The following is a 54,276-nucleotide window of genomic DNA, read 5'->3' as shown; positions in this document are numbered from 1 at the left end:
CATTAAATGGCACTTCATGAAGGCGGAGAGAAGCCTACAAAATCCTTTCGCGAGGCTGCCATGCTAATAACTCAATATCGCACAATTGATTAAAGGAAAGGTCCTGCGCTAAGGACATTCAGCCTTCAGCTTTTAGCTCACACAACTCTTAGCACCCAGCTGCCTACCGTAATTGTCTGGCAACTGATGCTCGGCTGATTTGTGTAATTGGTTTTATCGAAGCCGGCTTAATTAGGCATGACTGCTCGAGGTGGCAAAGCAGTCCTGCAACTCTCGCCACGCCTTTAACTGCTTTAAACTTGAATTCACTGTGAGAAGATAAATGTTTAAATTATGCATAATTATTCATATAGGGAAATTTGCGCGTGCAGCCATCAAAGTTTTCCACATTCTACATTTTTTTCGGTGGGGTATGTTGTGCTGTTTAGTAGGTTGTAAATTTTAATGCAAAAACGAAAAAAGAAAAATAAAGGAAATGAGGCACAGCAGCATTTTTGTTTGATTTATTGTTTGGGGCGAGGCATGTGAAGGGGCATGCATTAAACAACAGACAAGGGCCAGTCTCTGGACAGCGAAACAGTGAAAACCGGAACCAAAGCTGCCTGCAAACAGCAAATATCTGAAGGCAGCACTCGAGGCACGCGCGTGCACCTGTTGCCTCCTATTCCTATACGCTCTCTCTCTCTCTCTCTCTCTAGCTCTATCTCACTCTGCGACTGGCCATTGCCATAAAGTCAGTTTTGGTTGGCAAATTTATGGCCTACTACGTGGCCCCTATACAATATTTTGTGCTTTGTATATAATTCATTTTTAATAGAGAAACAAACTTTGCTTTTCCATTTTTTTTTTTCTTCTTCAGTTGCGGTTGCCATTTCTGTTGCTGTTGCTGCTTCTGTTTCAGTTTCATTTTCGTATTTTATGCTCCCTGTGCGATATTCTGTGTGAGTGTTTTTGCCTGTTTGCTGAGCCCATAAATTTTGTGGAGACCGCATTGCACATCAAAGTGCGGCCATTGTTATCAGGCGTTCAATTATGTAAGCGTTGTGCATTTAGAATGTCATTATCAAGGCAAAGGATGCAGCTGGAGACGCTGCTGAGCAGCATTGTTTGGCCTCTTGCTATCTGAGCAATGCATCTTCGGCGGCGGCATTTCCTTCCAAATTGCTGCTGTCTGAATTTTGCAATTGAATAATCAAACTCAATGGCATTGTGGTTAAAGGCGAGACTATGCTTCTTCCCTTTATGCTCTGCTCTCCTGCCCCTTTTGTCATTCATTCGAGGTGATTTATTGTTTAGTCAGGTCGCAATAAATTAAATCAGCCTGCGCTAATATTTTCCTAATAAAATTGATGCAAACACATTGCGGATTTCGGAATACCCTTGTCAAAGGATTGAGCTGAAAGACGCCGTTGAGCTGTCGCTGGCCCATCAATATGCACATAAAGTTCAATATTTCACGCAATTCACCGAATCCTGTTACAATAAGCCTTAATTTTATGCAAATCTCGTCAAAGTAACCGCCTCCAGACATCGTCTATATATCCTGTTGCCCTCTCTCTCTCTCTCCACTCCCCCGCCTTTCCATGTGATGAGCTTAGTTCGCGCAATCCTCTCTGCAAGTCGTTGCGAAAGTTTTTAAGCGCCGCCGTGTAAAACTTGTTCGTGTCCTGCATGCCAAGAAATGTGTCAACTGCGCCAAGTAAGTCTCCAACGCCTCGACTCCTCGTCTGAGACTCAATTCAAATAGAGTTTGCCCTAGTCTTAGTCCTAGTCCTCAGTCCTTGTGAAACGCCAGAGTCGTAAACATAAAAATCTAGCGCATTTCCCGCTTATCGTCCTCAACTTTCTGCTACTTTTTGGAGTGGAACCTGCAACTCAATTTAAGTTAATTAAGTACTTAAATTTTGATCTAAATACTAAACTCTAATCGCGACATTCGCTGTTCTACAAAATACACAAAAGACATTAAAATACTTTGATGTTGCAACAGTCTTGGCGAACTTTACGGAAATAAATTATAATAGGAAATTTATTATTCTTGGTTGATTTGCATACAAAACTTTCGTCGATGCAAATAGTGTTAAAATAAGTTATTTTAATTTATTTATATTGAGTTTTATTCTGTTAGAATATCAACTCAATAGTTGAGCTTTTATTTTGGAAATATTCTCGCTTTTAGCTTTGTATATAATTAAAATACCCTCACTTGGCTTAGAGTATAATTATGCAAACATTTCATTATACTTTTTATATTATTGTGCAACGGAAAAAATACGCAAACAAACGCAAACACACACACAGATACACACACTTGTATATTGTTCTCTTCATGTGCGAAATTTTAAAGCCGCGCAAAATATGCAAAATTTCTGTGTTGTTTTGTCACATTCAACGACGCGGCGTAATGCATGCACATTTATATAAGGGTGTGTGAAACTGTTTGTGAGTGTGTGTGTGCATTGTTCTTGCACATAAATTTTAGGCAAACACATACACAAAGGCGGCCAGCAGTGTATTTAGGTGAAGGCCATGCACACAGCCCCAAAAGGCGGCGGCGACAACAACAACAGAGAACAGAAGGTGGAGAAAAAAATGAAATGAAATAAAATAACATACCGAGTACAAACAACGCAAATCTCAAAATTAAATGCAATTTAGTGCAGCAAAGTGGCAACAAACAAGACAAAAATCTAATAGGATCAGCATAAGCATAAGTTTACAGAATTTACAAAAAATTGCACTTTGTGATGAATTTTCCTTGTTGTTTATTGGTCGATGTTTTCTGATTCTCTGTTTCGTCTTGCCAAAAAATCCCATCAAATTACGCAATTCATTTTTAGCATAACATGTCAATTTGTATACATAATGCCAGACGACGACGATTCAATTGGAAAAAGGATAAGCAGGAGGAGAAGCAGAAGCAGAAGCAGAATCTGAGAAGCTGAGGCACTTCAGGGTGTAGAGAGGCTGCTGAAAAATCCATGTCCTTTACTAGTTGTAAACAAAATGTCCCAGCTTACAATGCCATTAGGACGGCGAGAGCGTAGAAGGGATGCCGAATGCTGAATGTTGAATGTCGAATGCTGAAAGCTGAATGCCAAATGCCGATAAGACCCAAGCAATTGACTTGGCCAATGCGTTTGCCAGCTTAAGTTTTTCCATGGCAATGCTCAATTTTTTAAAACATGGCATTTGATTTTCACATTTGAATTTGAATGTCAAGTGGCAAATTCGATGCAAACAATCAACGACGAACTAGGCAAAGCACACACACACACACACAACACGAGTATACATAACGTATATACAAGTAAATCTTACCCCAAACCCAGTCCAATCAATTGCAAAGTTTACATTATGCTTTGCCGTGTATTTAAGCCTTTTTGCGCAACAGCAAGCCGAGTTGAGACGAATTGAAAATGCAAATCTTTGCCAAAGCTCAAAAGTGCAAAGCAAACAATATAAATATAAATATACAAAAGCAGCAGTGAGCAGAGCGCTAACAATGGCGAGAGTGCGACAGAGAAAGAGAGAGAGAGAGAGAGAACGAAAGAGAGACGGAGAAATGCAAAGACACTTCTCAAACTGTATAAATTGTAGCATACTTTACGGCTGTAATAATTGCAAAGCAGTTGCCAACAAGTTTTCGCTCAAGTTCTTACCTCTTTTGCTTCAGGTAAGTTGAGGGCACAAGACGTCATCTTCTTCTTCGTCTTCTTGGCTGGGCTCTTAATGTGGCTGTGGCCATGCAAATTTGCCATTCTCCTTCCGTCAACTAATTGGCTAAATAAGTTCTGTTTAACAACGAGAATTGGTGAATACTTGAAAAATTACGTATACGCCACCCCAGCACCGCAGCTATAAAATATAATTGCGAATTTATAGCGCGCCCAACCAAACCATCGGGCAATGAGCTTGTAAATGTTGGTTCAGCCAACGTACTCTGCTGTCTTTCTCTTCCTTTCATCCCTCGTCCCTCTTTGCCAGCCTCCTTTTGGCTTGCACAATGTCCAATATTTAAGTCCTTTATTCCCGCGTCTTTTGTGGCTTTGTGTGCGGCTACTTTTTATTGCTTTTTTGCTTTGCTTTTGACTTTAATGCCGCTTAATCTTTGCCGTTTACCAAAAATTGTGCCCCGAGGAACGTTACAAAATGAATTGCATTATGATTGCCTCTTTGGTTGCGGCAGCTTTGCTTTAAAATTTAAACTCCCCACTCGAGAGATAAATGTTCCAGAAATCCATAACTCGTGTCAGCTTCATTTCAGCACTATTTGCATGTCCAAGCACAGCTGAAATTAGAGCGAAATCGCTAAGAGAAACGTTTGCGATTTATAATAGCAAACACACACACACACACACAATGCTCTGCATATGGTTTATCACATTTGCTGGCAGTTATTAGCCACCATTGTTGTTGAGCTGTTGTTACTGTGCTTGTTATTGCTGCCACGCCCGTTGTCGCTGTTGTTGTCGCTGTTATCGGTACCCCGACAGTGTTGTTTATAATATGCTCCGGTCAGCAGCCTTAGCCCGTTAGTCCCTTACTGGGCAGCCACACACCGAGCTATTAGTTGTTTTATGGGCACACGATGCTATCAGCTAGCTGTTTGAAGAGGGCCGTGTGTTGCAGCATGTGTGTGGCAAGTGTGTGTGGCACACAGCAAAATTCAATGCATAATTTTGCACTCAATTATAATGGATGCCGACGCCTCGTCTCACGCTCTCTCTCTCTCTCGGTCTTTGTTGCCACTGTTTGCAAGGATAATGAAGTGCCTCGAGCTTGCAACTTTAGCGCTTCAAGTGCCACTCGGTGGCATGAAATTAAGAAATTGTGCCACACACACACACCAACACTAATGCTTACACGGGAGTGCGATTAAGATGCAGCCTGGTACAAATTAACATTAAGTACGCTTAATCAATTAATCAGAGCCAAAGATTGAATCTTCCTTCGTTCGGGTCGCCGAAAGTTGCTTCAACGGTTTCTATCTGCTTCAAACTTTGGGTCAAGTGTTTGGCCTGGGCTGAGCTGGGCACGATTTGGGTTAAGTAATTCCATATTAAAAAACATTTCAAGCGTTTTATTGCCGCGCCTGAAATGAGTTCAACTTTTTGAGCGATGTTGGGCGTTGAAGTTGCAACTTCAAAGCTGCCAACTGCTGGCAACTTTGCGTTTGCAGACCGCAGCAAAAACTCTGCACGTGGATGATTGAAACTTTTTCGATTTCATACTCATAATTTTTGCAATGCTAACAAAACAGCCCACAGGGCAACAGGCTGCCTGCTGCCTGTTTGCTTCTGGCTGCTGGAAACAATCGGGATAGAGTTGGGAGGGGGAAGGGATTCGATGCAACTATGCCACAACTTTGTTTCGAAATTAGCATAATTATTGTGCTATAAAGTTGCATTGTGCCATTGGCAATATGACTGCTAATGCTGGTTATTTTATGCAAATGCAAAAAAGACACTGCACTCAATTGTGCGTCACTCCCAAAGCAGTTGAAATATGACTTTTCATTGATGACTTTTGCTTGAATCCACCTGCAGCAGTTTTTGAATAAACTTCTCTTTTGTGAATAACAAATATTTTTACAGATTCTTGTATACATGAACGTGTTTTATTATATTGTCCAGCAGAGCAATTATGTGCTTTCATTTTTGACTTTTACCATCAAATATATCCCAGAACACAAAAAACCCTCACTGCAATTTCATTACTCCTTGCACCAGCTGAAAACCTTGGCTGACATATTATCCTTTTGAAACCGCAAAAGCCACAAAAACTGCTAAGCAGGCAGCGACATAGAACTTGGGATGTCTCCTACATTCCTTTCACTCTTCACTCTTTGTTACAACTACGATGTTAAGGGAAGAGCGAACGTTACTTCTAAACCCAAAATTGTCAGTCTCGTTTTGTGTGTGCTCACACAGTTGTTGCTTCTATTGCTGGCCATCTAAGTACGTAAGCCTGGCCAGACACACAGCTGTGTCCGTATAGATTTAGCGCATGTGCCCCTTCTTTTTATGGGATAGACATGGACTGTAGTAGTGGAAGAGTCTCCGGCCAACCAGGACACTTTTATTGCTCAGCATGCGACGAGAGCGAGAGCAGCAAAAATAGTTTTGCGGTGGATTTTGCGTGCGATTTTCGAGACCACATGGAGACATTTTTATACACATACACTCTATCCTGTGGCCTCAGCGTTGTGGTCTTGTGCCACTTCTTTGCTCTATCTATCTATCTCTTAGTAATTTTGCGTATCATCGGCATCAGCATCAACATCAGCATAAGCAAAAGCAAAAGCAAAAAACCATGTGCTGAATTGTTAAGCATTCGGAATGCGAAATGTCGCCGTTTTCCGGCGAACCCCCAAAATCCCATAAATGTCAGTCACAACTTGACCTTCGGTTCAGTTCTTTTTTTTTTGCTGAATTTGGGGAGCAGCTGGAGTCGTGGCTTAGTCCAGCAATCAACAGCAAACTACACACACATAAATGTCAGCTACAGCTTGACCTTGCTATGAATCACAGAGGCTAGTTTGTGGCCAAAAGACTGAGAAGGCTGACAGTTCTTCAGTCTTCAGTCTGCTGTCGGCTGAATTCATCAACGCCAAGCATATGCAGGAATTATGGTCGAGCTGTTTGGCCAAAGATAAGAGCCTATAAAAACGTGCTTATTGCATTTTGCTAAACCATTTTACTGGCCATAATTATTTGTTATTGTGGCAATTAATTACATTTAATACTCTTTTGTTTTCAGAGCAGCATCGATGAAGCTAAATATACATTTAACACCCATAACAGCCACAAGGATAACACAGAGACAGGACAGCTGCATTAAATAGTGGACGGAGAGCAAAAAAGACTATGGCAAATAGTACGATATCCTGTCAGTCTGCTGCGCGTGTTTTAAGCTAAACGCCTTGGATTTAAAATAAATTGAGGTCAACTAAGAGACAAAAGTGTTGTTGCCATTTCAGTAACAGTTGCAGTTGTTATCCTTGCTGTTGTTGCCTAGCTCTTAGTGTATGCTCGAATCGTAAAACGAAATTCGGCGTGCATAATGGTAATTGCGTGTTATTTTTTTTAAAGAGAGGGTTTTATTCGCTTTAGTTTTTTTTGTTTTTCTCGTACTCTAATTACAAGTGATATGCCTTCGCATTCGCACTAATACAATAACATTGGCCGGGACATTGTCAGTGGGGCACATCCTTGCCAACATCCTCATTCACTTGCGCTTCCGTGGCAGTGGCAGTGGCAATGGCTCGGGCTCGAGCTTGGGATGTGGCATGTGGCATTCGAGTCGAGCTGAGTCGAGTGTGTCGCAAGAAATGCTAACCTAAATTTTGTGGGGCAACATTGTCGTCGTCGCACAGCCTCCGCATAAAAATGAAAATTAAAAGAAAAATGCATATAAAGTGTTGCATTTGCGGCCTGGCTCTTGGTCTCATCTCATCTCCTGCACTCGCTCGCTCTCTTCTTCATTCCGTTTTTGCTCTGCCATTTTCAGCACATTTTTTTTCACACGCTCTCTGCTAATTAAAAACAGCGCATAGTGCCATTAAAGCCAAAAGTTCACTTCTGCCACCATTTTTCTATACACTTTTTTTTCGTTGGTGTTCGTGTTTTGCTGTTGCTCGGTGTTAGTCAAGTGTGAGATAGTAAAATAGTTGGGAGAGAGAGAGAGAGAAAGGCAGATATTTAGGTGACCCCTTTAGGGCTCCCATGGCGTATGCGCCATTTGTACAGATTATCTCATTATGCTTGTGGTTTTAGTTGTTCGCTCCATCTCCGTTTCCATCACCACTACATCGCTCTGCCGCTTTCTGGGAAAGAAGACGCCTTGCAGGCCATAGGCGTACAACGTGACGTATAATTAATTACGTAATGAGCGTCTGGCAGACGCACTCGAAACAAGCAACGCCAATAACCAGCAGCTGCTGTCTTTTATGGCACAAATCTTGCTCACTCTTCTTCTTCATCATCTTTCTCCCTCACAAGCAACTGCGTCTTTTTTATGCTAAGCTCCAACTTCATTGTCCGCCAACTGCCAACTCTATCTCTCTCTCTCTCTCCTTCTCTCCGCCTTGTTGCTGTTGTTCTCTGTCAGCCTTTTGTGCGCTATCTTAAGCACCTTGTATTTAGCTTCAGTGCTGTTCTCATTGTTTCATTTCCCTGCCTCTCTGGTTTTTCTAGCAACAACAATTATCATGAGACTGCACTTATTTCATACTCTTCTTTTCGTATCGTTTGCTGCCTTATCGCAAAGTCATTCGCAAAAAGTTCTGCGCCGCACGCATAAATGATGCATTCAAATATGCTATTTGAAAAAAACTCAAAGTGTAGATAGAGTGATTTTTATTGGAATGTCACAAAACGACAATATAATTGTAGTTTTTCAGCGACTGTTTGTACGGTTAGTGCGTGCCACGCTGCGTATGAGTAATGTGAAAAAACAATCAATCGATTTCAAGCGGGTGCAGCAAAAACAAATTTGACTCGAATAATGTAAATAATATTTCAAAATGAATTCATCTAATTGGAAAAATATGAATTCATCTAACTAAAACACTAAATTTATGCCATTTATTTTATTCCTGAGTTCTTGAATCACCCCAATGACCAACACCTCTTTCATATAAAAAAAACACATCTCACAGTTATCTGCATTGCATTACACACAGAGAACACATAATGCTTAACCAGCTGCAGTATAAATGTATTGCAAAACCCAATGGTGTATGTGTCAATATTTATATGAACCACTCCAAAAATGCGCAAATAAATAAATGCGAAATATTTCAATTCAAATGAATTAATTTCAGCATCTGGCATTTTTACGCCTCCCATTTCCTCCCCTTCTTCCCTCCGCTCACTCACTAGATGGCGACAACTGGGGAAAATCCGAGAAATCTGTGCAATTAAAATGTAACGCGCATTGGCAAAATGAAATTTCATGGCAGAAATATTCTATTGTCAAATAACTGCGATTCATGATGGCATGTGAAATGTTATGTGATTATATTAATAATGATAATTAAAAATTAATAAATTGGCAAACAGACGAGAAAGCATTTCTGTTTATTGCTGCCCTGATCGAGTATATTAATGATTCATTAAAAACCATTTGCCACCCTATAAATTTGAAGCATCAACTGAAAGGGAAGTATCGATAGAATATTTGTCGCTCATCATAAAGAAAAGGATATTACAGAGTATTTACTAGTCAAACACTTTCACAATCACAAATTGGCTACCTGTTCATATTTGCAGTGCTCAACAAATAATGGCCATATTCATCGCTGAATGCAAACAATTCAGGCATGAATTAAAGGGAATTGTAAATACGAGTAAATTTTTGGTTAATTCTTTTTTTTTTTGCGGATTTTAAACGCATTTTGGGCGGCTTCATAACCACGACCTACATTACGAGTACAAACGTCTGGCTAGCCGACTGCTTGGCTCCCATTCTCCTAAAATAGCTGACAATAGTTTATGACTCAAGTGTTAAATATTTTCGTTTGGCACGCCAATGCCCTAAAGCTGGTTGGCTGGCTGGCTCCCTTTCTCCGATCAAAATCCTAACTGGCAGCTACCCCTAAAATGCCAGTCTGGCATTTACAAATCCAAAGCGACTGTTCGAACATGTCTGTTGGCCCCAATCCGGGTAGTTGCTGCTACTGCTAGCAATTACAACAACGCCGAAAAGCGGCATAAATAAATGTAGAAATTATTATTAAATACGAGCAATCAGTTCCCCTTCCCTTTCCCATTCCCCTTCCTTTTCCGCTGCTCATTGATTGCGCCTCCTGTATCGATCCAACAGTTTTTGGAGTGTGTGTTCGGGTATTTTACAATAAATAACCCAGCAATACAATCGCAAAATTGCTCTACAAAGTCGTTTTCTATAGCTGGAGAGAAGCCCATAAATTAGTTGGCCTCCTTCCCCCTCGATCCCATTTATCCGAGATGGGAAGGCTAAACAACAAATTAGACACATTTTTGCATTCACACGCTTTAACTGGCCCCTAAAATTGGCTGAAATGGTTGCCGACTCCGACGCCACCTTCAATTTAATTCAATTGGCCAGAGAAACGCCTGGCGGCCAAGTTTTTAAAACTATTTTTAACTTTTGCAATTGTAGGCTCCCAAAATCATCGGCAACAACAACAACGGCAAATGAATTGTAGAAGCAAACAACAACATGAAGAAAAAAAAAAGGTGCACAAAATTATAATGCTTAACCTTTAAGCCCCTTTTGGATTGCGTGTTAAGTCGTCTGAAAGTTCTTTCTCACTACTTAGGCAAGTTGTTTCTGATGCCCTGCAGTATGCTAAGGATTATAAGGGTATTATTATTTTGTCTGCAGCTATGCAACAAGCTGAAGTGGAGGCGTGCCGCAGTTCAACTTCAGCTTCAGCTATCACTCGCAGTCAATCAATATTCCATTTCCATGGGAATTCCAGCAATTATGTGGAATTAGTGTATGCTCTCCATGTGGATACTTCAATGCTAGAGCCTGTTTTGCTTGATTGTCATAACTACTAACATAACATATCTGCTACATTTTCTCCACTTTCACCTAGCTTAATCCGCTGCAAGAGTTTGCAACTACAACTCATCTAGTGCCTCGTAGTTGGTGTTGGTAGTCATAACATTCACATTAGCATATTTTTGATTGCCTCGGCGTCCATTTCTTTTTTGCCAGCGCGCTTCTTCGGCGCATTGGGGGCGTTGCAGCGTATACCATGGTCGAGGTCAGGCACTTTATGCCACATCCTCTGCTGCTGCACCGAGAGAAAAAAGTTTCAAGTTCCTGAATATAAAATCAATAGTCGAGAAAATAAATTCAATTAATGGATCCAATTTGAGATTCAACTGTTTGTATCAAAAGTATTTTTACTGACCACTTAAAAGAAATTCATTCCATACTTCAGATAAATACAATAAAAGTAAACTGAAACACACAAGTATTTAAAGTGCTTCAATGTAGATGCAGAAATGCTGCTTTCAACATAGTTTTCCAAAAATGTTTCATTTTTTAATTTAAGAGTTTTTCATGCATGTTTTCCAAATTGAATGCCTGACTTCTTCTTTCGATGTTGAATTTCTTAATCTTTTTTTTTCTCATCACAATTTTTCTCTCTGTACAGTTGCTGCTGTTGCTCTCTTTTTTCTTCAGCCACTCTCTATGGCACGCTTGTTTGCACCTACCGTACTTTCAGTTCCTGTTTTTTTTTGCATTGGCCAGGCTTAAGCCTTGCCAGCTGTTAACGACCTTTGCTAGTTGTAAGGCTCGTTTGCTGGCCTCAAACTGTGGGGGCGGGGCAATCAAGCGCCTAGCTTGAGCGTTACTGGAACGAGAAGGGAACGACGTTAAGCTGCAATTGCCAGCCAAGTTTATGAAAATAGCCAGAGGGGGTTGGCTACGAAAAGGGGAGCAAAAAACGCTCGCGATGTGTATATAAGTTTTCTAAATTTATTACAATTCGCGCGCAAACTGAAAGCTATAATTTTCAAGCGGTTTTACGACCACGCCTCGAATGTCGAATGTCGATTTTTGATATTTGCACTTGACACGCAACACGCTTTAAAGTTTTCCATTTGTTGTCGACGTCGACGTCGTCGACTCGCTTCTTCTCTAAAAATACCCATAAATCAATTTTAGTTGATTCAAGTCGACTCCAGTTGAGAGCTCCAAGCTCAACGAGTGTCTCGCAGAAATTGAAAGCGACGAGCAAAGGAGATTATGGAGGGCATGGTTTTTGGTGGAGGCATGGCTTGGCATATCTTTACATAAATTTTATAGTCATCCTTGGCTTATTTGCTCACTGTGGGGCTTGCGATGGGTTGTGGTCTATGTTGAAGTCGTTGCTTGGTCAATAATTTCAATTGGAAGCGCGTCGCTCCGTCAGCTCACATTTCAGCACTTTGTGCATATTTCCCACGCTTAATTGCAATTTTAATTTAATGCCTTTTATTTTTGTTTTTCATGCATATTTTAAATGTGCAGTCCATTCGATTCTCCGGTTGCCTTTGGCTTGGCAATTCTCCGATTCTCTGGTTCTCTGGTTCTCCGGTTGTGGCTGTCGGAATCCCTTTCGTCATCCGTTGTCCGCAGTCCGCATTGGCGTCAGGCGCTGTCAAAAGATTTAACAGTTTAATGAGGTTTTACAGTATTCACATCTGCGGGTTTATACTCAAACTCGCACTCGCACTCGCACTCGCATTCGTATTCACACTGGCATTCGCATTCGTATTCATATGTCAGCGTGTGTATTTATTGTATTTATTTAACGCTGCGGTCAATGCAGCCGCTGGCTATGGATGCTTCTCATCCTCATCCTCATCCTCATCCGTTTCCTACGCCCGGCTGCCGCTTCAGTTTATCCTCGTCCACAAATGTCCCCGCTGTCGTCGTTGCTCGTCGTCGGCACGTCAATGCTGTTGGCCATTGTTGACAGAAGGATTTATGTTTCAACAGTGTCACACACACACACACACATGTGGAGGGACAAACATACAAATAACTGTAGCAAACTTTTGCCCATTAACATATTGATTTTTATGGCCAACAAATTTACGAGCTTTGCTTTGCGTAGGCATTCCTCTTGTTGTTATTCTTGTTGTTGTTGTTGTGGCTTTAGTTTTTTGCTGTGTGTTTTTGGTGGAATTTGGTGCCTTTGTAGCATGTAGAAAAGGTTTCAAAAGTAACGCCATTAATTTGAGCCAAGCGCCATGTAAATTATTTACTCACATTGCCATTGGACTGGCATGCTATTTATTTCAAAAGGAAGTTCGCTTTCAGCAGCGGGCAAATTATCTTGAGAAATATCATATTCCAAGATCGATAAATCAAGGAAAGATTTGATAGGATAAAGTATTTATACAATATATATGTGCATATGTTAATAGGGCATCTCAATTACGATTGCTGATACAATTTCAAATGAAAACCGCAGTTCACTTAGCTATATTGAATTATGAGCTGTAATGCACACCAATGCACACACATAAACACAACACACACACACACACGCACTAGTACTTTCACCTACAAATAGTTTGATAACAGCTTAGGAAGAGAGCGGGAACAACAACACTTGAGGTAAACAGTGGGCTCTGCTCGAGGTAAACATTGATATTTTGATTTGAAATCGATTTTTGATGTGAAATTGAAACCCATAGTTCAGACCACGAGGCGTATGCGTAATTGCCGAACCTACTTACGCAACACAACATCCATATGGTATATCATACATACTCGTATGTAAGAACGATTCGAGTCAAGCACCGAAACCATGTGGACTTAGGGTTCTTCAGTTCCATCAGTTTCAGTATTCAGTAATTAAAAGCTAAAATGCATGAAAGTGAATACTTTTTGCTTTGAAGTACGAATCGTTAAGGACATAAGCGAATGCCTACTTTCTATGTGTGTGTGGGTTGAAGCCAAAAGCTGAAACTATTACAAGTGCTCTACGTTTTCTGTGTGTGTGTGTGTGTGTGTGTGGCAACCGCAGAATGAAATTCGTTTTTGGTTAGATGCTCAACAAATATTTGCTCACAATTATTTGCGCTAAACGTTTTATGCTCAGGGCCAAAGTCAGTCAAAGTGGCTGGGGCTAAGGATGGCGGACAGTCGTGATGGAGCCAACGGGATATGGGGAACCAGGGGAGAGGAGGGGAGAGAGAACGCTTTATTTGGTCCTTAAATAAATTATGTGGCATGCCTTGAGTTTTGCCATCGCTTTTGTGATGATAAACACGTTCAAACCATAGCGAACCGCATAAACCTTTACAATTACTTATAAATTTCAGGCATTTATAACATGCTTAATGAATTTCAACTGGCGCAGCAGCTTCATGCTCAGCTTCTGGTCCTTAACCGACTGGTTGCTTGGCCTGCCTGCCTGGCTGCCTGACTGCCTCACTGCCTTGGCTGCCTCCAGTTTCTTGCTGCTTGGCAATGTTTTCGTTGAATTATGATGCTTTTAAAATGTAATTTATTTTTTTTTTAAATAAACACTCTGCGCAACTGCTTGGCTCGACTTGGCTTGGCTCTGCTCTGGTTTTACTCTGCTTGCGCCTTTTCGCAAAATTTTGCCTGCTTATTGCGCCACGCAACAGCAATCTGTAATGAATTTAATTTTATTTTATTATTTCAGTCAAAATTGTGTTCTCGGCTGTGGCGTCTTCTCTTCTCTTGCTGCCTTTTATGAAAGTTATGTTGCTGATCTTTAATTTCGTTCGCATTTTCGTTTTTCTCTCTTTTATTATCCCTTTATCATTGGCATCATCACAATTTCCACATTTAAATTTATGTGATTTTAAGTGGTTAAAACGATGGCAATAAGAATTCGAAAGCATTGTCTTTCAGATTTATTCAATTAAAATTGTTTGCGAATTATGAAATTGGTTTCTTCTGTGTATCAATTTCATGATTGATATCGACAACGAATACGAAGAAAAAGGTCAAAGTAAAGTATGTGTTTGAAATCAAAATTGCACAGTCTTGTTTATTGATATGTTCATTATGGGCATTTGGCATATAGAATATTTCCAAGCAATTTTTTTTTGTGAATGTCTGCACTGAAATTGCATATTGCCAAACCAACTTTGTGCAATCAAATTGCGCAACAACGCCAAGCAACATGCTCGATGTTCGAACTCATATTTTCAGCAACATTCCCAGCTTCTGCCGGCATTCTTCGCATTTCGCCCTTCTGCTGCACTTCAAAATTCAAGTTGTGCATATTTATCAAAACATTTTCGATAGGAAATGGAAAAAATTGCACGTGCATGGGAAAGGCAAACACGGCGAAATTGCGAGCAATGCACATATGCCAAGCTAGTGGAATGAGAAGAAGTCGAAGTAGTAAATGGTAAGTGGCAAGTGGCAAGGAGCAACTGCTGGCAAACGCACTCTCCAGTTCGCAGCTGACGTCGATAAGCAGAGGAAAGAAGGCACTTTTTATGTATGAAGCATTCCGGGACATCAGAAAATATGGCACGCGGAAAACATCGGCAGCAAAAGCAACAACAACAGCAACAGCAGTAGCAAACATTATTTATTGTGTGTATATTGAAAATTGATGTATCCCTATGTATGTATCAGCTGTGCGCAAGTCTGGCTTTGATTGATGCAACCAATAAGCAACGTGGCGTATGCGTAATATAGCTACAGACACAAACAGAATGATTGCTCAGGCAAACAACATTAATTGCAACTATTAAGCTAATCGCTTTTGCTGCTTTTGTTGCGCTTTGGCAATTATCCGTTGCGAATGTCTGCCGTAAAAGCAATTGGGGCAAAACTCACCGACAAGCTCGGTAGATAAGAAAGCAAAGCACAGGCATTGAGACGGTAGAGAAGCGGGTGAAAAGGGGTTGAAAGAATAATTTTACACCTGTCAGCAAATAAAATGTTGATAGACAAATACAAAAATCCGTTTAAGTAGCAAAATTATTGTTGAAAGAACGAAATCGACAAAAAAGCTCAAGCGAAATAAATGAAACGAAGGCGCACAAGAAAATGACCAAAAGAAGCGTTGGCCTTGCTTAAAGACAAAAAGGACAGCTTATTGTTCTGTTGTTGTGCTCACCTTTTTGGCATTTGCCTTTTTTCATTTCTTTTTTTTTCTCCTGCTAAATAAACATTTATAAAAAGAAAAACACTGCAAAAGTTTTTTTTCCTGCTGATGTTGCTCTTAGTCCTTTTGATTCTGTCCCCCCTTTGCACTCACCTCCATCCTTTCGTTCGGTATTTCGCGATGGCACAAAATTTCATTTTGAGTTTCTAGCGAACAATTCGCAGACTTTAGCTGTGACGCGTGCCAAAAGTTTCATTTTGATGCTTCTAAAAAAGGCACTGTGAAATTGGCAAAAGCTTCGCATATCCTACAAGTGTGTGTTGTTACAATTAAGTAAACATTTATTATTGTTAAATGCTTGTCGTATCTATAAAACTTAATTTTCTAATAATATTATATTATAAATAATTGTTTAAATATTTTATATAATGCAATAATTTAATTATTTGTGATATCTATATACAATAATAAATAAATTGAATTGTATAATATATTCATTGCTGCAATTTTTTTAATTTATACAAATAAGAATTGTCTTACATATAATACAATTTAAATTATTATAATTCAAATTATTTAAAATTTATCATTATTTGGAATATAAATAAATGGAATATAATAAACTAAAGCATATTATAAATACATTCATTCCTCATTCATCACTTTATTATCAAATGCGTAGCAGTGATTGAAGAACTGTATTTAAAATTCGAATTATTCAAATGAAAAGTTTACTTATCTCGTTGACTATATATTTTATATGAAAATTGTTTGCTGTGGCTGAAGCAAGACAAGCGCGTGGGTCGAGTTGCTTTTGATGTGCGTGCTGCCATTAGCCCGAAGCCAAACATCTTGGGCGAGATCTGTGCCACACAGCGATAGATAGCAGCAAAAGCCAAGCTGCATAGTATATAGCAGTAGCTATAGCTTTAGATGTAGCTATGGCATACGCATAGAGCCATAAACATGGACACACGACTTCTGGTCATACATTTGAGCTGAGTAATGGGCACCATTGTTTGTTTTAAGCGATGGCGATGGCGATGCCGAGGCGATGGCGATGGCGATGCCTTGGCTCTGATAATGGCATATGAATGCAGGCTACTTGGATATGCAAACGAGGCGTGTGGCAGAGTGGCAGAGTGGGCGTGGGCGTGTGAGCCAGAACCAGAACCAGAGCGAAAGCCAGACGTGACGTGACGTCTGTCGCGCCTTTAACATGTGCTGCACTCCCTGGGCCACGCCCACTAAATGTTGTGCACGCTGCACTTTGTGTTTTTGCAAGGCGCTCAAAGACAGTATATAACATACAACTACCATGAGTCGCTGTCGCTGTTGCTGTTGCTGTTGTTGTTTACGTTAGCTGATAAGCGACAAGCGATGTCAGACATCAGCTCGACGGGGTATCAATGCTAGCTGACTGACTACAAGCATTTGAGTGGGAGTATGCCAATGTGAGTGTGTGAGTGTGAGTGTCAGTTTGAATGGGTGAGTGTGCGGCGGGGGGTGCGACGCGTCGTGAATGTGAGTGTGACTTGTGTCTGTGTACTTTGCCAAGTTGATGTCTAATTTAACGCTATCGCTAAAGTTGCCAGCGTGCGCTTTGTCCTCACTCTCTCTCTCTCTCTCTCTCTCCCTCTCTATATGTGTGTTTTTGTTGTCAATGTGTCAGACAAGGCCGAAATCGAAACTTGTAAAGCGACGCTGAAAAACACATGTTACTCGCAATCAATGGCATTCTCTTATCGCTTGTTGTTGCAGTAGTTAATACACATGTAGCTGGTTGGCGCTCAATTGCGGCGTAGTTGCTGCCAACATCGGAAAACCCCTTTAGTGTCTATGGAGGAAGTAAAGCTTTAAGCGTTGCTAGAAAGTAATATATTATGCTTCACTGAAGTGCAATTTAACAGACAGAGTAAAACAACTAGAGCACATATTGCTATTAGACATATTTTCAATGTAAATATTCTATTAACACTTACACTAAATTGTTAAATTTTCTATCAATAACCAACCAAAATCATTATCATAAAACACATGACAGAATACCTTTATTACTACTTTTCTTACAATATCTTGACGTCAAAGTATTTTTAATAATAATAACCTATCTATACTTAACCAACATTGCTAATATCTCAATCTAGTTAGCTTTAGCCTTCGATGCTACATAAGTTGTATTCTAATCAGGCTTTCCCTGGAATGATCTAATGAATGTAATATCCAACATAAGACAACTACAAAACCTACTGCAATTCCTCAAAAAAGAGATCATGTAGAATAAATCATTTAAATTTCTATGTCAGTTTTGTGCGTGTAACAATTCTTTAGCAACAAGTCAATTTATAATATTCAAGCAGGCGATACAAATAGACTGTAAACCAAATGCTTTTCTATCCTTTTGCCTTTTGCAAATTGCTAGCACCCACACACTGACAGGGACACAGACAGACAAGCAAGGACAGCACTCTCAGGCTGGGCAACATTTGTCATCAGCTCAATAATTGTCAACGGCAACAGTGCGTATGTGTGTTCTAGTATGTATTAGTGAGAATGTGTGAGCTAGCTACATGATGTTCTGCAAAGTGCTGGGAAATGTTTTTACATTTATAAGAAAACAAACTCAATTTAATTTGTTGAAAAGTTCACAGCCAAAAGAAGAGAGAATCAAAGTGAGAGAGCAACAGAGAGGTAGACGAAATAGAAAGAGGTGGAGAAAACCTGCAGCCATTTTAACTATATAAATAGGCTTAACACTGTTTGGTTGCTAATCTGCTTGAGGAACAGGTTTAAGTCCAGGCAAAAAGGCCAAACTGACCCTTTTGGGATTTGCTCACTGCTGCTTTTTGTTTTGCATTTGCTTTTCCATCTGACCCTTTTCGGGAGGAATGACGACGACGACGACGATGGAGACTACACGGTTACACACAGTTGAGCTACACTTGACTGCGCCTGTGGAAATCTGCATATTTCAGTGCTAATCCTACTTTGGAATTTATAAAATAAATTATTTACTCGACATGGCTGCCAGGCGGTTGGGCGGGGCGGTTTTCTGTGATGGCTGGGATGTTGAATGAAACAATGAAACACGGCAAAAGAAAAATGAATCTGAACTTCAAGAGATGAAAAATTGAAAAGTCCTCTTCCAAACAAATGGATACGACACTTGGCCAATTGGAGGCCCACGACAACACAAAAAATAGTTGGCATTATCTATTGTTTCCAACAACTCGCAGTCAACGACGTAGTCTGGATGTGTTCAGTGCTTTAAGGTGGTCCTGGTGTCACATGTGTGTGCTGACGTGGCGCAAAATGAATTGCACTTGAATGTGGCAGGCAGAACAGTTGGCAGGATGGTTGGATGGTTGGATGGCAGCGAAGCCCCTGCGAATTGCCACTGCAAAGTGCATCGTTAGCCAAAATTTACGTGGCACCCTAACACACGGCTGCCAAAAACAAGCTGAGAGCTCACACAGGTACACAGTGAACTGACCCAGCCTCCCTTCCTTCCCTTTCCCTTTCCCTTTCCCTACAGATATTTACAATTTATGCTGGTGAATTATGAATGGCGTCTTAACCGACATACACACACACAAACATACCAATTCACAATCCGGAGCTGAGCTCAAGTTTGCCGCTCTTTTGTGGAAATTTATTTCAAAGCCAGCTGCACAAAATGTTCTCGTTTGTGCTTTTATTATAAATTCATATGCGTCGCCGATTAATTTCAGTTACTTTCGCATTTTTTTGTTCGTCTCCCAAATGTTTCTGCATACTCATATTCAGTGGGTGCTCTTCAGATATTGCCCCATTACTTATGCTCTTTTTAATTTGCTACGTTCAATGCACGTGCCACAAGCCAAGAGGGTTACAATAAGAACAATGCGGTGTCTGCCATTTGTGACCATAACCCTTAAGTGTCCCAAGCAGAGACTCAGACTCGATGGCTCTCAAGAAAGATGTGGTGATGGTTAGCTATTTATTTGTTATGACAATTGTTATCTCAGTTCTCATAAGGGAATTGTCTGCAGTGAAAGTGAAAACATTATTTGTAAAATAATGTGAAGGAAAGTGGTTCAATTAGGAACAGAAATGCTTTATTAAATTAAGTCCAATATTTTATTAAGCATTTAGGTAATTTTAGTTGTGCGCTGACTCTCTTAAGTATTTAAACTTTTACTATTATTAATGAATATATTGCTGTCACTCTAATCTAAGGTATTTAACAGGTTCAAAACAATCCCGTATCGTAATGAGTTACGTCTAATGACTGTGTTTTAGATTCATTAAGCCCTCCGGTTCTCGGGGACCTTGGTCCCAAATTTGCCCAACAGGGAAACTGATGTAATAATCCAGCAAACGTAAGATTCCCATTAGGATAAGAGATGCAGATAGCTCCAATTTGGATTACATTCTATTTTGGCAACATTGTAAATCATTACTCCCCACTTTCCACAATTCCCCAGAGCATTCACTTTTGAGCCACTTTTCTTTCCTCGTATTTTTGTATTTTGCCTTGTATTTTTGTTTTCATTTTAACAATCAAATAAAAATCCAATGTAATCCTTTGGCAGCCAAGCGCAAAAGGGCGCCCAAATTGGCAGCTCCGAAGGCAGACCCATCGAATGTTTTCCATCTCAGTCGAGACTTTTCCTTCATTCTCTTCACTCCAATTTGCCATTCACAGTCGAATTCGAAATCGCAATCGAAGTCACATTTCCATTTTTCGTTTCTGTGTGTGTCTCGGAACGAAAGACAATTGATTTCTATTTTGGCAGACGTGTTTTAATATTGTCTCTTTACTACTTCTTAAATGGAATTGCTCGTACTTATTATTAAGTAAATATTTCCGCGCACTTTGCATACACATTCATATACATATGCAATAATTTGTTTTGGGCCTTCTATGCATTATCGTATTGTGTTTCGTTTACAGCTCAGCAGCACATAAACACGCAACTGGGAAAACTCGACCCTGTGCGTGTATGAGTGTATGTGTGTTGTGTTGTGTGCCTTAATCTTCGTACTCTTCAAATATAAAGTAATAAAAAAGCACAAAGGATAATGCGTTTTTAATGGCAACGAGTTTGGCTTTTGTGCTCGCTACCGTGCCGCCTTTTTGGCTTTTTTTTTCTTTTTTTTTTTGGCATACAACTTTTTTTATTATTTTATTTGGCTGCATTTTTTTGTTGTTCATATTTTCTTATTCTTTTCCGTTGGCTCGTTTATTAGTCTTGAGCGCCGAAAACAGATAAAAAGTGTTTAAAAAATAATATTTATTTTTGGAATGCATAAAAAACCCTCTCGATGCGAAAGTTTATGAGCGAAACAGCGTGCCAAGTGTGTGAAAAAGAAAAAATTTAATTAATTTCCCGCCACTCGGGATGATGTGGTGCGATGTTGTGGAGTGGGTGCAAATTTAAAAAGCATGAAAACAAATTATGTAGGTGAAACTGCAGGCAGGAGGATGGCATCAGAATGAATATCCTTGTTGCGCCTTGTTCGCGAACAGACATGCCTCATGCAGCATGCCTCATCATTCCCCATCCACGCCCACACGTGTTGATTAAGCGCATTCACTTCACTTTATTAACGGCTCAACTCTGCTGCTTTCTTCTGCCAGCCTGTAAAAGTTTGAGCAGAGCCTGCCAGGATTCACTAGTGATTTTGCCGACTCGCTGAAAGAAGAGGCTCAGTCACTGCTCCTGGCACCCATCTGGCCAACTAGACCCCGATTCTGTCTCCCTCAACCCCATCCTCGACACAACTCTTTTAATTTTGTGTAATTATTCAAATTTCAGCTGAAAACTTGCCGTTGCCGTTGCCGTTGCTGATGTTGATGTTGATGTTGCTTTAGCCGCGAGCTCGCGTGCTTCATTATCAGGCATAGGAACTTCTATGCACACACACTTCAACCACATGTATACACACACGCATACACACAGACAACAGAGGGATTCACACAGATAAACACGGAGAGAAATAATTAAGCTGATATGTATTGAAAGTGTTCTATAGTGCTACACTATTGAACTCAAATCTCTTTACAGAAGTAAAATATATTTTTTTTTAATTTTTATAAATACCTATTTCATTCTATATTTGAGTTACTTATTTGTTTTTCGATTTAAGTGTTTAATTTGTAAGCTGAAAAACAATTTTTATAGTTACTTTTACACCCTTAAGTTTAGTTAGTCATATGTATGTGTTTCTCTCAGTGCACGCGTATGCAGAATGTGAGTGCCATGAGTGCGTTGGCATCGTGGCATCATGGCACGTGACTACTCATAAGCCATTAGCCGGCCGTGCACACAAAAACCTGAGTTGGCCAACTCGCTTGCGTCTCGCTTCTCCCGCCTCGTCTACCAGCATCATCCAGCTTAGCTCAGCTCTCATTCCGGCTGTGGTCGCTCTTGCGATTCCAGCAGTGACCAGTCCAGTTTGGATTGTCACTGGTAATTGTTGACTAATTGAAGCAAGCACTGGGTAACGGAGGCAACTGGACAACTTGGCAGCCGGACAACTCGAGCCGCGTCCAATTGTCCCAGGGCCTGTCCCTGTTCCTGTCCCTGTCCAAGTCGCAGTCAATTCGTGTCAAGTCCTGTCGTGTCCAGTGATTTAGAGCGCAGCTTAGCAGTTCGGACATGTGTCCTGTCTGTGGCAGCTAATGAGCTGCAAATCGTGCCACCTTGCGTACGTGCTGAAGTCCTTTGATACAGGACCATGGCGACACGAAAGGACATCAGATAGCAGCAGAGACGAGATCAACTCAACTCAACTCAACTAACTTTTCTTCATTTAAGTGCTGCTTTAAAATGAAGAATAATTGCTGCAAAATGTTTGCCATCAATTTTGAAGCTAACGAATGAATTAATTAATGAATTATTCACATATTTATTAATTCATAAATCGAAATATTGCCCATTTAATTTTGCAATTATGTTGAAACAAACTGGAGCAAAAACTTTGAAATCCAAATTGATTATTTATGCATAAGCTCATTATACACACACCATTCTCGGTCCCCAAAATAGTTGCTCTAACTCGAAATGACATTTTTATTGTTCAATCTACAAACAGCGCACAAAAAGGCAATCAACTTAAATCATTTTCTAAATTTAATTGTGCCAATGGCAATTTGGCCTGTTTGTTGTTTTTTGTTGTTGTTGCTCGTTCAAAACACACACACACATACACACTCAGTAGCGCAAATGAAACTGTCAAACAAAACGGAAAGCGTTGACTGCTTTTTGTTTTGGGCTTTCACTCTTGCTTTCACTTTTGATTCTGATGTTGAGCAACGATTCGGTTTGCTGCTCGTTTTGTTTCGCTCCAGTCCGGTTCGGTTCCGTTCAGTTCGGTCAGCAAATTGTTATGCAAATCAGCGCATTGAAAGAAAATCAATTAACTAAAGTAAACAGCAACCGCAGCAACAATGAGATCAGAAAACCAAAGCAGGAGTGAGTCCAACCTCCACCCTCCATTTGCAGTTGGAGAGACGTGTAAGGCTGTCAAATGACATTGTGGGCTTTAAATTAATTAAAACTCATTTACCACGATCTTTAGGGTGAAGTGAATTTTCGACGGCGTGGCATGAGTTTTGGCCTCTGCATTTAGTTTTGGTTACGGTCTGCCATTCACTGCAAGCCCCGGTCAACAATTAGAGTGAGCCGGTAAACGTCAAGCATTAGGACAGGGCAACCGCCCAAAATTGACCCAAAATCCACACACAAATACATTCTAGAATGTGACAGGAATCCGGTTGCGGGCAGGAGGAGAGCCAGGAAAGAAGAGAGCCATTGGCATGTGTGCGGTCTGTGTATGTGTGTGTATAGCATGACTGTCATTTGCTTTATGTACGCCAAAATATTCATGATTGTAGTTAACAAGGACAATTATGATTGATTTATGTGTGGAGGGTTATGCGCGTGCCACAGTTCTGGCCATTAGTTGAAGGCTGAGTTTTGGCAACTAAGTTGAACTTTATGGCAGGTAGCTTAAGCTTAAAGTTCTCCTCTATACGCATACGCACAGCACAGTAAGCCATTTTGAGACAATGCGACCATAAAAATTATGACTTTTACTAGGCCTCACGACGCTGCATAAAACTTTGAGTGCCTCGTTAAATTGCGCAACCCGAAAACCGAAAAAGCCACATGATAGTCTCAACTAGGCTTCACACACTGAGCGGGCGAATTAACGTTGCAAGTTTGTAAGTGGCAAGAGTTTTGTTGGTTACGCGTGTGTATGTGTGTGTGTGTGCGAGTATTAGTGTGTTATAACATAAACATAACATTTAATTAGATTGCTCATACGCAGCGTAAGACGCGTTGAAAATCAAATGGCAGCCGACAAAAACTCATTTACATTTTGTAGCATTCGCTACTAATGCTCAAATGTTGGGCAGGTGTTTTAGCATGGTGTTAACTTATAAGCCTTTATTGTCTTAACTTTGTTATTGCTTATGTAAATGAGAACTTGAGTTCAGCAAGAGTTTCGCTTGTAAGCTCTGTCTGTCGAAAAACAAATTACTCACATCGCGAAGCTGGGGGCCCAAAAACAGCATAAATTAATCTAGAATTCCATGCGAGAAGTATGCAATATGAATTAGTAGCTGTTGCTACGATTCCTCTGGGGTCAGAGTGCAACAATCCATGTAAACAGCCTATAATCGCTTGCTACTTTCGGTATTCATGCTTCTAATCCCAAAGGTCGTTGACCTCCTCGCACACACACATTCACACACACAGCCACACACGTGCCCAATGAGCTGCTTAATTTGTGTATAAATGGCGATTATTTCTTTCATTTCCGTTACCTTTGCGCTGTTCACTTTTTGGCAACCGCTGTGTGCACATTTTAATACGATTGCTTTCAATTATTTGCAAATCGGTTTGGTCTATCCTCTGCGCTCTGTCCTGCTGTGTCTGCTCTCTGTGGGTCGCCCAAGTCGCTCGTTATGCATAATTTAATTAGAAAACAACAAGAACAACAACAACAGAGAGCAGAGGGATTATTAAAATGTTTGGGGCTGCAACACATAAGCAGCACAACAACAGTTGTTGGCACTCACATAATGCATTTTTAATTGCTTGTTGAACGCAAACGCACTGCGCTGCAAAGACTGAAATCGAATAAACAAATGTGAATCGTAAAACTAATAGCCGTGACATTTATCGATGCCATCTATACCCGTAGTATGGCAGTAGTCGATGCCATTGGCCTTTGAGGCGCACAACAACAACCCTTTGGGGCAACTGTGGCGGATTTGGTGCCATGTCGTTTGCCGCAATCGATGTCGTTTATCTTCTGATTTGTTGCCAAACGAAGCAAAACAAATCACTTGCTCCAGCAAACTTACAACTACCACGTTACGTCGTAGCTCCAGCAAAAGGAGCTGCACTTCCAGACGACGCTTTCTGCTCTCTCTCTGTTCTCTCTGTTGCTGCTGCTGGCGTGACGAGATTTTCAGTGGCACTGCAAATGAATTGTTGCCATTTTTCAGGCATCTTTGACTGAGGGGTTGAACGCACTTGCGATCCACATAGCACAGGGCAATAAAGACAACAAAAAATGGCAGCGACAGCAAGGACAAAAGGCAAAGGAATTTGATGCCGCCTTGTGTTAACAATAAAAGCACGCCTCAGCCGAATCCCCAAAAAGGAAAAAGAACAGCCCGAAAAAGGTACAAATGTCGCTGAAATTTATTAGCACGCATTAACCAACACACACGCATCTGAACTCGCTTTAGCTGGAGCTGCGTGTGTGTGCAAGGATATGTGCACACATACTCCAACGTACCGCATATCCTTATGTGCGTAGATGGCTTTCACAATTGTTTCGTCTTCCTGGCGGGCAAATGGCAAATTTCTTGCCTTTTTTTTGCTGCTGCTGCTGCTTTTATTATGTTCTTATATATGCTGTCGCATATTCCATGCCTGGAAGTTAATCAGGATTTGTGTTGACTTTCACAGATAAATTAATTTGTGATCTGCCCGACGGGCAACTCCATTGAAATTTGCATAAATATCATTTGCCATAGGTTGGCATGTAAATCTCGGCAGGAAACATAAAAATTCTATAGCCTGGGGCAAATTAAGCAGCATTCGGGGCACATACAATACATATAACCTTAAACTCTGCACTCGATAAGCGGGACACAACACAGTAAGCACAGAAAAGCAAACTACCAAACTCTATTATTTCAGTACATTAACTTTGGATTTATTGTTTATGGCGAAGCAGCAGAATCTTGTGTATTCGTTTGTGTGTGTGTGTGTGACACAATTTGTCACTCAGTCAATGGTCACAAACAAATAAACTTGCCATAAAAAGCCAGAAAGTTTGTCTCTTTAGTTTAAGATCGAGCGTATAGGGTTGCAAGTTAAACAATCAGAGAAAACCAATGACTCAGATAGTATGTCACTATCCGACTACCTATGTGCAGTAGAAGAACAAATTCTTGCCAAACTGTTGACAGAGAAGCTGTGTTTGTGTGTGTTTACTTAATCGAGAGTAACTATTAGAGCGGAAAAATTGTCAAGCTAAAGTTTCGAATTCGGCAACTCGACAGCAAAAGTTGAAGCATTACTTTGGGGTGCAAAACTAATTGAAAGCGCCTGTTGTGCATGTAAGTGATGGTAATGTCGTGTATTTTGAGGGTGTCGAACTAACCTCCTACTTACAGAGGCTGCAGGCATTGTGCCCATAATGTGCATTGTAAGTTATGCACACGCGGCGTATGCGCAATGTAAACCAACAGCATAATGAGACAAGCGCCAGTTGCCGCAGCCATGAGTGTGAGTTTCCTGGCGGCCATTTACACATACATACACACACACATACTCACGTATTTATTTTTTATTGACTTGTTGGTATTAGAAAGCAATTTTATTTGCAAGGCAAAGAAATGGTTTGTCTGCTTCGGCTTGCTGCAATGTTTATGATAGACATTTTGGGCAAAAGCTCGTAAATCTTTAAAAAAAAAATGGAAAATTGCCCATCAAAATTTCCCGAGGCCAGCCAGACACAAACAAGCCACACACTCACACACACACATTAAACAGTGCTGGAAAGGCAGATCAATAAAACATTTATTTATACATATATTTTGTTTGCGTGAGGGGCCATAAAAATGTTGCGCATTCACATATGACGAGTCCGCATCGACGTGGCTAATTAATAACCATGTACCCATCTACAAATCTTCAATCAGACAAAGACAAGAGGAGACATGAAAAGACAAAACACACGCAACTTTAGCTCCAGAGGTTGCGATTCAAGGATTTATGGGCTGCAAATCGCAGTGTCTGTAAATAAATGTTAAAATGTGGCATGCCACAAGCAGAAAGCAAAAACAAGGTGAAACAAACCTGACGAAGTATGAACTTGAAAGAGATACCCTGGATGCTTACCTTAAGGGCAATACAATACTTTCTGTCATTCTACTATCTATCTGTAATGTTATATTTATTTTCTTAATAGACATTTATTGAAATAACTGCTGTTTAGCTAGTACAAAGACTAAGAATATTCAAAATATGAATTAAATTCAACTAAGTTTCTTTTGAACTAAGCCTATCACATCCTTTCTCGCATTATCAATGCCCAAAGGGTATGAAACGAAAGTTCCATAGAAGTGTCACTTGGCAAGTCTATTGGTGGCAAGCTCTCCCCGCTGAGCCTCTATTTATGTAGCGATAAAATTAAATTTATTTTAACGCCAGCCAAATGTGAGGCACACAGACAGGCTAACACCCACACAAATACACTTGAATGGGACTGCTTGTGGGCGTGTCATGTGCGCACATAGTCAAACATTATCGCGAACTTAGTTTGCTAGTTGAAAACTTGAATGCCAATGCCCGGCAAAAGGCAAAACGGCAGCGGCAACGTTTGTCTATCCTTCCTCTGCAGCAGCTGTGGGCGGAAATCGCTTAAATTTGCCGTAAAAGATGGGAGAGATTTCACAGGAAAGGCGTCTCGTACCTGCGATAAAAGTTTCTGCGCCATTTCTGTATTTCTCTCTGCATGTGTGTGTGTGCGAGTGTTTGTCTGTGTGTGAATTCAACTACCGCTGTCGCTGGCAGTTTTTGGCAATGGCAAACGCATGATTCCGACACCTCTGTCCATTTGGCCAACCCACTGGCCAACAGTCGACTAGAGTTGCTGCTGTTCCGGCTAATGCAAGGCATAAACAAGCTGACAAATGCAACGCAATGGCAAATGTAATGCAAGGCGGCTGTGACATCAAGTGGGCGTGGCCACTTTAATCAACACTCGCGTTGCAGCGGAAATAGCACAACAGATAAACAAACGGAATACAAGCGAATACAAAAATACCATAGCAATGCGAATTTTCCTAGAATTTCGCTGTTGGCCATAAACCGAAATCAATGTTGGCAAAGCAAGGTTGGTTTAATAAGACTGAATTCAGGTTAGTGATGAAACAAGACCATGATATCGCGTAACTCAATTGTATAAATTTAACGTGAAAAACAGAATTTGTAGATTGAAAATTAAAATTCAGGTTAGTTTGAATTATCCGTAAAAAAAGATTTTATATGAAATTTGTATACTTATATTACCCGCTACTTATAGCGTAGAAGGGTATTATAACTTTGTGTCTACAGGAAATGACAGAAGGTGACAACCCCATAAAGTATGTGTATTCATAATCAGCGTCAAGATGAATACATAGATGAATTCTGTCCGTGCGTCCGAATGAACACCTAGACTATAATAGATAGACAGTCGAGTGTTAGTTGCGTTGATTTAATATCTGGTATATTATGATTAAAGTCATATATCGGTATACTAAATATAATCTTTCACATATTTTAGTATTTATTTTTTATATTTTTATTTTGGATTATTTTTAAAAATTGGTTTTATTGAAAATGGGTAACGTGTATCTCGCAGTCGAGCCTATTCGTCTGTAGCTTTCTTATTTGCATTTTTTTACCTCAGTGGCTATCATCGTTAGTTTGCAATATGTACTATCTACATTAATGTACTTAAGTTTCTGAAATTAAAATTATCAAAAATATAAATATAAATCAGAAGAGGTTTCTGTTCATGAAGTGGCGATCGCCGAGATTAAAATCTAAGATGTAGATTGACTACAGGGAGGGCAAAAATTAATACTAAAGTAAAGTGATCGTTAAAAATAAAGTATGACTAAAGCATAAATAATGCATATTATTAGTAGGTACCTCCCAGCTAAGTTTCGTGTAAAGCTGTTGTAAAATTCTGATTACTTCATTTGGGCCACTTAATATATAATACATACTTATATAAATTGGTTTCACTCCGGCTATTTGTGGGACTTAGTAATCGAAACGAATTATTCGCCAAACTTCCAAAGCTTAATTTTAAAATCTGTATTTTAAAATAAAAATGTCGATTAGTTTGTGCTAATTATAAAATACACACAAATACCAATTTTCAATCACACTCGGCTAATAAAAAAAGTTTGCAGACTAAATAGAAATGGGTTTATCAAAGACTATAATTAAGACATTAGCAACATTCTTTTAGTTCAAAATGAATTCCGACTATTTTTAAACAACTTAAAACGAATATCAATTAACTCTGTGATTTGAAGACTGTGAATTTGAACGCTTAATTAACAAAGGCATGCAAACAAAGTTGCCACATGTTGCCGCGATTTGTGAATCACGCAAACAATTGGAACCGTTGCCGATCATCCAAGCCAGAGCACAGAGGGAACGGGGCGTAGCTGGTAATTCGGGTAGCTTATCGCATTAGCTATTTGAATTAATGCCCGTTTATAGCATCAGAAATAGTAGCTGGTTATTAAAAGTCTTAATATGGCACTCGTCGTAGTATATTGATTTTCTGTGTTTATAGATTGATGGGTTTAACGCCTGGTGGCTGATGCCTGCTGAATGCTACCTATTACCTGCTACCTGCTGCCTGCTGCCTGATGGTTATGGTGGGCAATGGGCTTTATAGTTTATGGTAATGAGAGGAGATAAGCTGATAATGCCGTGTGTGTGGCCCCATCAATCCATGCGTGACTTTATTAATAAATGCATGTGGTCGCTGGCTAGCTGCTTGTAGTGCGCCAATGACAGGCGATAAGACAGCAACGCCGAGGGTCTCCTTTCAGCAGGAGCAAAAGGATCTGGAGCAGGCCAATTGGCTGAGTCGTAGTCGCAAGAATCAACCGCAATGGAATGCTCTAGGCGCCAGTTCACTCATTTTTGTCTCGGGCGGCATGAGTCTGGTCTGGGGCACGGGATTCGCAGAACATTCGCTGCACGTAGAGCTGCTCAAGATGGATCTCCACATACAGATCTGTTGGTATGGCGCCGCCTTGCTGGGCGCCCTGGTCAGCGCCTTCCTCACGCATCGCACGCCACAGCGTCCAATATATGTGAGTCTGAAATGAATATCGATTATCCTATTATTTCTAGTGAATTCTGTTGCAGATCTTTAGCTCCTGCCTCGTGCTGATGTGTGGTGTGCTCTTTCTCACGCTGCCCGGGCGAGCGAATGCCATCATCGCAGCACGCTATCTGGATGGCTTCGCCAATGGCCTCGTCTTTGTGCCCACCATGAGCACTGTGGGCGAGTTGTCGGTGCGCGAGATGCGCGGCGTTTTGGCCGCCTCCGTGGAGCAGCTGAGCTGCAACTTTGGCATTTTCATACAGCTCTTCTACACCGCCATCTGGAACAGCGGATGGAATCTGACGATTGTGGCCGATCAGGTGCACGGCTTGCTAAGTATCTTCTTTGGCGTTGCAGCCTTGGCCTTGGCCCTGACTCTCTGTGTCGAGTCTCCCGTTTACTTGCTGCTGCGGCGCAGCGAACAGGCTGCTGTGGTAGCATTACGGCACTTGCAACGTCCGTCGATGGTCACGAGCGAGACCTTTCTGCTGCTGGACGAGCACAAGCGTTATGTGGCCTACAACCGAGATCTCTTGTGGTGCCAGAGCATTCAACGAGGTCTCGTGCCCCTGCTCAAGATCCTTGTCCATCGCTCGCTCTATGCGCTCAGCCTGACGCCGCTCATCTGGTTGGCCCTCTATCTGACAGCCGTGGAATTGACGCCCTACTTTCACACCTGGCCCTATGCTGTCTTTGGCATTCTGCGTTGGACTGGCAGCTGCTGTGTTGTCTTCCTCATGGACTCGGGTGGTCGCAAGAAGCCATCGCTATTTGGCAGCTTTGCCGGCGGTGTTTTTGCCATTGCCTTTGCTATGTTGTTCCAGCGCACACCTCACATGATTTCAGCCTTGGCGATGGTGTTCAGTTTTCAGTTCTTTGCCGGCGTGACACATGCTTCCTCAGCCGTCTACTTGACTGAGGCATTTCCGCTTCTGGTCAAACCCTATTTCGTGGCCTTCGTCTACATCTTCGAGTTGTCGATCAGGATTGCACTTTGCTGTTTTACACCTAGTTCATCGGATATAGTCGTCTATTTTTATGTGCTGGGTGGCACTTCCATTAGCTTCTTCTTGTTGGGCATCTTTTGTTTGCCAGAGACGAAGCTCACATCGCTGGCGAAAGCTCACCTCAAGATACGCAAATGGTTTAATGAGGATTTCTAGTCGATGAATCACATTTAATACCTTCAATAAAACTGAGAGAGTACATAAAAAATACTTATCGAATCAATATAAATATATTGCAGTGGAAACTCCCATCTCTAAACACGCAGTATTTCATATCGATGTGTATCGAAAGGAAGCATCGATATATTATTTATTGCTATAAATAAATATACAACAAATATAACCATAAACAATCAACGAGCACTTGAAAACAGCTGTGGTAGCCACACGAACAGTTTATTAATTTTACAACCGTCTTATCAGGCTCAACAATATTTAATATTTTTGCCAAGTAGCCGTAATGTGTTTGGCATAACCTGCCGTAACCTGATTAACTAAATACATACAATTTTATATGACGAATTTCGCCAGAATTAGAACTCTAACAATGGGGAAGTACAGAGTATAGATCTAACATTGACCATATTTCAAGTGCTTACATTTCTCACGTATTAGTAGCTTTGATATGTTTTTGCCTGGACTTGCCTACGCTTCGGTGATAAGCTCTCTTATCACCAATTGGCATTCGAGAATACGTATTTGTGATTTTACCAAAAGCTTATCAGGCACGCGATAGGCTTTTTATCTTAAGCTTTCCATCAAATGTAGACGTCAAAAACGGTCGACTGGGGCCAAACATGTTCAGTTTCTATCAACAAACGGTCGCAATCGGTTCTCAAAAGTGATCAGTGAATACCGCGGAATGCAGAACGACAAATATAGACCTCCAGAGCCACCGACCTATGGGTTCACTTCGGCACCACCACAGCATGGCTATCCGCCACAAGGTCCTCCTCAGCATGGCTATCCACCACAAGGACCTCCACAGCCAGAATATCCGGCACAAAACTATCCACCACAAGGTTTCAATCCACCACCACAGAACTATGGTCCACCTCCGCCACAGAACTACGCACCACCTCCCCCAGCTCCAGTTATAGTGCAGCCAGGTGGCTGGTATAGTCGCAACCGCAGGAACAAACCCCAATCGAACGCTGTGGCCGCAGGTGGGTTGATAAATAGAGTGGGAGCTGAATCATTCGAGAGTTAGTCAGCAATCGGTGATAAGATAGGCCAAGTCTATCCTACAAGTTTTGCTGTTTATTTGATGTGATTCGTAAATTCCTTTAAAATGCGAGTGTGTGAATGTGATTGTAATGGGAATTGTATCATTTCAGCCTCACTAATCTTTATATCGGGTGGCATGAACATTGCCTGGAGCGTTGGTTTTCGCCCCTTGACCTCGACCATCTTCACATCTCTGCACTTGGCTGTGGCATGGTTCATTGCGGCTATTATTGGTGCTTTCATCAGCTGTTTCCTGGCAAACAAAATTCCAAAGAAATTCGTATTGGTACGTAACGCTAAAAATGTCATCAAAGTTCAATAACTAAACAATTAAATTCCTCGCAGATTTTTGCCTCAGCCCTTGTGCTTATTGCTGGAATTGTTAGAGCCGCAACAAGCTACAATAGTGAAGCCATTGAAGCCAGTCTATATCTAGATGGCATTGCCAATGGATTGATCTTTTCTCCAACCCTGGCACTAATAGGCGAAGTGTCTTGGCCCTATATGCGTGGTCCGATTGCCGCATCCATAGAGCAAATGTGCTTCACATGTGGCTTCTTCATTCAGTTGGTTTATACCGAAGCATGGGGAGTGGACTCTTACTACTACAACACATTCACCTCGGAGCAAATGCACGGAGTTCTCTCGGCTATTTACGGACTGATTGCACTGATTCTTGCCGCCTTTCTCATCATTGAGTCGCCAGTCATTACGCTGGCCAATGGAAACGAACAGGCCGCACTCGAGATACTGCGCCAACTGCAGCAACCTCACACGATCACCACAGATACCTACGCCCAGCTGGAGGAGCACAAGCGCTATCTGGCACAGAACAAGAACATATCGACTGTCGAGAGCATTACGCAAGGATTGCCAGCGCTTCTTCGACTCGTCTTTCTGCGTGCTCTCAATGCCATGAGTCTGTCCATCATGGTGTACTATGCGTTCCTCCTTTCCATAATAACACATTACTCTCCCTATGATTTCATGTGGCAGTACTTGGTATTTGGAATTTGCCGCTGGATAGGCACTTTTGTGATCAGTCTCTGCACCGAGTCTCTGGGACGTAAGAAGCCAACACTCTTTGGACTGCTTGTCAGCGGAGGCCTTTCCTTTGGCATTGCATCCATGGTGGGTGATTATCCGTATGGTGCTGTTGACAGCATAGTTAACCTCATCTTCGTCTATGAGGTCTTTGCTGGCATTGCCTTTGCCCCATCCTCTGTCTACCTATCCGAGGCATATCCTTTGGGAGTGAAGCAGCATTTCATAAGCTTCACTTTTATGGCCGAAATGCTTGTCTTCCTTATAATATCTTGTTGCCATACTTCTGTTACTGGTATCTCGATATACTTTTACATTCTCGGTGCATTTTCTGTGCTCGGAGCTCTCTTAGGCTTTTGGTGTCTGCCAGAGACTAAGGGCACCACACTACGCGAGGCACAAGAAAAGTTTAAGGGCATGTCGAGCAAGGGATTCTAAACTATTGTTACGTGTTAATAACAAGTATTAACCTGTCATAAATATATGCCTGAATCAGATAGAACCATTCAATGAACATCTTTGATAAACACTTCAAACATTGAACATTGAACTGGGCAATAAATGTCAAATAAAAATCAACATTTTAATCTGTCTAATCATCAAAATCTCCAGGGGGTTTTTTAGTGATTCCAAGAATTATTTCAACAACTGGTGAAATAAATCACATTTTATATTGCCGAGTTACAAATTTCAATTACCAATGTTAACCAAGGCAGTTTGCGTGCTCAATGGCGATGCCAAGGGCACAATTTATTTCGAACAAAAATCCGAAAATTGTGCCGTCAAAATTACAGGTGAGGTGACTGGATTATCAAAAGGTCTACATGGCTTTCATGTGCATGAGTTTGGCGACTCCACAAGTGGCTGCACATCCGCCGGAGCACACTTTAATCCCCACAAGAAACAGCATGGTGCACCCACAGACAACGAGCGTCATCTGGGCGATTTGGGAAACATCAATGTTGAGGGAACAGGAGCAACAAAAATCAATTTTTGCGATTGCCACATTACGCTCTTTGGCGCCAATAGCATCATTGGACGCAGTTTGGTTGTCCACGCCGATCCCGATGATCTTGGCAAAGGTGGACATGAGTTGAGCAAAACAACTGGTAATGCTGGAGCACGCATTGGCTGCGGCGTCATTGGCTTTGCCTCGGTCGCAAATTAGTTTTTATTAGTTAAATATAACAATTAAAATAAATTTAATTTGAACATTGAACCTGACAAGTGTCAATTGTGTCTGGCTCATTGTTAGTACTTTATAGACTATCTATAATATCTAGGGGGTTTCCAATCAGTTGACGGCACTTTAATATTATTATTTTTAATAAATGCGGACTGCAGAGTTTCGTCTATATTTACAGAGAGTGTACTAAACTTACTTCCTAAGGATATAAATAAATTAATTATCTAATCGGAGTTGTTTGAATTATTCGACAAGCTGCGTCGGCTTAGCCTTGACTTTACAAATTCACAGCATTACCAGTTTTATTATCAAAAGCGTTTTGTTTTATTTTTTGTTTGCTTTATCATTGGGCTTTGCTTATCAATCAGTTGCCTGACGTTTTTCCAGTTCAGTGAGAAATTATTATAAGCGCTTTGCCTACGCTCGGAGCTTTTAGTGTCGACACACCTTCCAGCGGAGTTTGTTCTGTCAATCGATTGTTATAACGAAAAAAGAAACTATTGCGGGAAATCTAAAATGAAGAACGATAAGTATTTGCCGCCGGAGCCAGCTGCGCCACCCGCATTCGGGTTTTCATCGGCTCCGCCGGAAGGAGCACAGAACTATCCGCCGCCAAGCTATTCGCAGCATGCATATCCACCACAAGGACCTTCAACTTCGGGATTTTCATCACAAGCATATCCACCACAGGGACCTCCAGCTCACGGATATCCACCACAGGCACCTCTAGCTCACGGATATCCACCACAAGGACATCCAGAACACGGATACCCACCACAGGGTCCTCTAGCACATGGATATCCACCACGGGGACCTCCAGCATATGGATATCCTCCCCAAGGACACTCGCAATCAGGATATCCACCACAACAAGACTTTCCTCAACAAGTCTACTCACCTCAAGGCTACCCACCACAAGGATACACACCACAGGCATATCCACCACAGAGCTTTGCTCCTCCAGGACAGGTCTATGCACAGCCAGCACAACATTATGTGCCACCTCCTCCTCCACCACCTCCTCCAACTATATTGCTGGTGCGTCCGTCTGGTTGGTATCAAAGAACCAGGTTAAATCGACCGCAGATGAACGTATTAAGTGCGGGTAAGTGTTAAACTCAACAAATAAATAATCAGGGTTAATAATTACTTCAACTGTTTTGAGAAAGTCAGTAGAGTTAAGAAAATATTTTCATTCATTTGACGTTCTTAAACCGATTTACGTAGCTCGTTCTGTTCAATGACTTCTTGCCAATTAATATGTCAATTATAATATTTTGGCCTCAAGGAATATTTTAACCGCTTGAAATTAAATACATTGTCTTTAAATACTGTTGAATAGTCGCATCGACATTTGTAATAATAATTTGTTATACTGTGCAATTAGTCATCGTCTGTCTAGCTATCGGGCTTTGAAATTATTGAGATTAGATTAAGCAGATACTCGAAAATAATATACAGTCTTATTGCTCAATACACATGAGCTGGGTGAGGCAATAAACAAGTGTTGGCACCACTTTCACTGACATAATTTTGGTATCATTTTAGCCACATTTATATTTGCCACGGGTGGCATGAACATTGCCTGGAGCATTGGATTCCGACACAGGATCTACGATAGAGCAAGCGACCATGTTCGTGTGGCGTGGTTCATCGGTGCCATCATTGGAGCTGCCGTTGCAGCATTCTTGCCCAAAGTGATACCTCGACGATTGATTACGGTAAGTAAACAAGTCGAATGAAAAATGAAAACGCCTGCTTATTGCATTCTATCTTTCAGATCTTCTGCTCGACGCTGGTGCTCATCGGAGGCATCGTTACTTGGAGCAGTTTCTACAGTGTCGACGCTGTCCTGGCCAACCTCTACTTGAACGGAATTGCCAATGGCTTAGCATTTGCTCCCACAGTAGCCTTGGCAGGGGAGCTGGCAGTGTTCTACATGCGTGGCAAGATCACCGCAAGCACCGAGCAGCTGAGCTTCAACCTTGGCATCTTTCTACAAATCATTGTTGACTCGACCTACATTCCAGACGACTACGACTTCGCTCCCGAGTATGTCAATGGCATTATAACTACGGTGTTCGGATTCGTGGGACTAGTTATGGCTGCCATAATGTTCGTTGAATCGCCAGTCACTTTGGTGGCCACTGGACGCGAACAGGCGGCCACCGATGCACTGCGTCGCCTGCAGCGACCGTTTTTGACAGCACAAGAGGAGACTTTGGCTCAGCTGGAGGAGCACAAGCGTTATGTGACCGAGAATACGAATATGTCCTCAGAGGAGAGTTTTAGTCAGGCGATTCCTGCCTTTCTTAAGCTCACTGCAATACGCTGCATCAGTGCCATCAGCATTTCAAGTTTCTTCGTCGAAATTCTATTTTTGGCCAACAGACACTCCTACTATTGGAATGACCAACATGCCCTTATCTTTGGAGCGGCTCGACTGCTGGGCAGCTGCATTGCCGCCTTAATTGTGGACTCGTTGGGACGCAAGGGGCCAACAGTTGTGGGTCTTGCTGGGACTGCAATCTTTGCCTGTGTGGCTGCCAGTCAATCCTATTATAGCTACAGAGATGCCATCTTTTGGCTGTATTTCTTCCAACTGTTCGCTGGCTTGGCATTCACCATGACATCCGCATACCTATCGGAGGCCTATCCCCTCAAAGTGAAACAGCATTTCCTGAGCTTTACCTTCATCCTCGAAATGGTGATCTTCATCATTATGGGATTGAATTATTTAATTGATGAATTCCAATACATAGTCGGTGGCATCTGCGCGGGTGCATTTTTTATTAGCATATTGTGTCTGCCCGAGACTCGAAGGACGACGCTACGTATTGCTCAGCAGAGATTCAGATCCTTTATTTCAACGTGCAATAATTCTTAATACGAAATAACCGAATTTGTTATACGACTATCGATAAATGCAAAAATGTAATAAAACTATCTTGTAATAAACTAAACTTAATAAAGCTAACTACTTACAAAAAAAGAAGAAAAAAACAATTACATTGTTGACAAAAGAGATACGAACTTGAAGAAAAAGAGACAAGTAAAATACACAAAGAAAAGAGCACAACTTGGGTTTTACCTGAGTTTTCTATATATTTAAATGGAAAACAAAAGTAACATATGCTTCGCATTTGGCTCGCCTAGAGTCCAATATAAACAAATGACAGATAAGAGCGCAGCTAGAAAGGTTGCGTTCGCGATAGCAATATCACCACCCACGTTTATCAATCAATACGCGATAAGATTCGTATATGTCAATGGCTAAACCAAAGTGGAAACCTGTTCGACAATCGACATGACGAGCACCCAAAAAAGAATGTAGCTATTTTGTGTTTCGTGCAGTACTCTTTGGCTGCTCGATCAAACTGGACGCATCGGAGACAATAGCAGCATACGATGGAACCCAGAAGTGAATATCAACGCACGGCGTCGCAGTCCACAGTGGGTTATTCACCATTGCCCGAGCCAAGTCGGATCGAAACAACCTTTCCTCATCAATATCAACTGCATTCTAGCTGCTGCAATAGGGATATGCGAAATCAGCCACAGGCCAATGCCTTGGGCGCAGGTGAGAAGTGTGACTAATAATTTAATTATTATTGTGCATTGTACTCGACAAAAGAAGTTTGTTATTTCTACTTCCGTTCAATGTGTAACATATGTTGAAGGTTCTTTAAACAGTGCAACAGTCTGGCAACTCTGCTCGACTGAATATACTAAATATATTATTCACCACACTCAAGGCAGCGAAAGAGTCATGAAAGAGAGTTCTATAAATGTTTACTATGTTTACGATAATATCGGATGTCGCAAAACCTGTTTTCATTTGTGCATCCAATAAAACAGTAAAACAGTCATACTATTTATACTATACATCAGAATACTGCTTAGTATTTATCAAGTTTTTATTTTTGCATAATAAAGCAGTGTATGACTGTTTATAAATTTGGGAGTATATAATATACTCGTAATGGTGTATCGCATTGTTCTTCTAGCTGTTCCGTTTTGTTATTTTCACATACATGTTTGTTTCCATTTCAATAACCATTGGAACAATAATACGACTCGAAATGTTTACTAGACCCAATATGGTATATAGTAAACCTGTTTGTACTTTTAGCTGCTCTTAATATGAATTTTAAATTAAACAATGCGTTAGAGTAGTCTCCAAATACATAATAAACAAAGCGTTAACCCTCTTTGTTGCTTTTACCTATTATTATTGTGAACAGTCATTACTCTGGGAATGCTTAGCACAGGTAATATATCATAAAGAGATAATGAATCATCTCTGTACTTTTAGCTATTCCCAGTATCAATGCGAGTGCTCTCAATGTGAATTTTGAACTTCATAATGTATTGGAACTTGGGGGCTGTTCCTACATACGAGTAAACATCGTTAAACTTGTTTATACTTTTGCATTAGAACAATAATTTACCACATCAATATATTGAAAAGCATCTTTATAACAGGCCGGGAACTTATTGAGTGGTGTGTTACTCTTAACTGTTTTCAATACCTAATATTAACTCTTATAAACATTTATACTGCTAGCTAATGTTTACTACACTAAATATGAATCACAAAACCGCTTTGTACTATTAGGTGCTCTGAACTTTGTTAACAATTTCAAGGAATCAATTATATCATTCTGAAACATCTGTCTTCTTTTAGCTGCACTGATCTTCCTCTCCGGCGGCATGAACATTGCCTGGAGCATTGGCTTCGACAGTCTCGAGGATGAGCTGGTGATCTGTATGCATCTGCGTCTAGCTTGGTTTTTCGGAGCCATTCTAGGAGCTGTACTCGGCGTTCTGCTGGGCAATCGTTTCACCTACAAGCTGCTCATGGTAAGTGCAGCATCATCAATTCCCCTTTTATGAAATTGTTCCCAATCAAGAATTCTCCGCTTGCAGCAATTGTGCTGTCTGCTTGTCGTCATTGGTGGCATCATTCTGACTGCCTCGCATCTGCATGTGCAGTCGATGCTGGCAGCACGTTACCTCAATGGCCTGGCAAATGGCTTGGCTTTGCCAAGCACCTTGGCCATGGCTGGTGAGTTGGCAGTGTGCTATAAGCGTGGCAACATTACCTCGGCCACGGAGCAGATGTCCTGCACTTTGGGCATATTTATGCAGATCGTTATCAGCGTCAGCTGGAGCACGGAATACGAGCTGAGCGTGGACCAATTTCAGGGCATACTCTGTGCGATATACGGCAGCATTGCCTGGTGTCTGGCCATGCTGTTCAGCATCGAGTCGCCTGTGCTGCTGCTGGCCAAGGACGAACAGGAGCTGGCCATCGATGCGCTGATACGGCTGCAGTATCCTCGAGCTGTAACAACGGAGACAAACGAGCAGCTCACCGAACACAGCTCCTACATTGGACACAACCATTCGCTGAGCACAACTGAAGCCTGGTGTCAGGCTCTGCCTGCTCTGCTGCGTCTCTGTCTGCTGCGTGCCCTCTACGCCTTGAGCACTAGCATGCTGATCGTCCTCACACTCACCATGACCAGCACCAGTGTCTACGGAATCAGCTCAGGTCCCTATGTGCTCTTCGGATTGCTGCGTCTGGCCGGCAGCTGCAGTGGCGCCTTTGTGCAGGACACTTTGGGTCGCAAGCTAACCCAGCTGATTGGATTTATGGTCTGCAGTGGCACATCGATTGGCATTGCCAGCAGATTTAGTGGCGTCGACTTTGTGCGAACTGCAGACTCGAGGATGGCAGTCTGGTTGCTCCTTCTCTTCCAATTCTTTGCTGGCCTCAGCTTTGCCCCAAGTCCTGTTTATCTCTCGGAGGCATTTCCTCTCGCCGTGAAACGCATCTGCATTGCCATCGCCTATGTGATGGAGCTGGCTGTTCAGATAGCGGTCTTCACCTTGGACTTGAGTCTGCATACGGCCAGTATTTATTTTTTCGGCCTCGGCACTTTCCTGTTGCTGGGCTTTGCATTTAGCCATTGGTATCTGCCAGAGACCAAGTTTCTCACTCTGCGCCAGGCACAGCAAAAGTTTCGGGACTTCTCGTGATCAACCTACAGCCCAGAAGTAGGCACAACATACAGCAAAGACTATCTACCACCTAATGTTATAGCTATATTTAGACATAAAAACCTTGCCTGATTAAAATATGTGTGTATTTTATAGACTTTTATATTAAATGACTGATAAACCACTTGAAATAACAGCGAGCTTTTCAACTTCTTGCACATGATGACTTTCTAATCAGAGAGCAATCGCCTTGATTTCTTGAGTGCATTCGACGAATTATTGGCAAATTCTAGTGAATAGTGATTACTACGAAATAAAAGTTCTAGTAAACTCTGAACCACATGAGAAAACAATGCTATCAGGTTTATATATTATATGGATATTTTATTTACTATAAACTGTTGAGTAGTCATAGAGAGAAAGAAGATTAAATTATGGGTATTTGTTTATATTTATCTGTTGCTAAATAAGTTATCAGTTCCAGACGGTTCCTAATTAATTATTAAATTAAAATATATTATGTTATTAAATATGTGTGTATTGTAACCTCTAAACAAATTGTCAATTTATTTTGTTTAGTAAAGTTAAACTTCTATAATCGAAACTATAAAAATAATGTAGAAATTATCTTAGAAGTTTTAGGAACTTTTAAATTGATTTAAATTAATTTTGTTTTAGATTCCTTTATTATTATATTATACTATAATTATTATATATATTTTATAATTTATATAGTACATTTTTATAAATATTTTTCAAATAAATTTCATAATCAAAAATATTAATATATATGCTACTTACTGAAATGTCCTAACATTACTACAACTCAAACTTTCTATAACATAGAGCATGCCCAATTCGGTGTGTTACAAACACTTTTATTCGGAAGCTATTCGTGCATTGGACTTCGTGTCCACTCTACCCACTTGGGACGCCTACTATTCAAATTTAATTAATTTATTTACCATTTATATATCCAGTAATCATATTGATAAGTGAGCGAGCCAAAAAGTTTTGTGCGTCTGCCAGTTTTGCCAGTTCTGCCAGTTTGTTTGTTTGTTTGTATCTGCAGGGTATTTATCTTATCAGCGAGAGCTTCGACGTACTCGACTTCGACGCTGCCTCGAGCACTTCAGACAACTGAGCTCAACTGTTGTGTGTTGTGTGTGCTTTCCGTTTATCAACTGCACAGGCACAGGCAACCGGTCGGTCAGGCGAACAGCAACTGTCCAGTTCTCTCGCCAATCTCTCTCCGCACGGGCAACAGAATATATCGCGCGAGATCGAAAACTCCCCAAATTAAAATTGAGGCCGCCGCAGTATGTGAACATGACAGATACAGATACGCAAGCAATAACAAGTGACAAGTTCTGCAATTTCTAAGTAATAAGAAAGCAAAAAAATAAACAAGAAATAACATACATATTGTAGTGGCTACGTCGTTGTGATTGGAATTCCGATTGTGATTGCGGCAAGCAACAAATGAAATAAACAAATCGATTGTGCTCATTCAAAAGGAAATTGCAGTTTAAGCGTAATTAGTGCAAAATGCCATTGTTACCCACTATCGAGGAGGAGGCCAAGCTCTCTTGGGTGCGTCTCATGTGGCGCTATCGCCTGCAGTTTCAGTCGATGACCGCCGGTAAATCCTTGACCTCCTGATCCTGACCTCCCTCAACTCTGACCCTTAAGCTGCCTCCTCTACTCTATCTCAATCTCTTCTGCAGCCTCGCTTGTCTTTGTGGGCAGCGGCATGCGCTTGGCCTGGTCCATTTTCGATACACCCGCTGGCAAGTTTCACAACAACGACAGCACTCACAATCTGATGATGAGCTGGTTCATTGGCGCTGCCTTTGGAGCTCTCCTCGCCGCCGCCTTCGTCCAGCGCGTCACCAAAAACGTGGCCTATGTAAGTACGCCGAATTCCTCTTCAACTTTGCCTCCAGCTGGTTAACTGGTTAGCTGGCTTGCTGGTTAACTAGCTGACGGGCTGGCGGGCTGCCTGCCAGCCATTAGCTGCTTATCTCACATCCATAAAATGATAAACTGATAAACTTCAAATCGCAATTGCCATTAACTCTGACAATCTTAATTAGAGCTCTGCCCCCGACACATTTTTCGGGGCGAAATACGAGCACCCTCTCAAAACCTACGCAGATTTCGACGAATCTCCCACCAATATTATGCTATTTGATGACTCAGATTACAACAACACGAACATGAAATCAAAGCGTTTTTAACGCTTACTATATTATTGAGGGCAATCTCAAATTACGAGCTAGTTAATTGGCTAGTCAAAGCGTATTTAATTGCACAGTACTATATTTTAAAGAGATACCAACGCACACTTTAAAGACTTTAACAACATTACTTGCATATTTTGTGAAGGCATTCTATTAATGAATGGAATATTTTGCAGCAGTTGGATATCAAATTCCAATTTTGTTGCTTGAACAGGAATTTTTATTTTGCCTAAACTGCACTTGATACTAAATTGTTTTTGTTGTTTGCTGTTGACTTTTATATATTTAAAATATTTAATGGGCAGAGCTTGAAGTGCATTCTTGTTGAGAAGAGCTTTGCATTGAGTGAGTTTTATTTATTTAATATTTTTGTAAACTAGAAATACATTTTAGGCTACAAAGTGCAGGCAGAGAAATTGTATCTGATTTTTATTATCTTTCAAATACTAACACAAACACTTTTTTGAGATTTTTCCAATAAATGGAAAAAAACGTCTACTAAATTTTGGTGAAACAATGGCATTTTTATTTTACTTAAACTGCACTTGATTAAGAGTTGCTTTGTTGAATGGATCAATCTTAAATTTATAAAATGTTTAATGGAATGAAATTGAAATGCATAGCTCTAGTTTTTGTTAGAAAAGCTTCACCTTAAGTGATTTTTTTTATAATTTTTTTATGAATTGAAATTAATTTCTGCAGATGCTCTGCATTGAGTGAGTTAATTTGTATTGTTTTGTTTAGAGTCACTCAGAGCAATCTCTTTATACCCGCTACCCATAGGGAGAAGGGTATAATAACTTTGTGCCGACAGAAAATGTATGTCACAGGTAGAAGGAGGCATCTCCGACCCTATAAAGTATATATATTCTTGATCAGCGTCAACAGCCGAGACGATGTAACCATGTCCTAATTTTAAAGCTAGAGTTGCGATGAGAGTTGGTATATACAATAAATACTATAGTAGTTATGATTCCAGAAAATTTGGTTACGATCAGATAAAAATTGTGGAAGTTATTAAAGAAATACTTTTGTATGGGCAAAAGCGCCTACTTACTAGCGTCTAATTTGCTTTGGCCGACAATCTGGTATATTGTGCCATCTATGGTATATTTTGAATGGTGTACTATATCTATATACCAAATATACCATTCGGTATATTTTTAGTATTTTTGCAGTATATTTGGTATATTTTGAAAATGATACCGCTATATTTTGCCTTTATTAAAAATGGGTAGCGGGTATCTTACAGTCGAGCACACTCGACTGTAGTTTTCTTACTTGTTATATGTGGATATATTGCAGTGAACAATTTCTTTAAATTAAAAGTTTAAATTGACCAATAATGGTTTGCATCTTAAAATTTTTCATATAATTAAATCCATTATGAACATTTAATTGAAGTGACCACAATTCGTGATCATCTTCCAAACTTTTTAGCCTCCCTTGTGGTCTCCCGGATATTTTGTTATCTTAAGAATACCAAAACAATAATATTAGGGAATTTCTCATTTTCAATAAAATATTGTTTATCCATTTCTGTGTGAAATTCCCAAATTGCTAATAAATGCTCTTTGGATTGTTGCAGACTTCGAGCGGCTTTCTATTACTCGTCGCTGGCATTTTGAACCTGGCGTTTCCGCGGAACTTCTGCGCCGCCTGCTATAGCAGCGTGAGCGTGGGCGCCGCCTATGGCTTGACCCAGGTGCAGGCGCTGGTCACTGGCTCGGAGGTGGCTCACAAGTCGATACGCGGCATGTTGCTCAGCTGTGAACGCATCTTTCTCTGGTTGGGAGTGTCGATACAAATATTCTACACACGCCTCTGGTACGCCTTGGAGCCCATCGAACGGGGTCACACAATGCACATCGATCAGCTGCATGGCATTCTGCTGGCAGCCTTGGGTCTGGCGGCTGTTGTCATGAGCCTGGCCCATCGATTGGAGTCGCCGCTGTTGCTGCTGCGCCAGGAGCGAGACATGGCGCTGGGCGATACGCTGAAGCAGCTGCATGGCCAGTCGCAATCGGGCACAGAGTTGCTGCGACTGCGGGAGGATTGCCGTCAGCTGCACAATGCACGCGATTGGGAACAGTTTGCAGAGACGCCAGAGGACTCGCCGCGCTGGCATCGCTGGGGGAGACGGACGCTGCCGCTGCTCAAGGTGCTGTTCCTGCGCTGTTTTGCGGCTTTGGCACTGTCGTTGCCCTACAATCGCGCCTTTCTCGCGGTCAGCTGGCATGGGCTGGAGTGCGACATGAATTGTCTCTACTGGCTGGCATTCTGTGGTCTGCTGGGCAGCTTGGGCGGCGCTCTGCTGGTGGACTGGCAGGGAAGGCGTAAGTTGTGCTCGTTGTCGCTGTTTGTGGCGGGCATTCTCATTGTCATGGTTGGCGGCGTGTTTGAGCACTTGGAGACCGCAAGGAAGACCTACTACGACATCAATCTGCAGGCCATTGCCCTGCTGATGCTGCTCTTCGAGATAATTGTCGCCGGCGGTGTCGCGGTGCCCGCTCTCGTCTACACTGGGGAGGCATTCAGCGTGGCCCACAAGGCGCGGTGTCTGGCCGGCGTCCTCATCTGCGAGCAGGCCTTGCATCTGGGTCTCATGGTGGCTGCATTCGAGCACAATTTGAGGGACTCGGTGTTCTTCTTTACCTTTGGTGGCTTGAGCTTTGTCTTCGGATTGCTCGTGTTCACGCTGATGCCAGAGACGCGGCAGCTGACGCTCTACGAGTGTCTGCTAAAGTTTAAGAAAGTACCTTAGACTTGTTCCTCCTCCTCATCCTCATCCTCATCACAGGTACCTATCACATATTGTTAGCTAATCCTATTCCTATGCTAAGTTGTATGCATTTATCTCTAGTAGCAATTTATTGTGACTATCCATTTCAAAACTATTGTGCATGAATAGAACTATTTCTTATATTGAGATATGACTGTAGTATTACATTTTCAAATACATTTCCAACTTTTCCTCACTCTGAAAAGCACCAGCCAGCTTTTTTGAGTCACCAATGGGTTAAGGGTTGTTTTCGAAGGTAAAAGTTCATCAAGTTCTTAAGCTTGCGAAGCTTTATGCAAAGCTTCTTGCTATAATCTTCTGAATAACTGTAACCAGTATTTCAATTCCAGAGCTTTCGCTGGAAAATTGATGAAAATTAACCCATATTCGCTTTGTAAACAATGTTTTTTTTCGTCAACCGGCTTTGGAGCAGCTTTTCGCTCATTCATTGAGTTGTACAACTTATTGGGATTGGCATTGCCCTCTAATGTGGCATATTGTAAACTTAAGCAGGATTTCATAAAGAGAGCAAACACAACCGGAGAGAACAAACATCGAGAAGAGAGCGCAAGAGAGAGAGAGAAGAGTTGCGACTTGGGTTGGGATGGCAAAAACAGAAATCAAGTTGATGAATATGGCGTGTGATGAGTCTGAATGGCACTCGAAGCAATGCCCCTAAAAACAGTTGCCGTTGCAGGATAACGCGTATGCTCACAGCCAAAGGCGAAAGGCGAAAGGCAACGGGAAAGGGAAAGACAAGTGAAACAACTCCCCGGACAGCTCACTCGAGTGCTCTGCCATCTAATGATGTGGAAAATTTGCTCGCCCACCCAAAAAATGCTCAATATACATATATGTATGAAAAGTTATTGATATGCAATATTTGTGTTTTTGTTGCAGTCATCTTCATTTCCTAACCAAGGGTGAGAGAGAGAGAGAGGGGGGTGTAGAGCACTTTGGGGTCTCGTTTGTGCATAAAGTGCTATCGGTTTCTATCGGTCTCGTCTTTGTCTCCATGCCTTTGCCTTCTCTGTCTTTGGCTCAGTGTCTTCTGCTTTGCGGTTGTTCTGGTTGCTTTGTGCCTTGCCTTACGTTGCCTGCCTGGTTGCCTGGACCCTGCCCACAATTAGCCGTTGCGGTAAATACCGATACTCAGAGGCCAATAACATGCGGCCAGTACAAGTAACAACAACAACAACAATGGCAACAATGGGTTAAAGGACTAAAAGCACCCTGGAGGCAAAGGCTGGACTAAATGAAGCGTCGGGAATTGAGTTTAAAGTTATTTAATTTTTAATTGTATTAATTACACTGAGTCAAAAAATATATGCAAACTTGTGCGAAATTTGTTTATTTATGCAGTAGCAATAGCAACATCTTTTCTACAGTTTCTGTTGTTATTCTCAGTTGTTGTTGTTGTTGTTGTTGGTAGCATTTCCCAGCGGCCCAGCGAAAAACTTAAAGTTTAAGCTAATTATGCAGAGCCTGAGCCACGAAAGTTGCCGCTTTATTTCGCTACACATAAAAATATACACGATAAGGCATTTAATTAAGTCGACAAGGTACAACTTTCATAATTGCCCAAAGTACGAACACACACAACGAAACTGATAAACTGAAGCAATAAACAAATTACAGACGAGAATATGCTATAGACGCAGATAAAAATAAGCGCAGAAACTTATGAAGAAATTCAACCTGATTACTTATTTATATTAATATTCTTTAGCATCGAGAGATGCTATTTCAACATTCAGTTACAATTCTTTAATATTTGCTGTAATATAGTTTGCAATTTCTGAGAACATCTTCAATTTGCGAGTGTTCCAATTAGTTTGGCATATTAACCCTCAATGGTGGACAAATAGAGATGTGTATCTCCTTGCCTGTGGTTTCTGCAGTTTCTCAACTGTTTAAGTTTAACACAGTTTAACAAAAGGGCAACTTTCCGCAGTGCACTGGTTTAGTAGGAAAAAGTGTTGCATACTTTACGGCGCAAAGAGCATGAACTAAAGCTTCGTTCTTTTTCGTTCTATCATTCTGTGCTTTAGTTTCTTTTTTAACTCTTTGCTGACAGCGCTCAATGTAAAAGCAACGCCAACAGCTTTGGAGAACTTTACTTTGAGCTGGGGAAATTTAAAGAGCATCAACACACAAGAAACAACAACAAGAAAAATATTGTGGTATACGTATTTTTTGGCACTTGGCAGGCGACAGGACATAGTCGAAAGGATATGCTTTTGCTCTCAGGGCCAGAAAGGTTGCTTCCCTTTGTATGTTTCAATTAACTGAAATGGAAAACGACAATCGTAAACATTAACATTAACAGCTCTGAGCGTCTGTGAGCGTCTGTGAGCGTCTGTGAGCAGCAGCAGCAACAGCTATGCACCACATGTGGGCAAAGGAATAAAAGGGTGAGAGGGGGGCGTGGTCTATAGCCAGCTGGGGGCAAAACAAAAACACACAAAAGTTACAGCTGCAATGCAAATCGTTTTGATGCGGCTAAAAAACACACACACACAACTTGACGAGCTGCAGCAAACAGCAGTGAAAGCAGTCAAGAAAATGCATTTCAATAAGCCAAGAAAACGGACTTGGTAATAAAGCGAGACAGATGCTATGTGCGAGCGAGACAGCGCATCTAGGAGAAGGAGAAGGAGAGGTTTGCGTGCCGGCATCGTAAATGAAAAAAGCAAACAAACGTAAAATTTTATTTGTGCGCAATTTTCTATAAATTTTCATCGATTGCCATTGGGATATTGGCGACATTTGCGTTTGGCATTTTGCTGCTTACTGCGTCCTTCAGTCCCACCCGAACACACACACACACACACACACACTTGAACAACAACAACAACACACAGAGAGAGAAATGTTTCTACTTTGCCGCTGGTTAACACTGCTCTTTAGGTGCTGCTTTGGCTGCCATAACTTTGGCTGCACTTGGAATTATGTTTTCTGGTTGTTGTTGTTGTTGTCGTTGTTGTTGTTGTTGTTGTTGTTGCCACCTCACATGAAATTGAAAAACCCTCTGCAGATGCTTATGCTTATGGAACACATACATATGGATGTGTGTGTGTAGATTTCCAATCAGCAACCAATACCGACAAAAAATGAAGTTTCTAACAGCAAAAACGAGTGTAAATAAATTATGTTCTCACGCCGAGCGGAAGAGAAAAACCTGTAAGCAACAACAACAACAATGTGTTTGGACATTGGCATCGAATTAATGTCTCAGCATGCCACAAAATGGCCGACGTGGCGGAATTTATGACTGCCGGAGACAACTCTAAAGTGGCCAGCGCTGCGGTGTGACAATAAAATGGCGTCAAATTGCCATAAAAATGAAGCCAAACCCAAAAGAAGACGACGACGACGACGACGACGACGATGGCGATGGCAACCCGAATCGTTTGGCAAACCACAACCAAAGTAATGTAGCCCCATATAAAAGTGAAATAATAAATAAGCACATAAACACTGAAAGTGGTCGGGTATTTGGCGGTGTTCAACGGAGTTTCTCGATATGAGTAGAGGAGGATAAAGAGGGCGGGAGGAAGGGGGAGGAGGAACAGCGCAATCTATAAACCAAAGGGTTTTTGACTGCCAATTTTTGGCCGTTATGCTCATAAATTTTGTGCTGCAAATGCAAAAGAAATTCTATACGCATATTTTCCCTTCTTTTTTTTTGTTCAGCTACATTTCATAAGCAGCTTTAATCAATTGGCCATTGGGTCTGAATACGTTCAGAGTGTTTAATATGACAGGTGAGTTTCAAAGGTATTAAGAGCACAAAAGAGAATGCATTTAAAAGTGAAACGAAAAATAGCTAAAATTAGCAACCAAAATTCAAAATTCGTTATAGTTTTCGATTAGCCAATTATAAATGCTGAGTCCGTATATTTTAACTACAAAAGAGACTTTAAAAATATATATAATGTTTGCACCAATAAATAGTTGAATTTTGCAATGTAAACCGAGTTTATATTGTGCTCTAAATGTTTAATACATTTATATTAGAAAACTTTATATAGGGAGAAGGACTTGTTTAGGAGAGGCATATACAAGTCATCATCAAAATAGCAGAAAATCATAGAAGGCAACGGTACATATAGCACTTAAATCGGACAATGCTAACTATGTTAAAATCGTCGTCAAAAATCAATAAAGAAACCGGTATGTCATTATCAAACAACCTAATATTATATAAATATATATTTTTGGCCACTACAAAATTGAATTGATTTCTTTACATACATTTTTTTTTCTGCTAAGATTTACTTCACTGCTGCTCCAATTTTAAGCTAGTTATAAAAATATAACTGCTTCGATTACAACATATTTAGCAAATTTAGAATCTATAGTTGTGATGATAACCAATAATTCTGGCAGAAATTTAGCACACAGCTTGATTAAACTTTGCAGGCAATTTCTTTGGCCTTTCATAAACTAGTTTTGCACACTTTTTCATTACAATGTGCCACCCACCTATCACATTTCGCATAAAAATATGATATTTTGTTAGAGCACAAAAGGAATTTGGAAGCTTTCGAATTAATTTGAACAGTTGTCAAGTCAGCAGACAAATATGAAATTAATATATAAGTTCGGTTCGTTTCATTTCGTTTCGGATACGAAATTGTCACATATTTCATTTTCATTTTCATTTTGCAGCCAAAGTCGCTTTTGCTTTTTGTGGCACATAAATTGACACGTTTTCATTTGCCAGTGCTCCAGCTTCTAATGCTGTTGCTGTTGGCCATGTTGTTGTGTCTGCTGCCTGTCATTGTCAATTTGAGTGTATTGTCTTTAGGTTAACAGTTGGGCACAGTGCAAACTTTTTTGCCAAGGAAGCACACAAAGTTTTAATTTACCCAATTTGATAGGGCAGAGACTTGAGACGATGACGACGACGACACGTTTCAGGCTTAAAAAGATTGTCAAAAATTGAAGCGAAACTTTGGCAATGCAGCTTGACATGGCCAAGTCTTTTTGCAGTTATTCGGAAAGCAAGCTGGCTGCATAAACTACTCACATACAAAGCGCATTAAATTTAATTAGTTGACATAAATTTTGTTGCAGTTGAAGCTGAGAAGCTGAAGCTGAAGATGAAGCCGAAGCTGTGGTCTGACATTTGCATCAGAGCAGAGCAGAGCGAAGAGCAAAGCGAGCAAGGAAATCATTCGAGCTGACATTTTTAATGGAAGAGGGAACAGGATGAACCAAAAGGAATAAGACTGTGTGCCATTTTACAACAACAACAGCAACAACATCGGAAAAAAGAGGAAGAGATTTGGAAGTGCATGCATTTTCATGACTTATGCAAGTTTTGACGACAGGTGCACGTGTCTCTTCCTCTGCCTCTGTCTATGTCTATGACTGTGACTGTGACTGTGTGTGTGTGTTTGCAGCTCTCTATTCACAATGCGTCAGTGTGTGTTCGTGTTAAATCAACTGTCACTTCCTGTTGGCAAACTTTGTCCTGCAATCCAGACGAGAAGCCAACCAGCCAGCCAGTTAGCTGGCCATAGACTGTCGTCTAAGAGCCACTTGCAGTTATGATAGCTTCATGTGTTTCAACAATTTACTTAACTGTTAACTGCGAGAATGCGACTAAGAAGTTCAAAGGCTCAAAGGCAAACCAGCACATTGCACTGAGGAAGCGATAACGAACCGGAAGCTGCTTTTGCAGCTCGTAATGAATATGAATATGAATATGAATTAGTGAAAAGTGTTTCTCAAGCAGCTAATCGAACTAATAATTAACAATTGTAAATGGAATTTCGGATTTTGCAATTGAATTCAGCATCAAAAGCATTGCAGATGTTAAGAAATTCAAAGCAAGTTCAATCAACACGCTGAAAGCATTTTAATTGCATCATCATAATTGCCAATATTGAATGGATATCACCTCAGCATTTAATTGTTTTGTGTGCGCTGTAAATTAACTTAAGCCGAACAAATAAGCTGGATATAGACGACTTGCAGATGCGCTACAAAAATATAAATGAAATACAAAATTCAAAATATATTTACATTACAATAATATGTATTCCTATAAATACATTTTTACATTCAATATTTTTCTTTTTATTTCTTTACAGCGTATTAAGTAATTGATACCTGCTGCATTTGTTTTTCGCCCACTTTGCGATACACTTGAAGCCCGCCGCTGAATATTTGTTTTTGTGCGTGCAACTGTTGTTAATTAAATTTTTTATTAACACAAAAATTGAGCTGATGGTTCAAAAGCAGAGCGAGCGACACAGACACAGACAGAGAGAGAGAGAGAGAGAGTATCATTTATGGCATGTAATTAACGCCATTAAAAATCACTGCATGCTAATTAACTATATATCGGGTCGTAGTCGGGTTTTGGTTTCATTTTTTTAAACGAGGTTTTCATCTGGTTTCGGCACCCTTTTTGTTTTTTAGCAGGGGAAATGGAATTGAGCATGGGAAATGGAAAATGAACAAGTAAGAAAGTTACAGTCGAGTGTGCTCGACTGTGAGATACCCGCTATCCATTTTTAGTAAAGGCAGAATATTGCGGTATTATTTTCAAAATATACCGAAAATACTAAAAAAAATACTAAAAATATACCAAATGGTATATTTGGTATATTAATATAGTACACCATTCAAATATACCATAGACGGCACAATGTACCAGATTGTCAGCCAAAGCAACTAAAACCCCTAGTAAGTATGCGTTTTTGCCCATACATAAGTATTTCTTTAATAACTTCCACAATTTTTATCTGATCGCAACCAAATTTTCAGAAATCATAACTACTATTGTAATTTTTGCATATACCAAAACTCTAGCTTTAAAATTACGCTTGCTATTCGATTTTTTTGATTTTCGGGGGCGGAAGTGGGCGTGGCAAAAATTTGTAACAAACTTGATCTGCGTGCAAACATAACAAATGCTGTTGAAAAAAAATTATAGCTCTATCTCTTATAGTCTCTGAGATCCAGTGTTTCATACAGACGGACGGACAGACACACAGACGGACAGACGGACATAGCAAGATCGTCTCGGCTGTTGACGCTGATCAAGAATATATATATTTTATATATAAAGTCATAATACCCTTCTACCCTATGGGTAGCGGGTTTAAAAAATGGGAAATGCGAACTGCGAAATGAATAAGGAATTGACATTGTGGCAATGTTTTGACTTTGACACGCAATGAAGTGAGACTGCAACCCAGTTTAACATCCGACCAGCACAATTAAAGAGCCAGCAGGGAAGGGAAATAACTTCGATAATGTCTGTTGGGGGCATAGACAACTAACTGCGACTGTAAAGGCATCGAGCATATTCTCTCACCGTTATTTAACTGGCGAAACGGAAGCAAGGGTTTGAGTGCTGTTTTGTCTCAGTTCGCTTTGTGCCACGCCCACAGAGTGCACCCCCTACACCATCTACAACCATCCAAGGAGCATCACCGTGCTGTGCGTTCTTGCTTCTTGTTTACAAAATAAGCGAAAGCTGTGCCAATAAGCCTCAACGTCGCCTGCACTTAATTTATTTGCAACAAAATGTGGAGAAACTGAAACTTTTCCGCAAGTGCAACTTTGCTTTACGTGTTTTTCACATCCGCATCCCCTGATTCCCCTCTCTCTTTCCCATTCCCATTCCCGTCCACATCAGTTGGCTTGTTTTCAACACACTCTCGCTCAACCAAGAGACAGAAAGAGAGAGAGAGAGAGAGAGAGGGAAGAACATGCAACGCGCTTTTTGGCGACCGCAAACACGAATGCGGCGGCAGGAAGTCGATTGAATTGGAGAAGGAGAGTGAACTCCAAGACAAACTTGGGGGAGCCTGAATCGCTGTCTCAGTCTCTCTTACTCTTTCTCTCTCACTCTGTGTATGTGTGTGTGCCTGACTGATTTTTATGTTACAGCTGTGAAATTAAAGCATTTACATATCAGTGACTGCATCTGAGCGCAGGCAACAGAATAAACAGATCCGCAACCTTCAACATTGACTCAGTTGATTCAGGCAAACAAATTTTTATACGCAAATCGACCCCACGGTAACAGCCTTCCTCCCCCTCTCCGTTCTCACCCTCTTTCTTTTCCTCCTTCATCATTGTCCCCCCTTTCAACATAAACATACTATATGCTGTCTGTCTAACAATTTGAAGTTGTGTTGCTTTTGAAACCGAGTTTGTAACACGGAAGACGAAACAGGAATAGAGATTAAGGTGCTGGGAAAAGAAAGTACAGATTTGGATCGAATGGGATTATGAAGGATATGTTATCCAGATTATGAACATAAAAAGGATTTGAGGAAATTTATTAAGAATTATGATACATAACATATGTACACATGATACAGCTTAGAAATCTAAAATCAATGAGGTAAGCTGGAAAGCAAATTCGAAGTTTTATAGAACGAATATCGAAGAACAATAAAGTAAAACTAAATATTGCCAAAAAGGAAACTAAGTGTAACGAGAGATAGAGACACAAAAATGAAGAAATTTAGGAATTTATTACAACGAACTTTAATTAATATTACTCAAGTATTAATATTCCATTCTCAGACAGTAATAAGTATCTTTTGCTGTTTGAATGTTGAAAGAAAGAAGAAAAAAGAAATCAAATTAAGTATAACTCAAAAATTACACAGCACAAAACTAAAGATATTGATAAAGATAGAGATGCAAATATAATATAAACGAATCTTAGCAAAACTTCTTACAATCGATTTAAATTCAAGACTGAAGTATATCTTTTTTTTTTTAAACAAAATACTTTT

General features: G+C 40.8%; 6 protein-coding genes across 6 annotated transcripts; all 6 read left to right on the top strand.

Moving 5' to 3' along the window:
- The first annotated feature begins 29,542 nt into the window (after positions 1–29,542).
- On the top strand, positions 29,543–31,242 carry LOC132793187 (uncharacterized). The gene is made up of 2 exons (XM_060802888.1): positions 29,543–29,993; positions 30,049–31,242. The coding sequence occupies exons 1-2, from the start codon at positions 29,685–29,687 to the stop codon at positions 31,168–31,170; spliced, it is 1,431 nt and encodes a 476-aa protein (XP_060658871.1). The 5' UTR covers positions 29,543–29,684; the 3' UTR covers positions 31,171–31,242.
- Positions 31,243–31,786: 544 nt separating this feature from the next.
- LOC132789512 (glucose facilitated diffusion protein-like) lies at positions 31,787–33,872 on the top strand. The gene is made up of 3 exons (XM_060797570.1): positions 31,787–32,180; positions 32,352–32,527; positions 32,587–33,872. Exons 1-3 carry the CDS (start codon positions 31,877–31,879, stop codon positions 33,721–33,723), a joined length of 1,617 nt encoding a protein of 538 aa, XP_060653553.1. The 5' UTR covers positions 31,787–31,876; the 3' UTR covers positions 33,724–33,872.
- An 85-nt stretch (positions 33,873–33,957) lies between these two features.
- LOC132789514 (superoxide dismutase [Cu-Zn]-like) lies at positions 33,958–34,504 on the top strand. Its single transcript, XM_060797572.1, has one exon. It carries the CDS (start codon positions 33,986–33,988, stop codon positions 34,451–34,453), a length of 468 nt encoding a protein of 155 aa, XP_060653555.1. The 5' UTR covers positions 33,958–33,985; the 3' UTR covers positions 34,454–34,504.
- A 369-nt stretch (positions 34,505–34,873) lies between these two features.
- On the top strand, positions 34,874–37,463 carry LOC132789511 (uncharacterized). Its single transcript, XM_060797569.1, has 3 exons — positions 34,874–35,576; positions 36,020–36,192; positions 36,252–37,463. The coding sequence occupies exons 1-3, from the start codon at positions 34,988–34,990 to the stop codon at positions 37,356–37,358; spliced, it is 1,869 nt and encodes a 622-aa protein (XP_060653552.1). The 5' UTR covers positions 34,874–34,987; the 3' UTR covers positions 37,359–37,463.
- Positions 37,464–37,807: 344 nt separating this feature from the next.
- Positions 37,808–40,912, top strand: LOC132789513 (uncharacterized). Its single transcript, XM_060797571.1, has 3 exons — positions 37,808–38,051; positions 39,159–39,334; positions 39,401–40,912. The coding sequence occupies exons 1-3, from the start codon at positions 37,880–37,882 to the stop codon at positions 40,514–40,516; spliced, it is 1,464 nt and encodes a 487-aa protein (XP_060653554.1). The 5' UTR covers positions 37,808–37,879; the 3' UTR covers positions 40,517–40,912.
- Positions 40,913–41,657: 745 nt separating this feature from the next.
- Positions 41,658–45,712, top strand: LOC132792706 (uncharacterized). The gene is made up of 3 exons (XM_060802155.1): positions 41,658–42,119; positions 42,205–42,386; positions 44,309–45,712. Exons 1-3 carry the CDS (start codon positions 42,026–42,028, stop codon positions 45,482–45,484), a joined length of 1,452 nt encoding a protein of 483 aa, XP_060658138.1. The 5' UTR covers positions 41,658–42,025; the 3' UTR covers positions 45,485–45,712.
- The last annotated feature ends 8,564 nt before the right edge of the window (positions 45,713–54,276 follow it).

Source organism: Drosophila nasuta, chromosome 3, assembly GCF_023558535.2.
Source record: "Drosophila nasuta strain 15112-1781.00 chromosome 3, ASM2355853v1, whole genome shotgun sequence".
NCBI lineage: Eukaryota > Metazoa > Arthropoda > Insecta > Diptera > Drosophilidae > Drosophila > Drosophila nasuta.
Note: the sequence above shows the minus strand (reverse complement) of the source record. Positions and strands in the feature narration are given on the sequence as shown.

What these genes read in the sequence shown, in the direction of transcription:
- LOC132793187 (XM_060802888.1), top strand. Translation starts at nt 29,685, where the DNA reads ATGACAGGCGATAAGACAGCAACGCCGAGGGTCTCCTTTCAGCAGGAG. An exon ending in CGCCACAGCGTCCAATATAT is followed by an intron (nt 29,994 to 30,048) that starts GTGAGTCTGAAA and finishes ATTCTGTTGCAG; the next exon opens with ATCTTTAGCTCCTGCCTCGT.
- LOC132789512 (XM_060797570.1), top strand. Translation starts at nt 31,877, where the DNA reads ATGCAGAACGACAAATATAGACCTCCAGAGCCACCGACCTATGGGTTC. An exon ending in ATCGAACGCTGTGGCCGCAG is followed by an intron (nt 32,181 to 32,351) that starts GTGGGTTGATAA and finishes GTATCATTTCAG; the next exon opens with CCTCACTAATCTTTATATCG. An exon ending in TTCCAAAGAAATTCGTATTG is followed by an intron (nt 32,528 to 32,586) that starts GTACGTAACGCT and finishes AATTCCTCGCAG; the next exon opens with ATTTTTGCCTCAGCCCTTGT.
- LOC132789514 (XM_060797572.1), top strand. Translation starts at nt 33,986, where the DNA reads ATGTTAACCAAGGCAGTTTGCGTGCTCAATGGCGATGCCAAGGGCACA.
- LOC132789511 (XM_060797569.1), top strand. Translation starts at nt 34,988, where the DNA reads ATGAAGAACGATAAGTATTTGCCGCCGGAGCCAGCTGCGCCACCCGCA. An exon ending in GATGAACGTATTAAGTGCGG is followed by an intron (nt 35,577 to 36,019) that starts GTAAGTGTTAAA and finishes GTATCATTTTAG; the next exon opens with CCACATTTATATTTGCCACG. An exon ending in TACCTCGACGATTGATTACG is followed by an intron (nt 36,193 to 36,251) that starts GTAAGTAAACAA and finishes TCTATCTTTCAG; the next exon opens with ATCTTCTGCTCGACGCTGGT.
- LOC132789513 (XM_060797571.1), top strand. Translation starts at nt 37,880, where the DNA reads ATGGAACCCAGAAGTGAATATCAACGCACGGCGTCGCAGTCCACAGTG. An exon ending in GGCCAATGCCTTGGGCGCAG is followed by an intron (nt 38,052 to 39,158) that starts GTGAGAAGTGTG and finishes GTCTTCTTTTAG; the next exon opens with CTGCACTGATCTTCCTCTCC. An exon ending in TCACCTACAAGCTGCTCATG is followed by an intron (nt 39,335 to 39,400) that starts GTAAGTGCAGCA and finishes CTCCGCTTGCAG; the next exon opens with CAATTGTGCTGTCTGCTTGT.
- LOC132792706 (XM_060802155.1), top strand. Translation starts at nt 42,026, where the DNA reads ATGCCATTGTTACCCACTATCGAGGAGGAGGCCAAGCTCTCTTGGGTG. An exon ending in GTTTCAGTCGATGACCGCCG is followed by an intron (nt 42,120 to 42,204) that starts GTAAATCCTTGA and finishes TCTCTTCTGCAG; the next exon opens with CCTCGCTTGTCTTTGTGGGC. An exon ending in TCACCAAAAACGTGGCCTAT is followed by an intron (nt 42,387 to 44,308) that starts GTAAGTACGCCG and finishes GGATTGTTGCAG; the next exon opens with ACTTCGAGCGGCTTTCTATT.